The sequence below is a fragment of the Arachis hypogaea genome, chromosome 16 (assembly GCF_003086295.3).
Source record: "Arachis hypogaea cultivar Tifrunner chromosome 16, arahy.Tifrunner.gnm2.J5K5, whole genome shotgun sequence".
In the NCBI taxonomy this organism is placed as follows: domain Eukaryota; kingdom Viridiplantae; phylum Streptophyta; class Magnoliopsida; order Fabales; family Fabaceae; genus Arachis; species Arachis hypogaea.
Window position 1 is genome coordinate 138,007,677 of NC_092051.1, and position 72,089 is coordinate 138,079,765.

The 72,089-nt window shown below is 36.8% G+C and overlaps 2 protein-coding genes and 2 long non-coding RNA genes across 4 annotated transcripts; 2 read left to right on the forward strand and 2 right to left on the reverse strand.

Annotated features, from left to right (window-relative positions):
- Window positions 1–33,490: 33,490 nt before the first annotated feature.
- Window positions 33,491–37,140, reverse strand: LOC140180388 (uncharacterized). The gene is made up of 2 exons (XR_011874589.1): window positions 36,075–37,140; window positions 33,491–34,919 (listed from the first exon to the last, which is right to left on the reverse strand). It is a non-coding gene; the product is annotated as an uncharacterized lncRNA (long non-coding RNA).
- LOC140180387 (cation/H(+) antiporter 15-like) lies at window positions 34,448–35,395 on the forward strand. Its single transcript, XM_072221288.1, has 2 exons — window positions 34,448–34,931; window positions 35,080–35,395. Exons 1-2 carry the CDS (start codon window positions 34,448–34,450, stop codon window positions 35,091–35,093), a joined length of 498 nt encoding a protein of 165 aa, XP_072077389.1. The 3' UTR covers window positions 35,094–35,395.
- A 1,671-nt stretch (window positions 37,141–38,811) lies between the features above and the next one.
- LOC140180389 (uncharacterized) lies at window positions 38,812–40,734 on the forward strand. Its single transcript, XR_011874590.1, has 2 exons — window positions 38,812–39,105; window positions 39,434–40,734. It is a non-coding gene; the product is annotated as an uncharacterized lncRNA (long non-coding RNA).
- A 561-nt stretch (window positions 40,735–41,295) lies between these two features.
- LOC112755223 (CASP-like protein 4A3) lies at window positions 41,296–44,095 on the reverse strand. Its single transcript, XM_025803174.3, has 3 exons — window positions 43,092–44,095; window positions 42,347–42,482; window positions 41,296–41,682 (listed from the first exon to the last, which is right to left on the reverse strand). The coding sequence occupies exons 1-3, from the start codon at window positions 43,886–43,888 to the stop codon at window positions 41,494–41,496; spliced, it is 1,122 nt and encodes a 373-aa protein (XP_025658959.1). The 5' UTR covers window positions 43,889–44,095; the 3' UTR covers window positions 41,296–41,493.
- Between the last annotated feature and the right edge of the window lie 27,994 nt (window positions 44,096–72,089).

Here is a 72,089-nt window from a genome sequence, read left to right on the forward strand (position 1 = left end):
TAATAAATGTTAAAATTAATTATTAGTATAAAAAATTAAATTCTTTCACATGAAAATAATAGGAGTTAAGGAATTTTATGTGGGACATTTTTGTCTCCAAAAAAAAATTATTACATTGAGATCTTTAAACTTTATAAAAGTAAGACATATAAGGTCTTCTGTCACACTTTTGAGGACTATTTGTCCAAGTGAAAACAACGAATCTGACTAAGATAGGAACTTATATGTTTTACTTTTATAAAGTTTAGAGACCTCAATGTAATAAAATTTTTTAGGACGAAAATGTCCGATGCAAAATTACTTAGGGACCTATTTGGGTATATATACAAATAAAAACTAAAAAGTTTATTATTTGATTTTTTTTAATATATAGAGATTTTGGTCTTTTTAGCCGACGAAAATTTTAATTTTTTTTCCTATGACTTTTTTGTAAAAGTAGTTTGATTCTATAAATATTTTCTGTCATAATCTATAATCTATAATGTTAAGATAAAATCGACATAATTTCAAAGAATTTATATTTTCGTAATGTTATTACAAATAAATATACTAGTAAAAAAAATATGCATTATTTTTTTAATATCATAAAAGAATTCAAAAAATATAAATGTAAAAGAATAATATAAACATTATTTTTCTAATAGATTTAGCTATGATGTTGGTTATAATGAACCTAGCTTAAAAGTGATCATTCGTTCATTATCCCCATGATAAAGAAATAAAGAAAGAAAAAGTATAGGTACCAATATACTATTTATCAATTTATTATCAATAATAAATAATTATTATATTTCAAACACATATATAAGAAGATACATCTAAAAAATATATATATAAAGATATTTTTATTAGACATAGCCATAAAAAAGATATTTTTATTAGACACATCTACAAAGACACTTCTATTAAACATCACTGTTGTAAATAAGAGTTGGCAAAAATTGACAGAAATGCTGTTGGTAACATAGCGGGATCCATAAAAAAAATATGCTATCATATCCTAAAGCTACGCATACTTTTCTTGTTGATTAGTCACTTCATTGGTTTCAACTGTGATTCATCTAGCAACGCATGTTTGTTGACATTATTGGATCTGTTGTCTTTTTTATCTGTATTATTGTTTTGATGAATGATTTTGTCAACCTCCTTCTTCGTCTTACCATGCCTGCGATTAGCTTGATTCAAGTGGCGCATCCTCTTTGCAATAGGCTCAATATCCTCATCAACTTCTTTTTGGGTGCTGACATTTTCTTTTGTTGCTAAGTACCTTTTCCTTTAGTTTTTTTTTTAATGGTGTCCTTTTTCGCCTTTTCTTAACGAAAGTGACTTTTTCAGAAAGCATCGTAAGACAACCCTATTCAAAAAACACCAGAATTAACCGACGCCATACGAATACATTGAAACAGTACAAAGGCAATGAACGACAATCTAAACAACATTCAGTTAACTATTACACACGTAAATACTAGATACTTATCTACATACTTCTGACAAAATTGACTGAGCCTTCTTTTTGAGTTGTTCTGCTGGCCATGCAGATATCCATGGCTTCGGTTCGTCACACTGTTCTAGCAGGCCACTCTTTAGCCGTTGGAAGTATAATATCTGATTTGTATAACCACAAACAACAACGAAATTATATCCATAGTTAAAAAAGTTTCATCTCAAGTTATCTAAAATAACCATCAGTCTTACCAACAAGGCATACATGCATCCTTCAAAGGTCTGTGTTAGAGAATCATTAGAATCAATTTAGATCAATTAGTATCGTTTATATTTATATAGCATATCTGTATATTAATTGTAGGATTCTCTATCTTTATTACTTTGATTCATCTAGCACCTATAAATACTCCTTGTATATTGTACTTTTGAACACACTGAATAATACACAGAAATATTTTCCTCAACTTGGTCTCTTGTTTCTAACATGGTATCAAGAGCCTAAAGTTTTTTTTCAATGAAATTTTGTTCATAACCTCCTTGTTTTTATCTTCTGATAGTGCCTCTTTACTCTCGTTTTTCGATCTGTTTCCGACGCTTTGGTTCGTTACCTCCGACATCACCGTGTTCTTCTCTTTGACAGCTTTCCAAAGCCGCCAAGATCGCCTCTAGAAGCCTCCGAACGCGCCCTCACGCGCTGCTGGAACCTTGCTACCCACCTCCATTGTTTCTCCTTCCAGAAGCTTCAGCAGCCGTTGGATCTTGGAGCCGATCGCACGATCCTCGCGCTCCCACGTGTCACGACGCAAGCCATCCTCGCGCTCAAATTTTCAGTAGCCGTTGGATCTTCGTGCCGATCGCACGATCCTCGCGCTCCCACGTGTCGCGATGCACTCCATCCTCGTGCTCCAGTGATCCGCGAACAACCCGACCCGGTCCGGTGGTCGACCCGCGTTCCACCTCATTGCCAGCCTGTCCTCCTGCTCCTCTCAGTCGCCGCCACGTGTCCTCGTTCCGCTGACGTGGCGCTGACGTCACTGCTGATGTGGCGCTGACGTGGCAGACAAGCGGGACCCTCCCTATATTTTTTTGGTGAGCTCTTTCCGATTCTGCACTCTGTTTTCTCGTTTTCTGCCCCGAATTTGTAGTTTCTTCTCCCTTTTGCCATTATTTTATTACGATGGAAAAACCGGATGTCTTTCAGCCTATCTCTGTTATCCTTAATGGCTCTAACTATACACATTGGGTTGAAGCTATGCCAGGATTTCTTAAAGGGTGAAAATTATGGCGATATGTGACTGGTGATATTGCCTGTCCTGTTAAGACAACTGTGACTGACAAATCCAAAGATGGTGCCTCCAAATCCAAGGAGGATCCTGAGAAGGACTTTGCAGAGAAATTGGAAGATTGGGATAGTAAAAATTATCAGATTATCACTTGGTTCTGCAACACTTCTACTCCTGTCATTCACTTACAGTTTGGGCGTTTTGAAACTGCTAAAGAAGTATGGGATCATTTGGCAAAACGTTACACTATTTCTGATCTCTCTTATCAGTACCAACTGCTTAAGGAACTTCATAGCCATAAGCAAGAATGTGGCCAAGCAGTTTTTGATTTTCTTGCTCAAATGGAGATTATTTGGGATCAGTTGACCTCTTGTGAACCTGTTCTTAAAAATTTCACTAATGCTAAGGCATATGAGGATTATCGGAATCGGACACGTCTCATCCAATTTCTGATGGCACTTACTGATGACTATGATCCAGTCAGGGCTTCTCTTCTTCATCAAAATCCCTTGCCTAGTCTTGAAGATGCTCTTCCTCATCTTAAGTCTGAAGAAACTCACTTGGGATTGCTTCGTTCTAAAAGTGAAACTGTCTTTGCTGCCACCAACAGAAAGGGAAAAATCTGTCGAAACTGTAACCGGCCTGGGCATTCCTTCTCCGACTGTCCTTCTATTGAATGTCGTAAGTGCAAACAAAAAGGCCACATTGGCTCCAATTGCCCGAAACTGTTCTGCCATTATTGTAAGTTCTCGGGTCACTTGATTGCTACCTGTCCTACTAGACCACCACGTTCATATCAGAACAAGTACCAACCTCGTCCCAACAACTCTCTGCCTGTGCCTGCCTCTATTGCTGCTGCTGCTACTGAGTCCACCCCTTCCACATATCTCAACATACCTTCTGTCTCTCCATCAGATATTGAATCTCTTCTTAAGCAACTTCTCTCTTTTTCTGGTAATACCCCCGCTACTTTTTTCAGCCCTCCAGGTAATTCTAAATGGTATTTTGATTCTGGTTGCTTTAATCATATGTCTTCTTTGCGTCATCTTTTCTCGTCGTTGTCTCCCATTACAAATGCACCTTCTGTCAACACTGCTAATGGTTCCCTCTTGCATGCAACACATCACGGGATTATTTCACAGTCCAATATTCATCTTTTTATACTTATTTTATTCCAAAATTGAATTTTAACCTTATCTTTGTCGGTTAGCTTGTTGAACTCAATTTTGATGTCATTTTTTCTACTTCTGGTTGTCGTGTGCAGGATCGTCAGACGGAAAAGATCATCAGGATTGGTTGTAAGGTCAAATGTTTATTTGAGCTCGAGAACCTTCATGTTCCCTCTACGTCAAATCTCTGTGCTGTTTCCTCTCCATCTACTCTTCACTTGTGGCACCGTCGTCTTGCCCATAGCTCCTTAGGAAAATTGCGTCCTCTTATATTTACGGGTGTTTTAGGTCAAGTTCAAAATGAGTCTTCGGATTGCATTTCTTGTCGCACTGCAAAACAACCTGCCTTATCCTTTAATAATAATTCCTCTATTGCTTGCTCTCCTTGTGATCTTATTCATTCTGATATTTAGGGCCCCGCTTCCACCGCTTCTATGGGAGGGGCTCGATATTTTGTCGTCTTTATTGATGATTATTCACGTTTTACTTGGGTTTATTTGATGACTAATCGTCATGAGTTGCCTCAGATTTATATTAATTTTGCCACTATGGTTCGCACTCATTTCTCAAAGGTCATTAAAATTTTCAGACGTGATAATGCTATGGAATATCGTGACTCCAAACTTTTAAACTTTCTCGCTGAATAGGGTACTTTGTCCGAATTTTCTTGTCCTGGTACCTCTCAACAAAATAGCAGAGCTGAGCGTAAACACCGTCATATTCTTGACTCTGTCCATGCGATGCTTATTTCCTCTTCCTGTCCTGAGCGTGCTTGGGGTGAAGCTGTTCTCACTGCTGTTCATGTTATCAATAGACTCCCTTCTTCTGTTCTTGGTAACACTACTCCCTTTGAGCATCTTTATCGTACTTCTCCCGATTATAGTTCTCTCCGTGTTTTTGGTTGTGTCTGTTTTGTTCTTCTTTAGCCTCATGAACACAATAAACTTGAACCTCGGGCTTGCATGTGTTGTTTTCTTGGTTATGCTTCTGAACATAAGGGTTATCGTTGTTGGGATCCTATTTCTCGCCGTATTTGTATATCTCGTCATGTTGTCTTCTGAGAGCATCACATGTTCTCTAGTTTTTTCTCTTTTGGGTCCATTCCTTCTACTCCGTCACCGTTTTTTACTAACCCAAAGGTTGATCTCTTTCCTAGTGATGATACTACAGGGTCTACCCCAAGTCCATCCCTCGAGGCCCCTGCTCTTCCACCTTCTCCATCTCCCAATGATTCCAGCCTGGACGGCGATCCCGCTCCTACCGTCATGCCTCATCCTCCCACTCATACTTCTAGGGTAAGGAATCCACCTCCTCATCTTCTTGATTATCATTGCTTTTCTACTATTCTTCATCAACTTGAACCTAAGTCATTTAGAGAAGCCTCCACAAATCCAAATTGGCAACAAGCAATGCAGGAAGAAATACATGCACTTGAAAAAGCACACACTTGGGATTTGGTTGATTCTCCTTCTGATCAGGAAGTTGTGGGCAGTAGATGGGTATACAAGATCAAGACTCGCTCTGATGGCTCTATTGACCGTTATAAGGCACGCTTGGTTGCTCAAGGTTGTACTCCTATCGCTCGCCTTACGTCTGTTAGAGCTCTTCTTGCCATTGCCGCGGTTAAAAAATGGTCTCTCAGTCAGATGGATGTGAAGAATGCATTTCTTAATGGGAATTTGAAAAAGAAAGTCTATATGAAACCACCTCCGGGATATCCTTGTCCTTCTAGTAAGGTTTGTCTCATTCGCAAGGTACTTTATGGACTTAAGCAAGCTCCTCGTGAATAGTTTGACAACTTTAGCACTATGATATGTAGTCTTGGTTTTACTTCTAGTCCTCATGAGAATGCCCTTTTCATTCGTAAAGCGAACGTGGAGTTGTTCTTCTATTTTTGTATGTTGATGACATGATCATACTGGAGATGATGTTGATGGTATCTCTGATCTCAAGGCCTCACTTCACCGTACCTTTGAGATGAAAGATCTTGGTACTCTCAGCTATTTTCTTGGTTTCGAAGTCATCTCCACAGATGATGGCATCTATCTCTCTCAAGCCAAGTATGCTTCAGATCTTCTTGCTCGCGCTGGGATTACAGATAGTTGCACTGAGTCTACTCCTCTTGAGCCTAATGTTCGATTTACCCCTATGGATGGCACTGTTTTGGATAATCCGACTCTCTATCGACAGTTAGTTGGAGGTATTGTCTACTGACTGTCACTCGACTAGAGATTGCCTATCCAGTTCTTGCCCTCGCTGACACCACTGCTGAGGTTATCTCGATTCGTTGGCTTCTCGAAGATCTGGGTGCTCCTCAGTCGTCCCCTAGACTGCATTTGTTTACAGAGACAGGACACTAAGACATGGACACTGAGACACAAAATCATGTTTGACAGAGGAGATATGAACAAAGACAGTATGTCCAGAGACACTGAATTAGTATATTTTGTGTCCATCCTGACAAGAAGGACACGGGGACACTAACAAGGGACATAACTTATTTTTCATTCTTTTTTTCATTATTTTTGTTAATTTTTCATAATTATATTTTTTATTATTATATTTTTTATCTCAATTTTTTTGAATAAAAAAATTAGAGTAAATTAGATTTTCATAATTTGTTCTAGTTTATCACCAAACAGAATACAAGAACACAAAATTTTGTGTCTCTGTCCATCAGTGTCTTGTCCTGTCTTGTTCTTAGTGTCTTGTCCTGTCCTGTTCTCAGAAACAAACGCAGCCCTACTGATGTTTTTTGTGAAAACCGCAATGCTATTCAAATTGCCCATAATGATGTGTTTCATGAACGCACCAAACACATTGAGATTGATTGTCACTTTGTTCGGCAACGTATCCTTATTGATGCTGTTCGTCTCATTGTTGTTGGAACACTGGATCAGACTGCTGATATCTTCACGAAAGCTCATCACCAGACTCGTTTTCGGACTTTGTTATCCAAACTCAAGTTGGTATCCTTAGCTCCCACTTGAGTTTGGGGGGGGGGGATGTTAGAGAATCATTAGAATTAATTTAGATCAATTAGTATCATTTATATTTGTATAGCATATCTGTATATTAATTGTAGGATTCTCTGTCTTTATTACTTTGATTCATCTAGCACCTATAAATATCCCTTGTATATTGTACTTTTGAACACACTGAATAATACACAGAAACATTTTTCTTAGCTTGGTCTCTTGTTCCTGATAGTCTGGTTGTGTCTAAGCTGGTATCGCTGGATAGACTTCTTCAACCAATTGAAGATTTTCATTTGCCAGTTGAACCGACTAGGATCCGAAACATCTAGAACAGGGGAATATGCCAAAGCAACAAGACTTGCTGTGTTGTTAGGCAGAGGAACATCTGCATCACAAGCAATATAAAATGTCTTTGGAATTTCATCCTATTAGCTTCACTGTCCATGGAGCACTCGTATATGTAGTCGCGAAGTTTCGTTGCTGTTGCACGGTTAAATTGATTCTTTATTGCCATGTGCGTTGGGTTTTCCTTGTCAAATTCTGAAAAGTCATCCCCTGATAGATTCAATATTTTGAAAAGTAAGATGCATAAATAATCTTAAATGATATATCATTACGGAATAATGAAAGCAAAAGTTTACTTACTAGTTGATGGAACCCAAAGACGTGTGCAATTAATGCAGCATTAACTATGATGGTATCAATGTCCAATACCATTTTATTTGAGGCTAGGTCATATGATCTTGCCAATGCTACCATGACTTTTTACTTTAACGTCCATCGATGGATAAACCGTAAAAACCCGAATCCCATGGCATTTATCTGCAACAGCTTTGCCTCAGCATTGGACTTTGAAAGATGCTAGCTATGTAACTTGGAGTGCACCTTGTCTCCACCAATTTCAAATAACATATATGATGCGTGAACATCTTAAGCATTTTTCATTAGCATTTTTTATAGAAAAATTATGACTTTTGTTTGATAGTTATATGATTTTTAATGTTATTCTATTAGTACTTTGATTTTCTTGGTTTCATGATTATTGTAGGAAATGTTAGAAAAAAAGAAGCAAAATCACAAGGAGGAACCAAGAATTGAGGACAAGTGCAAAGAGAATTTCTTGGATACTGTCAACCCTGACCTCTTCACACTCCAATGAGCATAACTTGAGTTATAGAAGTTCAAATGACACGGTTCTAGCTGCATTAGAAAGCCAACTTCCAAAACTTTCCAACGATATATAATAGTTTATTGGTGCACGAAATTGTGTATGCCAATATTAATGGACTATTTCTCACAGCTTCGCACAACTAACCAGCAAGTGCACTAGGTCGTCCAAGTAATACCTTACGTGAGTAAGGGTCGATCCCACGGAGATTGTTGGTTTGAAGCAATCTATGGTTATCTTGTAAATCTTAGTCAGGAAATCAATTATAATTATCAGTATGAATTGCGGAGAATAAAAGAGCATGGATTAAATACTTGTTCTGCAGTAATGGAGAATATGTTGGAGTTTTGGAGATGCTTTGTCTTCTGAATCTCTGCTTTCTCCCTGTCTTCTTCTTCACGCACGCAAGGTTCCTCCTATGGCAAGCTGTGTGTTGGTGGGTCACCGTTGTCAATGGCTACCATCCGTCCTCTCAGTGAAAAAGGTCCAGGTGCGCTGTCACCGCACAGCTAATCATCTGTCGGTTCCCACTCATGCTGGAATAGGATCCATTGATCCTTTTGCGTCTGTCACTACGCCCAGCCCTTGTGATTTTGAAGCTCATCACAGTCATTCAATCCCCGAATCCTACTCGGAATACCACAGACAAGGTTTAGACTTTCCAGATTCTCAGGAATGCTGCCAATGGATTCTAGCTTATACAACGAAGATTCTGATTAAGGAATCCAAGAGATATTCATTCAATCGAAGGTAGAACGGATGTAGTTGTCAGGCACGCATTCATAGGTTGAGGATGATGATGAGTGTCACGGATCATCACATCCATCATATTGAAGTGCGAATAAACATCTTAGATAGAAACAAGCGTGTTTGAATAGAAAACAGAAATAGTTGCATTAATTCATCGAAACACAGCAGAGCTCCTCACCCCCAACAATGGAGTTCAGAGACTCATGCTGTCAAAGAGTACAAAATTCAGATCTAAAATGTCATGAGGTGCGAAAATAGACCTCTAAAAGTTGTTTAAATACTAAACTAGTAACATAGGTTTACAGAAAATGAATAAATTATGATAGATGGTGCAGAAATCCACTTCTGGGGACCACTTGGTGTGTGTTGGGGCTGAGACTTAAGCTTCTCACATGCCTATGCTGTTTCTAGAGTTAAACGCCAGGTTGTAACCTGTTTCTGGCGTTCAACTCCCATTTGTAACCTGTTTCTGGCGTTTGACGCCAGACTGCAACATAGAACTGGCGTTGAATGCCAGTTTACATCGTCTATCCTTAAGCAAAGTATGGACTATTATATATGGCTGAAAAGCCCTGGATGTCTACTTTCCAACGCAATTGAGAGCGTGTCATTTGAAGTTCTTTAGCTCCAGAAAATTTACTTTGAGTGTAGGGAGGTCAGAATCCAACAGCATCAGCAGTCCTTTTTCAGCCTGAATCAGATTTTTGCTTAGCTTTCTCAATTTCAGCCAGAAAATACCTGAAATTACAGAAAATCACATAAACTCATAGTAAAGTCCAGAATTGTGATTTTTATTTAAAAACTAATAGAGATATAATAAAAACTAACTAAATTACACTGAAAACATACTAAAAACAATGCTAAAAAGCGTATAAATTATCCGCTCATCACAACACCAAACTTAAATTGTTGCTTGTCCCCAAGCAACTAAAAACAAAGTAGGATAAAAAGAAGAGAATATACAATAAATTCCAAAAATATCTATGAAGATTAGTCTTAATTAGATGAGCGGGGCTATTAGCTTTTTGCCTCTTGAATAGTTTTGGCATCTCACTTTATCCATTGAGGTTCAGAATGATTGGCATCTATAGGAACTCAGAATTCAGATAGTGTTATTGATTCTCCTAGTTTAGTATGTTGATTCTTAAACACAGCTACTTTATGAGTCTTGGCCGTGGCCCTAAGCACTCTGTTTTCCAGTGTTACCACCAGATACATACATGCCACAAACACATAACTGGGTGAACCTTTTCAGATTGTGACTCAGCTTTGCTAAAGTCCCCAATTAGAGGTGTACAGGGTTCTTAAGCACACTCTGTTTTTGCTTTGGACCTTGACTTTAATCGCTCAGTCTCAAGTTTTCACTTGACACCTTCACGCCACAAGCACATGGTTAGGGACAGTTTGATTTAGCCGCTTAGGCCAAGATTTTATTCCTTTAGGCCCTCCTATCCACTGATGCTCAAAGCCTTGGATCCTTTTTATTTACCCTTGCCTTTTAGTTTTAAGGATTACTGGCTTTTTGCTCTTGCCTTTTGGTTTAAAGAGCTTTTGGCTTTTTCTGCTTGCGTTTTCTTTTTCTAATTTTTTTTTCGCATATATTTTTTTTTCTGCAAGCTTTTGTATTCACTGCTTTTTCTTGCTTCAAGAATCATATTTATGATTTTTCAGATTATCAAATAACATGTCTCATGTTCATCATTCTTTCAAGAGCCAACATATTTAACATTTATAAACAGCAACTTCAAAAGACATATGCAATGTTCAAGCATTCATTCAGAAAACAAAAAGTGTTGCCACCACATCAAAATAATTAAACTATTTTAAAATTCAAAAATTCATGTACTTCTTTTTCTTTTTCAGAAAACATTTTCCATTTAAGAAAGGTGATAGATTCATAGGACATTCATATCTTTAAGACATAGACACTTAGATACTAGTGATCATATAGTAAAGACACAAATATAAATAAAACATAAAGCATAATAAACAAAAAACAGGAAAATAAGAGCAAGGAGATTAAGGAACAGGTCTACCTTAGTGAGGGTGGCGTCTTCCTCTTCTTGAAAAACCAATGGTGCTCTTGAGCTCCTCTGTGTCTCTTCCTTGTCTTTGATGCTCCTAATAGTTTTGTGGAGGGAAGTGCATCCCTTGAGGCATTAGTGGTTATGGAAAAACAAAAAAAAGCAATGCTTTTTCCACACCAAACTTAGAAGGTTTGCTCGTCCCCGAGCAAAAGAAGAGAGAAAGTAGTAAAAGAAGAAGAAAATGGAGGAGATGGGGGAATAAGATGTATTCGGCCAAGTGGAAGAAGAGAGGGTTGTGTTGTGTGAAAATGAAGAAGGAAAGGTAGGGATCCTGTGGGGTCCTGTGGGGTCCACATATCAAGTGCGGTCAAGGACTTAACATCCCTGCTCCAATTAGGCGTGTAAAACACCCTTGCTGTGCAATCCTGGCGTTTAACGCCAGACTGCTGCCTGTTTCTGGCATTAAACGCCCAAATGTAGCTTGTTTCTGGCGTTTAACGCCAGGTAGATGCTTGTTTCTGGCGTTAAACGCCAGCTTGGTGCCTGTTTCTGGCGTTAAACGCCAGACAGATGCTTGTTTCTGGCGTTTAAACGCCAGAATACTCCCCCTCCAGGGTGTGCTATTTTTGTTGCTGTTTTTCATTCTGTTTTTGATTTTTCAGTAGTTTTTGGGACTTCACATGATCATCAACCTTAAGAAGACATAAAATAGCAATAGAAAATAAATAGATATAATTAGATAACATTGGGTTGCCTCCCAACAAGCACTTCTTTATTGTCTTTAGCTGGACCTTGCTGAGCTTTTAATCTAGCCTCAGCCTTGAGCACTCTTGCTCAACATTGCCTTCAAGATAGTGCTTGATTTTCTGTCCATTTACAATGAACTTCTTATTAGAATCAATGTCTTGAAGCTCCACATAGCCATATGGTGATACACTTGTAATCACATATGGTCTCCTCCACCGGGATTTCAGTTTTTCGGGGAATAGCCTGAGCCTAGAGTTAAACAGCAGAACCTTCTGTCCTGGTTCAAAGACTCTAGATGACAGCTTTCTGTCATGCCACCTTTTTGCTTTCTCTTTGTAAAGCTTTGCATTTTCGAAAGCAGTGAGTCTGAATTCCTCTAGCTCATTCAGCTGGAGCAATCTTTTTTCTCCAGCTAATTTGGCATCAAAGTTTAGGAATCTAGTTGCCCAGTAGGCCTTATGCTCCAGTTCCACGGGCAGATGACAGGCCTTACCATACACAAGCTGGTATGGAGAGGTCCCTATAGAAGTCTTGAATGCTGTTCTGTAAGCCCACAGGGCATCATCCAAGCTTCTTGTCCAATCCTTTCTACGGGTACTTACAGTCCGTTCCAGGATTCTTTTTAGTTCTCTATTAGAGACTTCAGCTTGCCCATTTATCTGTGGATGGTATGGAGTTGCCACCTTGTGGCTAATTCCATACCGGACCATAGCAGAGTAAAACTGTTTGTTGCAGAAGTGAGTGCTCCCATCACTAATTAGTGCTCTAGGGACACCAAACCTGCTGAAGATATATTTCTAGAGGAACTTCAGCACGGTCTTAGTATTATTAGTGGGTATGGCAATAGCCTCTACCCATTTGGATACATAGTCGACTGCCACTAGAATATAAGTGTTTGAGTATGATGGTGGGAAAGGCCCCATGAAGTCAATACCCCATACATCAAATAACTCAATCTCCAAGATCCCTTGCTGAGGCATGGCGTAACTATGAGGCAGATTACCAGCTCTCTGGCAGCTGTCACAATTATGCACAAACTCTCAGGAGTCTTCATAGAGAGTGGGCCAGTAGAAGCCACATTGGAGGACTTTTGTAGCTGTTCGCTCACCTCCGAAATGTCATCCATATTGTGATCCATGACAATGCCATAGGATCTTTTGTGCTTCATCTCTGGGCACACACCTACGGATTATTCCGTCTGCACATCTCTTAAAGAGATATGGTTCATCCCACAAGTAGTACTTTGCATCAGTGATTAATTTTTTCTTTTGTTGCCTGCTGTATTCTTTGGGTATGAACCTTGCAGCTTTATAGTTTGCAATGTCTGCAAACCATGGTGTTTCCTGAATGGCAAACAAATGCTCATCCAGAAAGGTTTCAGAGATCTCAATAGAGGAAAAGGACGCCCCTTCTACTGGTTCTATCCGGGACAGATGATCAGCCACTTGGTTCTCTGTCCCTTTTTTGTCTCTTATTTCTATATCAAACTCTTGCAGAAGCAACACCCATCTTATGAGCCTGGGCTTTGAATCCTGCTTTGTGAGTAGATATTTAAGAGCAGCATGGTCAGTGTACACAATCACTTTTGATCCTACTAAGTATGATCTAAACTTGTCAATGGCATAAACCACTGCAAGCAATTCTTTTTCTGTGGTTGTGTAATTTTTCTGGGCATCATTTAAAACACGGCTAGCATAATAAATGACATGCAGAAGCTTGTTATGCCTCTGTCCCAGTACTGCACCAATGGCATGGTCACTGGCATTACACATTAGTTCAAATGGTAATGTCCAGTCTGGTGCAAAAAGAACTGGTGCTGTAACAGCCCAGACCACCCGCTAGCACGATATTGTCCGCTTTGGCACACAAGGCCTCACGGTTTTGCCTTTGACGATAGGGATGCTAGCCGAAGCCCCCCACATTCACTCGTCAAAACGCGTCATACTAGGGAGAGGTATCCACACCCTTATAAGGCATGCTTCGTTCCCCTCCCCAACCGATGTGGGCCTTACAATCCACCCCCCTAAGGGAGTCCAGCGCCCTCGCTGGCACATCGATCCAGGTTCTGGCTCTGATACCATCTGTAACAGCCCAGACCACCCGCTAGCACGATATTGTCCGCTTTGGCATACAAGGCCTCACGGTTTTGCCTTTGACGATAGGGATGCTAGCCGAAGCCCCCATACTCACTCGTCAAAACGCGTCATACTAGGGAGAGGTATCCACACCCTTATAAAGCATGCTTCGTTCCCCTCCCCAACCGATGTGGGCCTTACAGGTGTTGTGACCAGCTTAGCTTTCAGAGTTTCAAACGCCTGCAGACACTCTGTGTCAAACACAAATGGCGTGTCAGCAGCTAGCAGATTGCTCAAAGGTTTTGCAATTTTTGAAAAATCCTTTATAAACTTCCTATAGAATCCTGCATGCCCCAGAAAGCTTCTGATTGCCTTAACATTGGCAGGTGGTGGTAATTTTTCAATTACTTCCACTTTAGCTTGATCCACCTCTATTCCCTTGTTCGAAATCTTGTGCCCAAGGACAATCCCTTCAGTCACCATAAAGTGACATTTTTCCCAATTTAAAACCAGGTTAGTCTCTTGGCATCTTTTCAGAACCAGTGTCAGGTGATCAAGACAGGAGCTGAATGAGTCTCCATATACTGAGAAGTCATCCATGAAGACTTCTAGAAATTTTTCCACCATATCAGAGAAAATAGAGAGCATGCATCTCTAAAAGGTTGCAGGCGCATTACACAGCCCAAATGGCATCCTTCTGTAAGCAAACACTCCAGATGGACATGTGAATGCTGTTTTCTCTTGATCCTGGAGATCTACTGCAATTTGGTTGTAGCCTGAATAGCCATCCAAAAAGCAGTAATAATCATGACCTGCTAGTCTTTTTAGCATCTGGTCTATGAATGGTAAAGGAAAATGATCCTTTCTGGTGGCTGTATTGAGCCTTCTGTAGTCAATACACATGCGCCACCCTGTAACTGTTCTTGTAGGAACCAGTTCATTTTTTTCATTATGAACCACTGTCATGCCTCCCTTTTTGGGGACAACTTGGACAGGGCTCACCCAGGGGCTATCAGAAATAGGATAAATAATCCCAGCCTCCAGTAACTTGGTGACCTCTTTCTGCACCACTTCCTTCATGGCTGGATTTAACCGCCTCTGTGGTTGAACCACTGGCTTAGCATCATCCTCCAATAGGATCTTGTGCATACATCTAGCTGGACTTATGCCCTTAAGGTCACTTATGGACCACCCAAGGGCTGTCTTGTGTGTCCTTAGCACTTGAAGTAGTGCTTCCTCTTCCAGTGGATTTAAAGCAGAGCTTATGATCACCGGAAAAGTGTCACCTTCTCCCAGAAATGCATATTTCAGGGATGGTGGTAATGGCTTGAGCTCGGGTGTAGGAGGTTTCTCCTCTTCCTGAGGAAGTTTCAGAGGTTCTTTCAATTTCTCTGAATCCTCCAAATCAGGCTGAACATCTTTAAAGATGTCTTCCAGCTCTGATTCGAGACTCGCAGCCATATTGATTTCCTCTACTAAAGAGTCAATGAGATCAACTTTCATGCAGTCTTTTGGTGTGTCTGGATGCTGCATAGCCTTGACAGCATTCAACTTAAACTCATCCTCATTGACTCTCAGGGTTACTTCCCCCTTTTGAACATCAATGAGAGTTCGTCCAATTGCTAGGAAAGGTCTTCCTAGAATGAGAGTAGCACTCTTGTGCTCTTTCATTTCCAGCACCACAAAGTCAGTGGGAAAGGCAAATGGCCCAACCCTGACGATCTTGTCTTCAATCACGCCTGATGGGTATTTAATGGAGCCATCAGCAAGTTGGAGACATATTTGGGTTGGTTTGACTTCTTCAGTTAAACCAAGCTTTCTGATAGTGGATGCAGGTATTAGATTGATGCTTGCCCCAAGATCACATAAAGCTGTCTTGGTGCAATTACCCTCTAATGTGCACGGTATCAGAAAGCTCCTGGGATCCTTAAGCTTTTCTGGGAAGCTTTTTAGATTGCACATTCTTCAGTGAGGAGAACTCTTTCAGTTTCTCTCCAATCCTTCTTATGACTCAAGATCTCTTTCATGAACTTGGCATAAGAGGGTATTTGCTCAAGTGCCTCTGCAAAATGAATCTTTATTTCAAGAGTCCTGAGATAGTCTGCAAAGCAAGCAAATTGCTTATCCTGCTCCTCTTGGCGGAGTTTTTGAGGATAAGGCATCTTGGCTTTGTATTCCTCAACCTTAGTTCCTGCAGGTTTACTTCCTACAGAGGTGGTTGGAGAAGCCTTTTTAGAGGAGTTGTTATCAGCACTTGTGTGTGTCTGATCCCTCACTGGCATTTGAATGCCAGAGTTAGAAGCTGGAGTGGTGTTGGACGCCAACTCCTTACTTGTTCCTGGCGTTTGAACGCCAGAACTGAGCTTTCATTGGGTGTTTGACGCCAAATCCCTGCCTGTTTCTGGTGTTTGGACGCCAGAGTTATTCCTCTCTGAGCTCTTATTGTCCTCAGAGGGATTTTGAATAGTAGTTTGTTCATTTCTTGGCTTCCTGCTGCCTTGAAGTGAGGTATTTAATGTTTTCCCACTTCTTAATTGAACTGCTTGGCACTCTTCTGTTATTTGTTTTGATAACTGTTGTTCTGTTTTCTTCAACTGTACCTCCATATTTATATTAGCCATTCTTGTGTCTTATAGTATCTCCTTGAATTTGGCCAGCTGTTTTGTTAGAAAGTCTAATTGCTGATTGAATTCAGTAACTTGTTCTGCAGGACTGAGTTCAGCAGTTACTGTTTTAGTCTCTTCTTTCATGGAAGATTTACTATTTAGGTACAGATGTTGATTCTGGTAACTGTATCAATAAGCTCTTGAGCTTCTTCAATTGTCTTTCTCATGTGTATAGATCCACCAGCTGAGTGGTCTAGAGAAATCTGAGCTTTCTCTGTAAGCCCATAATAGAAGATGTCTAGCTGCACCCATTCTGAAAACATTTCAGAGGGGCATTTTCTTAGCATCTCTCTGTATCTCTCCCAGGCATCATAAAGAGATTCATTATCTCCTTATTTAAAGCCTTGGATGTCCAGCCTTAGCTGTGTCATCCGTTTTGGAGGGAAGTATTGATTCAGAAATTTTTCTGACAGCTGTTTCCATGTCCTTATGCTAGCCTTAGGTTAGTTATTTAACCACCTCTTAGCTTGGTCTTTTACAGCAAATGAAAACAGTAATAATCTGTAGATATCCTGATCTACTTCCTTATCATGTACTGTGTCAGCAATCTGTAAAAACTGTGCCAGAAACTCTGTAGGTTCTTCCTGTGGAAGACCGAAATACTGGCAACTTTGCTGCACCATGATAATGAGCTGAGGATTCAACTCAAAGCTACTGACTTCAATGGAGGGTATACAGATACTACTCCCATATGAAGCAGTAGTGGGGTTAGCATATGATGCGGATTGCAAATAAAAATATTTTTTTTTGAGAACCGAAATTAAAATAAAATAAAAAATAAAAGATATGAAAAAGATTTGATTTTAAAATTTGAGATTAGAAAAGATAAGATAGACTAGGTAAGAGAAGATAAGGAATTTAAATTAAAAAGTTTTGAAAATTAAATTTTAAATTTGAAAATTTGAAATTTGAATTTTGAAATTTGAACTTTGAAATTTGAATTTTAAAATTTGAATTTTGAAAGTTGAAATTTGAAATTTGAAATAAGATAAGATAAGATTTTGAAAAAGATATGATTTTTTTGAAAAAGATTTGAATTTTGAAATTTTAAAACTAAGATAAGATAAAATAAAAAATTTTAAAATAAAATCTGAATTTTTAAAAGGAAAATTCGAAAAATAAATTAAAATAAAGAAAAAAAATATATTTTTGAATTTAAAGAGGAAAGAGAAAAACAATAAGATAGCACAAGACTTAAAATTTTTAGATCTAATGCTCCTTGTTTTCGAAAATTTTGGAGGAAAAATACCAAGGAACACCAAACTTAAAAATTTTAAGATCAAGAGACAAGGAAAACTCAAGAACACTTTGAAGACTCACAAGAACAACAAGAACAAAAGAAAGAACACCAAACTTAAAATTTTTAGAAAACCTCAATAAAATTTTCGAAAATTATAGAAAGATTGACAAGAAAACACCAAACTTAAAGTTTGGTATAAGATTTAATCAAAGAAAAATTATTTTTGAAAAAAAGATTTTAAAAAAGAAGATACCCAATTACCAAGAACATAAACTAACGCTCTAGCCAATTGAGCTATAAATGTAACACTTGTTTTAAAGAAGTATTTTTAATAACTAAGAATAAATTTTTTCGAAAACTAATGTTTTGAAAAAGCACAAGAAAAACAAGAAAAGAAACAGAACAAGAAAAACTAAAGATCAAACAAGAAAAATAAACAAGAACAACTTGAAGATCCAGGAAAAACAAAGAACACAAATTCGAAAATTTAAAGAAAAATATAAAATATGCAATTGACACTAAACTTAAAATATAAAACTAAACTTGAACAGAAAAAAAACTCAATTATTAGTAAAAAAATAAATTTTCGAAAAACTTTTGAAAAAGAAAATAAGGATTCTAAAATTTTAACAAGAACAATAATAAAAGACTCAAAGACAAATCACAGATTAATAAAGAAAAATAAAAATCTTTTGAAAGATTTTTGAAAAGAAAGCAAAAGACTCTGACCCAAAAGACAAAATCTTCCTAATCTAAGCAACAGGATGAACCGTCAGTTGTTCAAACTCGAACAATCCCCGGCAACGGCGCCAAAAACTTGGTGCACGAAATTGTGTATGCCAATATTAATGGACTATTTCTCACAGCTTCGCACAACTAACCAGCAAGTGCACTGGGTCGTCCAAGTAATACCTTACGTGAGTAAGGGTCGATCCCACGGAGATTGTTGGTTTGAAGCAATATGTGGTTATCTTGTAAATCTTAGTCAGGAAATCAATTATAATTATCAGTATGAATTGCGGAGAATAAAAGAGCATGGATTAAATACTTGTTCTGCAGTAATGGAGAATATGTTGAAGTTTTGGAGATGCTTTGTCTTCTGAATTTCTGCTTTCTCCCTGTCTTCTTCTTCATGCACGCAAGGTTCCTCCTATGGCAAGCTGTGTGTTGGTGGGTCACCGTTGTCAATGGCTACCATCCGTCCTCTCAGTGAAAAAGGTCCAGGTGCGCTGTCACCGCACGGTTAATCATCTGTCGGTTCCCACTCATGCTGGAATAGGATCCATTGATCCTTTTGCGTCTGTCACTACGCCCAGCCCTTGTGAGTTTGAAGCTCGTCACAGTCATTCAATCCCTGAATCCTACTCGGAATACCACAGACAAAGTTTAGACTTTCCGGATTCTCAGGAATGCTGCCAATGGATTCTAGCTTATACCACGAAGATTCTGATTAAGGAATCCAAGAGATATTCATTCAATCGAAGGTAGAACGGATGTGGTTGTCAGGCACGCGTTCATAGGTTGAGGATGATGATGAGTGTCACGGATCATCACATCCATCATATTGAAGTGCGAATAAACATCTTAGATAGAAACAAGCGTGTTTGAATAGAAAACAGAAATAGTTGCTTGAATTCATCGAAATACAGCAGAGCTCCTCACCCCCAACAATGGAGTTCAGAGACTCATGCCATCAAAGAGTACAAAATTCAGATCTAAAATGTCATGAGGTGCGAAAATAGACCTCTAAAAGTTGTTTAAATACTAAACTAGTAACCTAGGTTTACAGAAAATGAATAAACTATGATAAATGGTGCAGAAATCTACTTCTGGGGCCCACTTGGTGTGTGCTGGGGCTGAGACTTAAGCTTTTCACATGCCTAGGCTGTTTCTGGAGTTAAACGCCAAGTTGTAACCTGTTTCTGGCGTTCAACTCCCATTTGTAACCTGTTTCTGGCGTTTGACGCCAGACTGCAACATAGAACTGGCATTGAACGCCAGTTTACATCGTCTATCCTTGAGCAAAGTATAGACTATTATATATTTCTGGAAAGCCCTGGATGTCTACTTTCCAACGCAATTGAGATCGTGCCATTTGGAGTTCTTTAGCTCTAGAAAATCCACTTTGAGTGCAGGGAGGTCAGAATCCAACAGTATCAGCAGTCCTTTTTCAGCCTGAATCAGATTTTTGCTCAGCTCCCTCAATTTCAGCCAGAAAATACCTGAAATTACAGAAAATCACACAAACTCATAGTAAAGTCTAGAATTGTGATTTTTATTTAAAAACTAATATAAATATAATAAAAACTAACTAAATTACACTGAAAACATACTAAAAACAATGCTAAAAAGCGTATAAATTATCCGCTCATCATTTATGCTTTCTCTTTAACATCACGACACTAAATGTCACGACTCAGCGTTGAGCGCCAAGGACCTCATAATTTGTGCAATGATTCTGTGAAGGTGGCGCTAAACGCCGAGTAGTGATGTTTAGCGCCAGGCCCGTGTCAACAAGTTCCATGGAAAGGTCTTTTTGGTTTTTAATTTAATTTTTGAATTAAGAAAAGATATTATTAGGTTTTAGAATTTTAATTTTGTATCAATTAGGATTATATATAAAAGCGAAAAAGATTCAACCCTTCGAACTATCTTTCTTCTCTTCTTTTTCTTCCTCATTCCGCACTTTCAGACTTTTACTCTAGATTTTTCTCTTAGCCATGAGCAACTAAACCTCCACTGTTAAGGTTAGGAGCTCTGTTTATTTTAATAGATTAATACTATTTTCATTCTACTCTTAATCAATGCACTTATTTAAACTCAATGATTGATTTCGTTCTTCATCATATGAATTAGAGTATATTGGAAAATAACTCTTTTTCTATTTGAATTCTTGTTGAATCTTGAAAAAGTTAAATCACTTGAATAACAGTTTGAAATGAATTCCTCATAATTCTCTAATTATCTGGATTTAACGGGATACGTGACATCTCATCTCCTTATTTTTGGGTACTTAGGGTTCGTGTTGTTCATAAACTAGAATTGGACTTAATCTTTTAATTTAAATTAAGTGACCAAGGAATTGGCAGTTGATTGAGTTAGATGAGATTAAATTACTAAGGAATTAGAGTTTAATCACTTAAGGTTTGCCATGAATTGAATATTTGCTTGATTAAAGTAGTTGATAAGAATCATTAATCTGAAAATTTAAACATCTCCAAAGCCTTAACTATTTTCTCATATTTATTTTACCAACCATTCACTGTTTGCTTTCTTGCACTCTTTGAATTACTGTTTTATGCTACTTGAACTTGAAATCACTCAATTTACCTTGTCTAACTAGTCCAATCACTCAACTATTGTTATTTAATCCATTAATTCTCGTGAGATTGACACTCACTCACCTGAGTTATTACTTGGTATGATCCAATAAACTTACCGGTTAATTTGTGGTATTCGAAATCCGCACCAATATACAATCCTTAATGTAACACCACAAAATTCATGATAAAATGAAGATAGATACAAATGATAAGAATAATACCTTTTTAGGTCCGTTTTTTTTTTCCGGTGACCCATATTGTCGATTGATAAAACCTCAAAATATAAGCAAACATCACGAAAAAAACATACGCAACATGTGTCACGTAAATAACTCAACATAATGATTAAAAACACATGATACCATGTCCTTTTAAATTTTACGATAACCCAACACAAAACACATGACTAATAAAATAAAAACCATAATTTCAACGTAAAAAAATAACTAAATATGAGAATTTAACAATCTTGAATCGTAAACCATATATCTAAAACCCAAAATTATAACCCTGAAACCAAAACCCAATTCCTTTTCCCCAAAATACTATAAAATAATCTCTAAATTTTGAACCATATACTCTCGCTCCAAAAGCTTAAACCCTAAATCCTAAACAAGAACATTAAACTTTAAATCCTTCACTCTAACTTATAAATTCTAAATACTAAATCATGAATCATAAAACCTAAAAATAAAATACTAATTCTAAAACCATTGAATCGTATCCAAAAATCCTAACCATGAAAACCCAAAATCCAAACCATAAATACATTAACAAATATTATTCAACTCTTAATTAAATAAAGGTATCTAAAATTACATGAGACTAGTGTATCACCCCGTGCTCAGCACGAAAAAATTTATAAAAGTAAAAAAAATTATATGCTTCGATATTTAAAACAAAAGTACAAAATAATTATTATTTTAAGAAATTTATAAAATTATTATCAAAATCAAAGTTTAACTTAAAAAAAGTGAGTAATAATTATTTTATATTTTTTAAGGTAAAATAATTATACACTGATACAGAATTTAAAATAAAATTAAAATATTTATATTAGAATACTATTTTTTCAAAGACTTCTCTATAAACAACATTGATGGTTGAATTTGCAGACATTCCTACGTGATTCATAAGTAAAACTTTTAAACCTCTCTTACTCTTAACTCTTGAAAGTGCCACATATAGTTGGCCATGTGTAAAAACTGGTTTGGGCAAGTACAATCCAACATGAGATAAAGTTTGTCCCTGAGACTTATTAATTGTCATGGCAAACGATACTATTATGGGAAACTATCTTTGTTGGAATCTAACTGGGACGGTTTCATTTGTTGGTACCATATTCAATCTTGTAATCAAAGCAATATGACCAACATTGTTACCCGTTAAGACTTCACATTCTATGACATGATTTCCAAGCTTCCTAACTTGAAGCCTTGTACCATTACAAAGACCACTGATTGGTCAATATTCCTAGTAACATCACCGGAACACCAACCTTGAGTATTAATTTATGTGGAGGCAAACCAGAGCAATTTATACTATTCAGTAATTCAGGACCATAGAGATCTATTTGACTCTCCATATTCCCTTCATCCATACAAATGGAATCCAAACTAAGATATAATTTTTTCCCTCCAAGAATGATAGTCATCAGATGGTTGTTGACCTCTTCAACGATGTCTAGTGTGGGAGCCAGTATAGTTCTTGCTTTGAAAAAATCCTTTGAGGACATGTTTTCCAAAATATTTGGATAAGAAAAATGAACCAACTCATCAAATGCCTGGTCCGAAGAAGGAATAACAATATCTCCTGGAAGACATATTTCAGATTCACCATCCATATTGTCGCCTATTAGACCATCACCAACTTTCAATAACCACTCACCAAATTGCTCTGTCTCATCTTAATCTGAAGCAGTCGTCCCTACAGAGAGACTCATGTTTTTTGTTAGTTTGAGCACCTGACAAAACTTCCAAAGGTAAGACGAATTCACGATTGAATGAACAATATCTTGTCTCGATCCTCGTGGAATAACAGGAAGAATTTATCTAAAGTCTTCACCTAGTACAACCACTTTTCCTCCAAAGGGCAAATCTTTGCTATATGTTGGAGAACACCTCATGATATCACCCAAGCATTTATCAAGCGCTTCATAGCAGAACCTACTAACCATTGGAGCCTCATCCCAAATTATAAGTTTGGCTTTCAATAGCAACATTGCTTGAGGGAAATCAGGTTTGATGTTACATACAGAATCCTCAGTTATATTCAACGGTATTTTGAACCTTGAGTGTGCCATTCTTCCATTGGGAAGAAGTAAAGATGCAATACCACTCGAAGCAACGTTTAACACTATATCACCCCTTGAGTGAATCTTAGCAGACATAAGGTTCCAGAGAAATGTTTTTCCAGTACCTCCATGACCATACACAAAGAAAAAACCCCCATTCATCACAATACATAGCTGTAACAATTTTATCGAATGCATATCTCTGCTCAGGTGTTGCGATGGCTAACATGTCTGAGTCATTTTTCTTTAAATCATTCCTGTTAAATTTTAGCTCTTCCCTAATAACCCTTTTGGTTAACAAAGAACTATCAACTTCAGTTGCTAAAGTCATAGGAGGATAGTCTTTCAAGGTTTTACCATAGGAATGTAAGATCTTGTCTATATCCATTAAGCACAACTGTTTAATCTCATCATCTGACATTGTTAACTCTGCATATTATATGATACTGTAAAAATTCAATCAAACTAAAAATGATCAATAAGGAAGAACTTTTATCATTGTAATTAATAAAAACTCACCCCTCATGTTCATCACGACTCTCTGTCGATACAAAATATCATCTGAGAGTTCATGCCAACATCTATCTCAGACATGTTCTGGTCTTGAGATATTGTTGGATGTTAATAGAATGACAAATAACCTCCTAACATATGATCCTGAGGCCCATGAGCTTGCTTTCTTAATTGCATCAATGAACTCTTTGTCATCTTGCAAGAGTCCAAGGGCGAAGCATGCATCTCTATACATAGCATGAATTGTTCCTCCTACTGTTCTTATATCTCGAAAACTCATACATCCTCTTTGAGTATTCAAGAAAAGTCGTTGGTAATATTCTTCAGTATTTGCTGCAAAAAATTTGGTTAAAATCCCACTTTTAAGTTGTTAAATGGATTAAGCTACGCTGTTTTAATTATTATGTAGCTACACATCCGCATAAGAATAATTTTCCTAAAAAATATAAAAAAATAAAAAATTGTATAATCTACAAATTATAATTGTTGAAAGTTATTTGAACATTTATTTTCTAGTGTAGATAAATTGAATAAAATGGACGTGCAGTACAGGCTGTTAAGATTTTAAATTTAAATCATTAAATAAGTAAGATCAAAATTGAATATAAACTCGTCATTACCTGCAGGTACCTGAGTCAACCTTCCAATTGCGAAGCCTTTCTTTCGAGGAAACCACTTTGAAGAATCGTCCTTCCAAACAAACTTGGTTGGAAACTCAGCATAAGTCAGACTTTGAGCATAGGGATATGACATGTTCGCCGCCATCCATCCCATAAACATGGACTTATGAGATATTGCTCTTTCGACGATATCATTCATATTAGAAGTTTCACCATAAACCACAGGTTTCTCATCCTCCAAATGGAATGGAAGTCTAATCACAAATGGTTCTTTCTCTTGGATTTCGTATCCAAATAGATGCCAAACTGCCTCACATGCCGAAATATACCTACAATCGTAGTAATTCCTAATTTCGTCAACAACTTGTGTGGCTTCTGACGAATCACCAGCATTGTATAGAGTAGCTGTTATGCGGTCATTACCCTTGTGTACATACTTAAACAGACACTTAATAGAACTTGTTTGGCATGTGTATTCCACATTTATGTGGCACCCGAACTTGAGCAACAATTCTGGATTATACGGAACAATGAACTTATTGTCTAGTACACATTCCCTTTTCTTCACTGTTCGACCGTTATCAGTACGCCTATATTTGGGAAATCCGACCTCATCAATGAGTGTTCATTGTCTAAACTCTTTAGGATAGAACTTTGAACATGATCCATTCTTCATGCAAGGTGAATTCTTGTTGTACGAACCACATGGACCATGTACCATGTAATTTTGAACAACTCCATGTAGATTTGGCCTTTCATTTTCATCAGGAATCTCAGCTGTTATATGTTTGTCTATGTCATCTAGTGTTTGTGGTTTGAACTCGTTACTCATGAATAAAAGGATATGTGCATGCGGAAGCCCTCTCTTTTGAAACTCTACAATACAAACGTCTAAAAATTGAAAAAGACAAATGAGCAAAGCATTACAACATAAGATTTTAATAAAGCGTTGCATAAACACAGACTTACATCCCAAAATTTTGCCAAAGATTTTTTTCTCTTTTAGGTCATCAAGCAAACCATCAAGCTTGATCTTGAAAACTCAACACAATATATTAGGACAGTCTTCTGCCTTCAATCCAATGGAAGTCACTTCTCTTTTTATCTCATCACATTCAGGGTTACAGGTCATGGGGATAAAATAGCTAGGATATCCTGCATATTTGTAAATTACAAATGCATCTTTATAATTATTCATCATATACCTAGGTCCACCGGTAAAAGTACTGGGAAGAATGATTCTTTTGCCAAGCCTTGCAGCATCTACATCCCCGTTTATAAGACTTTCATGCAGACATTTGTATTTATCAACTCTCAACTGTGATTGTTTACACCTAAAAAATTTTAACCTCTCTGATTCCACCATTGTGTAGGCATCTACCAGAAACTGTTGGAATAATCTCTTTGATCTCAGAATAAACGGAGATTCACCCGTCCTTTTCTGTAGTCGAAAAGCAAAGAATTATCGCAAAGTGATTGCTTTGTTTTTCTTTGTAGGCCTAGCGGAGATAGAATTTGATGTTGCAATACCCAAACGAAATCCATCCTCCCCATACGGAAACAACAATGGAAATTGCAAGGCTAAATAATATGGATGAAAAACATCAATCCGCTGCTATGGGGTCTTGTGCGCCTAGTCTGCGATAATATGGGTATCGGTCTCGGTTCTGTCTTGGAGCTTCGTTCTTCGTCCTTTATCTTAGAAGAAGGAGCGTAGGTTGGTTGAGCACGAATAAGTGGTTGTCTCTTTCTTAAGAATATAGGAGTTCGTCTCTTTCGTTTTCGCTTTGGTGAAGTACTGTCCGAAACTTCTCCTAATATGGGCATGTACCACTTCCAGTCAGGGAAGCCATCTAGAAGAGAACACATTTGCCTTACAATGGAAGGTACGTAGCTAGACTGATAGAGAAATTTATTAATAGAATAAGACTCTGTAAACAAAGGATTATCCAACAAAAACAAGCGAAAAAGACGGTCTTTGCCCGTGGTCGAATTCCCCTTTCCCACGCCACCCCTCGACCTAAACAAGCCCCCAGTTCCGGAACCATCCACTGTAGATGATATCTCTAAGGATAAAACTCTCAGATTGGCTGAGCTTTCAAAGATTGAAGAGGACAAGAAAGGGATCGAACTCATGTAACTAAGAAAATAAATCCTTAGCTTTAGTGCAGTGACCCAATGAAAACGAGGAGAAGAAGGCCAAGGGTAAGAATAACCATACATGCTAAGATCTCTCCTGGGCTTTCCTCACAATAATTCTGCTGTTGGGATAGGTGAATCAATGGGCTCATTTCCTTTTTACGGGATGAAGAGATGATATAGCGTGTGTGCCACAAGTGCGTAGTCTCATTGAAGTTCAGTTCGATAAGCAGGTCTTTTTCGTAGGCTAGAAGGTAAGTAAGCAGGGTTAGAGAATCCAATAGCATAAGATAGACTCCTCAGATTATCATTATCTAAGGTTGTAGCCGTAAATCATGCTCTCTACTCTTGGAAATATGTCTTTGCCTAAGATGGTAATAGCGTATGAAATTATATAGGTCCCTTTCTAGTAGGAGTAACTTATCTCTTCCTTTTCTTCTTCAGAACCGCTGACACTCCGTTCAGGCGGAACAATCAGCGAGAGACCGTCTTTCACCTACACACTGGGCAGTCCATTGCTAAGGACTCGGTGCTCAACTGTGCCCATATGCTAGTTGAAACCAATCTTACCTTACCTTATTTACGATAAACCCCGAAGACACTGCTCAGTCTATGTAATCCTGTCACCTTGATGTGAAGGGCTGAAGTGAAGTGCACAACCTTTTTAGAATATCTCTATCTTTGCTAAGTTGTTCGACATCACCAACAATCAATGCAGCCACTTCAGATGCAGATGGCAAGTTGTATGTCCTGCCATCTGTAGTCCTTTTACTAATCAACTTAAGCTTTATGTTTGTGCAATTTTCCTGTTGGTACCTATCTCTTTTATAGAGAAAACTCTTTGCCAAACTATTATATTTGTCTAGATTGTTTCTTAATATTGCCACAATTTCTCTATCCCACTCATTTATAGCTTCATTGGAGCTGCGAAAAAAAAAATAATGAAATTTATGTTATTTTCTCTTACAGATAAGAAATAACTAAAAAATTTGACTGATTGCATGAAAATTACCGAAGTGTGCCTATTCGATTATCAATCTCGTTTTCTGTGTCATAGATATATAGTTGGGCAAATGTTAGTCACAAACTATTAGGAGGAAGTAAGCTACCAATGCTATGGTAGTTTTGACCCCCAAGCTTAAAAATTGGAGGAGCAGACCCATTGTTCACCCCACGGTCAATTTTTTCGGCCATTGATGTAAAACAAACCATTGAATTAAATGTCCTTATATTTTTTAGGAAATGAATACTTCTTTGATCTCCTCCAGTATGAAGCTAAATGAGCTCATCAGGAGGCATAGAAAGTAAAGGAAGCTCGATCTTTCCTTCCATACAACATAATGAAAACTTTGGTTGGGGCGACTGTTTGGATTTAGCAAGCCTTTCTCCAGACTACATCCATGCTTTACAGTGTTGATATTGATAAATAGGATTTTCTATATCCCAGACATCTGCCGAATGAACTCTCTTTAGATACTCAGTTGTCATACCGATGCAATTTAGTTCATGATGTACACAAAGATGCAAATAAACATGCAGATAAAATTTTTACATATCGTGTAAGGTTTCTGAGGATGGTATAAAATTATCTTCCATATCCACATCCAACATTGAATCATCATAACCATTCAAAACTACAATAAATAAAAATTATAAAAAATACAAACATATATGTTGATGTATTACTAATAATTCATATCTCTTGCAAACTACAAACTTAAATTCTTGATATAATGAGAAATTACCTTCATCATCAACAAAAGGGTCAACATTTTGGCCACTTTGTGTGTCACCGCTTGGTGGGTGCGTCTTAACAGTCGATAAATTTACATCTTCATAAAGTTGTGCTAAATTAATAGCCACCGAAGCAACAATAGAGGAAGATTGTCTTTTTTGCACCCCAATTATAGTAGAACTTCTTTACAAAAAGTTCAATTTTATTCAATTAAACGTTACACTATAGGAAAGAAAAGAATATAATAATGATGATCATCTTTTCTAAATTACCTTTCTGTTAGGCACGATTTGTGGGAACCGCAGTGTGATGGAAGCTGATTTTGCGGAACGACTTCCGTTAGATTATTGGCGGGTCCTTGTACACTGGAGTATGCTAGAATTGTAATAAATCTATGTTATATAAATGATTTCCGATGAAGTATACCTTTTGTTAAATATTGGTGTATGAATCATTTGGCAATCATTAATTATACGTACTATTTATTAACACGGATAGTGGAGTTCTTGTCAATGAGGGATCCGTCCGTAGAGTTAAAGATTTAGATCTTATCTCTTATGTAGAAGGTCTTACATAATTAGGAGAAGTATTTTTCTGTCCAATTCCATGCGAGGCACAGTGTACACCATACATAGATAGTTGCTTCTCTATGAATGAGTAATGAAAAATATATAGAAAATTTTCGTTATTAAACTGATATAAATTAAATTTAGATAAATATAAGTCAATTATAGTGAGAAAATATCACATTTATCTTCACTAGATTGTAAACTGAGAATATTATATGAGGTACCAGTTTCTCGACACACTGTTCTTTGACTTGTAGTAATCTTATGCACATTTTTATATACGTCAAAATTTGTATTATTGTTGTTCTTCGACACTGTTAAGTCAATGAAACCCTTTCATTTGGTTAATTATGTTTAACTCTTGCTATATGTTATGCTTTGAAAGAGATGGTTAGCCTTATTTAAAATCAATTATCTTTAACCTATTAGGCTAACTGAATCACGAAGGATAGAATTCAACAACAAAATTTATCAAGAAATAATACAAATGATTAGTTTATACCATTATTTTCTTAGACAAAGAGTATGTAATGTGTCAATGTTAAAGAAGTATCGTGAGTCATACATTGGCACATAGAACCCGTAGTCTTCAACGCAATTAGGACAGAAATATCTTTTCTCAAGTTTCCTTAAGCCACGACGACACTTCTTACATCCTTTGTACCACCAACCAAACTCGGTCTCAACTTCCTTAATCGTCGTGGCAGTAACAAATACAGCATCCTAAAATCAATGGATGCAAGGGTACAACACAACAATTGAGATTATGATCCAACAAACATTAGACATAATAATTGAAAAAAAAGGAAGACTAATAAAGAAAGAATTTTACCTGATTATGCTCCTTTATCTCGGTAATTGTTTTGTAGACTGACAGACGCAAAAAATCTTTCTCAATTGAAACAGGTTGATCACAGACCAGCGGCATTATGCCTTGTTCGTCAACAGAATCCAATTTGTTCACCCTTGCATTTTTAAATCAGAATTTATAAAATTTGTTAATAGTTAAATAATCAAAAGCCTTGTATAAATATTCTACTGGCAACACTACTAATCTATACACTGTACCTTGCAAAGAAATTTCTGGCAGCTGGAAATTCAACATTGATAAACAGTTTCGAATTGTAGTTTATATTGGAAACACCCATGACCCCTACAAAAAGACATAACAAATTAAAAAAAATACCAAAAGCATATGATGACACAAAACATACATTCAAATACCAGTAAAATAAACAAACCACTATAAAATTTCATCTTACTCATTTGGAGAATAACCACATAGGTAAGACACGGGTGTTCCTCCAAATATTTGAGCAAGTTAAAAGCAAAATTCTGCCACAACGTTACCCTTAATTTCTATCCACCCCTATAAGAAATAGCAATACTTGTAAAGTAAAGAGAGGCACAAAATTGCAAAATAAGATTTTAAAACAAAAGCCACTATCAAAAAGATATTAAGCATTACTCAAGATCATCAAGTTCTATCGTGATATAACTTGACGGCTTCCCGTCCCGTGTGAACTCGACCAAGTTACACTTAGAGGCAAGCTGACCTATCACATCTAAAAAATAAAGGCACCAATCTTTCCATTAACAAAACTCTATCTGCTCAAACTTTTGTCCAAAAATGACATATCTTTTCCAAAGTTTCATCCATGTTGAAATCAGATTTTTGTAATTTTCTTAAAAATAAAAATATAAAAGACTGTTAATAAATAGTTAGAGCCTAGAAATCGAAGTTCGTGAAGAAACAAAAAATAAATAGGTTATTACTTGTTACCAACAATTTCATTAAAGGTACTAATTCTTTAGTTGCTATATATATGAAATCTGTATTTAGATGTGTTAAAATAAAACGCATAATAATAGAAAACAAAGCCAATAACAAATTGAAGAATAATTTTACTAAATAATATAATTTTTTTAGTACTATACCTATAACAAAAAATGATGCATCAGCCAATTCAAATGACGTACATTAAATATAGACATATTATGTAATACAAAAATTATGATAAATTATTTTGCGTTAAATATAGACCTCAAAGAATTAAACAACACATGCGTTATAGATTACTCTAACAAAGTACTTACCAACTAAATAACTATCTTTTTTAGACTCTGCATGAATTTTTTTTAACGGAACAAAATTGAATCCGTTCAATGGAACTGAAGAGTCTTGTACCGGACGCACAATCGTGCCCCTCTTGAAGTTGATTCTAAATTCGTGTCTAGTAGGCTTAAACTTGATGGTAGTCAAAGTAACTACAAAATTATTGACTACGTACACGTTGCCCTCAACGAGTAGGTCCTCGAAGATAGGAACAAATATGCCTTTAATAGAGCATTGAATTGTATCCCCCTGAATGCATTAGTTTTATAGAGTCATAGATAAATGAGGTTTATTGCTCATTCATTACAAAAATAAATCTCAAATGCAAAGAGAAGATTTTATCTCTTCATCAAGGACAACCATCTCAATAGGTGCCTTCACCCCAGAATTTGTAAAGTGAGAAACGGTCCAAAGTCTAATGACACGTACTTTGAGTTTTCACACCTTATACTTTGGACCAGCATTGATACACTTGATGAGATCATACCTAAAAATCAAAGTCCTCATATTTAGTGAAAGATAAAAAAAAATATTGTAAAATTCACCACATGGCACATGAACTCACCTAGCTGCCATTGCTACCTGCCACAACAAAATTACTCAAATATTATGAATTTCACTACAGATAAACAGTAAGTATGGTGATCATCCATGCTATATTTATAGAGAGTCACAGCACTGTTCAGCCCCAGTATTGGTAAGGATTGCAAAAATTTTGACGTTTCTATCAAAATCCAACTAAGAAAAAAGACGAAAGTTTTTGGACTATTCAGGATTAAAGAATCTGAATCATATCAATAAAATAAAATAATTATCAAAATTAGGATAGAAATTAACGGCCAACATTTATTGTGTTTTATTTACATGGCAAAATAGGGTTTAATTTTGAAAAATCAAAATAAGAAGTAATATATGCTGAAGAGGAAATCACCGTATTTACATGCAATAATTAAGTACTGTAAATCACAAGAAGTTTCGAAAAGGCATGAAATTATTTTATTTTTGTATGTTGGCAAATCATTCTGTATCATAAATACTGGCATTTCAAGACGTACAGAATAAAAAGGGTATGAGAATAAGATTTGATATATAGCACCAATTTTTTGTTTCTTAATCTGATATAATTCCCAAAAGGTTTGTTAACAGTTGCATACCTTCAATATGACCAAAGGATGTGTTGATCGCAGCAAGCCATTTATCTCTTTCACCCTGCATCCGTTCTATAAGCATTCTCCTTTTATGATCCTCAGCCAATTGCTTCATGCGCTTGACCTTCAGCCTCTGCTATTGCTTTAACTATAATAGTTTCTTCTTTTATCTCAGCACGCTCTCTCTCAGTCTGACACTGCGGCGGCTGCGGGCTCGCGATTTGGGGAGCTAGGATTCTTCTTTCAATTTCAAAATTTCACGTCAATTTCAGAGAGGAGAGGAGAGGAGTGTGGGAGTGGGAATGGGTTATGGGCTTAAGCCGTTGGGGAATCAGTTTTTTTTTTTAAGTCAAAACGGCACCGTTTGGAGGAGTTATTAACAAACTGGAAACCCTTTAAAAAAATCGACCAGTTCTAATGGTTCACCGATTAATCACATATACGACCGGTTTTATAATCAGTTTTTTTGTCAGACGGTTTACTCATAACATCTATTAAGCCATTTTTAAATTTTATAAAATTATTTATAATAATTACAAAAAGTGCTCATAATAAAAAATTTTAAAACTTTATAAAAATATTTTATTTAAAATTGTTAGTAAAATCTTAGTTGTACTCTATTTCAAAATAAATAATATAATGATATTAGTATTTTATACAACAACCCATACAAAAAAATTCAAATTTCATACAATATTTTTTCATTCATTTTTAATAGCTCATAAATACACAAAAAATATATTGTATAGAATTTAAATTATTTTTGTATTAATTTTTATATAAAATACCCATAACATTATAATTATTCAGAAGTTACATATAATTCGAACCTTATGAATTCAATTTACTATGTATTTGTCTAAATCGAATTTATTCAATTCGATTTATATAGAAATACAAATTCGATTTATTTAATTTATTTTTGTATGTGGTATGATTTGATTGAAAGAGCAAAAATTTATAATTTTATCTAGCATCAATAAAATTTCACTATCACTGGTTTTAAAAAAAATTAAAATCTAAAACGATGGTTAAAAATAAATAAAGAGGATAAATTTAATTCTTCTATAATTATATGCGTTTTTTTTTCTGATTTGCGTTTTTATCACAATCCACAAGTTCTATGTTTTATGAATTAACGTTAATTCATACATAGTATATAAATAAATTTAATTAGAATAATAACAATTTATTTATTTTATTTTAGACTTTATAAATGAAAAGACTAATTCACTAATATAACGAATTATAATTAATGTAATATAATTAATTAAGTAATATAAATTATAATAAATTATATTAATTATATTAATATTTAAATATCTAATCAAATCAATTAGTTGATATAATTAAGTCAGTGCAATAAATTATATTGAATGAGTTAAAACAATTAAATCGAAAAACATTCTTCGAAATATGCCATGTCAGCTTCATCATTAAGTGCAGACATCCGATTTTTATATAATAGAATAGATTAAACAAAGGTTTGTGTATGTAAAAGTTTTAGGTTTGTATATGCATTACAATTAAAAAGATCCTTAAACTAACATCCATAACACATAAAAACAAGGTTCTGAAAATCGGACCGGACCGGCCGGTCGGACCGGTTTAACTGCGAACCGATAATATTAATAGTCCGGTCAGGCATATAAAACCGATAATCAGTAAACCGACAAAAAACCGTTGAACCAGACGAGAACCGGCCGGTCAGACCGAACCGGAACCCGGCCGGTTTACACAAAAAGGGAAGCTCTTCGTTTCTTTCTCCCATTCTCCCGTTCTCCCTTTCTTTCAGTCAGAAATCACACAACCCCAACCACAAAACCCTAGCACTGTAAGCCTACACCACCGCCACAAGGAGTGGCATACTGCCGCCGTCCGTCGCACTCAAAGTTTGCCATCCGTCATCTAGCTTCTCTCGTACTCCAAGTCTTCAACCCCTGTTCGCTGTCACCGATCGCGGTTGCTTCCTCGAGTTCGGCGTCCGTCGTCTTTGTCTGCTCAGCCGCGCTTCCATCGCCGCGCTTCAAAACCCTAGCCCTAGGTTCTTCCTCAATAGTTCTACCGCAGTGTCGCCGCCGTCCGTATTGTCAGCGCCTCCGCTTCTTCCTCTTCCCCCTGTCCAGAACCCAAGCCCTCTCTTCCTCTGCTTCTCTGTTCGAGGCTTGGAGCAGTTCGCCGTTGGGTCTCCGCTCTCCGTCGTCTCGCCGCTCGCCGTCCTTCTCTCCGTCGAAGGTTAGTGGCCCTACTTTCATCATTTCGGTTCTTCTTCCTTTTATGCTCTGTTTACTGATAGCTGAATGTGAAATTGTGAATGGATTTTTTGAAATCAAATAATTGATTTAGTTCTGCTACTCTGTTTTAGTTTTTTTAATTTCTGAAATTTTTGTTGAAATTTTCTTGTAATGTTTTGTAATTGCTGGTTGCTGTTTTGTCTATGACATGTGTGCTTGGGCTTTGTTAGCTGTAGGCATTGCCTTGTCAGAGAGGAAAGCTCGTTATTCTTATGCTTCTCTCTGGGTTCTATTGTCAAGTCTTGCATTTGTTGTTGTTTGCATTCTTGTTTTTAGGCCTCTGGTGTCATGGATGATACATAAAACCCCAGAGGAACAACCCTTCAGTGAAACACAGATATGCATTGTACTTACTGGTGTTATGATCTCTGCTTTTATCACTGATGCACTTGAGGCACATGCTGTGTTTGGTGCATTTGTTTATGGTTTGGTTATTCCAAATGGACCACTTGCTGCTGCTATCATTGAGAAGCTTGAGGACTTTGTTTCTGGCCTTCTGCTACCTCTCTTCTTTGCTATCAGTGGCCTCAAGACTAATCTCACCTTGATCAAGGGAACCACTAGATGGGGATTTGTGGTCTTGATGGTTCCTCTTGTTGTTTCTCTCCTATTCCAAATACCTGTCATGGAAGGTGTAATTCTTGGTCTGCTTATGAATACTAAAGGCTTCATTGAAATTATAGTGCTCAATTATATGATGCATGTTTTAACTTTTTATAAATTAATTCACGTATACCCATCATGCATATTATTGATTCAATTCATTATGTATGTAAGTAGGTATTGGGCGATGAAGTATTTTCAATCATGGTTCTTGTAACAATTCTGATGACAACAATCATCTCACACACAGTGGCATTGATCCACAAGCCAAGAAAAAGGCACATATCATACAAGAACAGAACAATGCAAAATATAGGAACAGATATTTTATGTATTGGTTATAATTTATTTATTATTTTATTTTAAAACGGTTTTTCCGGTTGAATCACTGGTTAGACCGGTTGGACCTGTAAACCAGTGAACCAGTCATTAGAACGGTTTGATGACCGGTCCGGTTTTCAAAACCTTGCATAAAAGACAAGAATATAGAACACTAAGGCCAAAAACCATTAAAATACATAGTAAAAAATGATTCCGAAATTATCTTATAAAAGACTCCAGAAAATATATTTAAAAAATAGCCGAAATAGTATGAAAAAAAAACACTAAACCTTTGATAATAACATCAATTAACATAATAATAATAAAATATAATTTGTAACAACCGTGAAAAAATCTTTAAAATAACATCCTTCATCCATTAAAAAAGACTTTAGAACACACAGGCAATTGAATTACATTTTAAAAAACACATTCAAAATTTCTTTAAAAAAGATTACAAAAAATATATGAACAAAACAGCTGAAATATTATTTAAAAAAATAATTAAATAGCACAAAAAAAAAATACTATTCCTTAGTTCGAAAAAAAATTTAAATATATTATAAAATTGATACTTCTATTATAGCAATTGAAAAGAGAAACTAAATAGGTGCAACTCCCCAATATCAAATACTAAACTGAGACTTAACTCTTTTTTCCTTGTCTCTTTCCTTTCTACCTCTTCCTTGATCTAACTGGATGCAAGAGTTGAACCATTTGGATGTGTATTAACAATATTACCTTCCAATTTAGACTTAACCTTAGATGCATCCATTGAGAAATTAGTCATAATTTAAATCCCAAATTCATCATATAATTTGCAAAAATGCAAAAAAGTACCAAGACTTAACTGGAAGCCATGAACCAAAACTGAGACTTCGATGAACAGTGAACACCCATCATCAAATGTTTCTCAAAGTTCAAATCTTTGGATTTCAATTAACATCTTTCTGCTAAAGACTTCCATGGTCAGGTTCAGTTTTGTAGAAACATAGTTTTGATGATTGCCACCTATCATCCAAATGCAACTATTAATGAGTTAGCTTCCTCACCTATGGAGATGTCAGAAGATGAAATTGAAGCAAACCCATTGAGATTAACCACCGAAAGTTAATAACTTTGGATCTTCATCGTTATCTTCAGCAACAACTCATAATAAGGCTCTTTGGTACTGCAGCCATCAAAGCCGCCGATGAGGAAATGGAGCCTCGCCGCATTGTTGTTCCATCTACAGGGGCCATAGTTATGTTTTGCCTCGTATTCATACTCGTCTAAGAAAAAAAAAAGAAGATTCTGATCGAAGGTCGATCTAGCCATTATCGAATACATTATCGGCGGAAACTGGCGAAATCATGGGATAGGAAAACTGAAGCTGAACTATTCATCTTCCTCCTACTCCAATTCCTCTTCCTCTTGTTCTTCGTTTTCTTGTTCTTGTTCCAACTCTTCGTTTTTAGCTTTCTCATAGTTGTAGATTCTAAACTTTGCTGCAAAATTGTTTTGATTAATTATAATTTCAGATTTGAAAATTTTAGGGTTTGTGTATGTTGGGTGATGATGGATATTGTGTTGGTGTTGTTGGTGATGATAATGGCACCGATTTTTGGAGAATTTTAGAAGAGGAAGAGGTAGAAGAAAAAGAAAGGGGAAGGAAAAGGAGTAAAGGGTAATAATGGCATTTTAAACAAAATTAACCTATGATTAAGGTTTTGTTAGTTTTAGCCTGTAATGGTTAGTTTTATCTGACATTTTTAATGGTCTGAAATTGTGATTTACTCATTAAAATATGTTATTGCAGAGTGAGAATGCTAACTCCATTAGGAATAGTTCATGAATGGTCACCAACCTCCGTTTTTTATTCAATTATTACTTCATAATATCACTGTATTATCCGTGATTGATAGTGGGTCTACCCCATGTAAGCATACTTTTTTGGTAAGCTGAGGCTAATAAAAAAAGAAAAGAAAGCGAAACAAAAACAGCAATAAACAAAACAAGGATGAGTCGCCTAAATTATGTTATCCATGAGCAATATGGTGATTGTAGTCAATTTCCTGTATTACAATTACTATGTGCCCCAAATTTTGCTAACCAGTCAGCAACATTATTTGCATTTTGCTGTATTAACACAAAACACAATTCCTAACTTCTATGGTTCTTGAGTTCGAAAATCTTTTGTAGCAAAGCCGTCTCTTCATGTTTACCAGGGAAGCAACAATGACTAACAAGAAGAAATGTATCCATTAGTCCACCTAACAGATAATATGCTTGGCACCAATTTCTGAAGTCATCAACAGACTATTCCAAATCACCCAAATTTCTGCACAAAGAACACTAACTCCTGGCATGAATCCAATTGCCATATTCACCTCGTAGAACATAACCAAATCCCGCCAGCTCTTCTTCCTTAAATACATTTCTGTCACAGTTCAATTTCAAAAATCCATGCTCAAGTCAAGACCATAAGCTAGGAGGCAGTTGAATCAGTTTATGGGTTTTGAAAATTTTTCCTAATTTGAAAGTTTTCGCCATAGCACACACTTTGAAACTAACTGAGAAAGCAGACGAGCACTTATTCCAAATCCACCACAAATCCGCTACAAATATGTAAAAGTTATCACCTGCAAAACCCTTTAGAATTTAAGTGGGATTTGAGAATCGGATTTTTTATTTTTATAATTAAATAAATATAATAATTTCCGAAATAAATAATTTAAAAAATATTTATTGAAATAAATATTCTTCTCTCATCTCATTATAAACGAAATAATTTTGCACGTATCTCGTTTACATAAAAAAGTTGGTGGGAGAGATTAAAATGGATATGTTTGATCAATTAGTATTCAAAAAGAGTACATAAAAATTTTAGATTAAATTATGATCTATTAATTTAAATTTGAAAAATAAAAAATTCGTATCGTGTTCAAGTTCGGTAATTGTACCCGCTTTTAAAAATTGAAAGATGAGAAGCGTAAAGTTGGCACTATAAATAAAATACAAAAAGATGAGATAACCGTGAAGTTGGCACAATAAATAAAACACAAAAAGATGAGATCACCTTTTTTCAATTATTAGGAGAGGTTAATGGGTGGGAGATAACGGTTTCAATTCTCTTCCCACTCTTCCATTAATCTCACTTAACAATTCGCAAACCGTTATTTTTATTTTTCAAATTTAAATTGATGGATCATAATTTAATTTAAAATTTTTTATGTATTCTTTTTTAGTACTAATTGATCAATATATCTATTTTAATCTCTTCTGCCAACTTTTTTATGTACTAATTGTATACTAAAATTTTGGATTATTAATATTTTTTATTATTTTTAAATTTTTTTTTAAAAAATTAGATGTATCTATAAACGAGATATATATGTCGCGTCCACATGTATCTCGTACACTGTAAACGAGATAAAAGAAAAATATTTATTTCGATAAATATTTGTTAAATTATTTATTTCAATAATTATTATATTTATTTAATTTATAAAAATAAAAAACCCTTCGAGAATCCCAAAAAAGTCGAAACAAATTTTGACTTTGAACAATCCCTCAAGCAATGAAGGATAGTCTCAGAGTGAGCTCAACATCTAAGACAGAAATCCGACTTAGCCCGTTGAAGTTAGTATCGAAGAGCAGCGGTAGGAAGAGCATTTTGAGCTCCCAACCAGAAAATGAGTTTTTCCGAAATATGCAGCTTCCAAAGCCACCTCCAATCCTTTCTAGCATCCCAATTTATCAATTTATTCAAAAGCCCAATATAACTATTTTTTTGCAGTATACGCTCCCTTGATCTATCTCCAACCAGGATCTATCTCCAACCAGACTCAAATTCAACATCCAAAGACACCCCATGCAGGCATTGAGTTATATATTTTAGAGGTAATGACCAAATCAGTACCCGAAAGATTAAAACGCTGACATTGCGGTACCTGACTATTGTAATCGACAAAATGGTACTTGGTTAATTTTAAAAACTGACAAGCGTGTCCATAAGTTTGCCAGACCAAAACTCCGGTGAGGACAATACTTACCTGGACACCGGATTATGCTGACAAATCATATTTTAATTGAGTTGTAATTTTTAATTAATTAATTTGTTAGCCTAGGTGGAAATTAATTTCATTTTGCCCCAAATCAGAACTCTTTGCCCTATTCCCAAATTAACAAGCTCTCTGAACTTCTGCCACTTGAATCCCTGCTTCTCTAGGTGGAGTCCTAGCGGCGAACAGGGAGGCGAAAGAGAAGCTCGCCGTCGTGTTAGTCCGGTGAAGAGGAGGCTGTTGGTGGCTGGCGGTTAGGGAACTAATGACAGAGGGAGAGAGAGCTTCGCGGAGGTGGTGGGTCTCGCACAGAGCCAAGGAGAACCGGCGGCGATGTGGTTGGAGGTTAGGTTCTGGGCTCGGCGGAGGTGAGGTGCGGCGATGGTGAAATCGCGGAGGTGAGGCGTCGAAACAGTGAAGGTGTGGAGGCGCGTTGGGTGGTCCGCGAAGGTTCGGTGGTTCTGGGCGGCGCTAGGGTACGGACAGGGGAAAGATGTAGAGGCGAAAGAAGAAGAAAGAGAGAGATGTGGTGGCTCTGTGTCGGTTGTGGGTACAGACGCCGGCTGCGGTGGTGATGATTGGAGGCTGAGGCGAGGCTAGGGTTCGGACAGGAGGGGAAGAAGACGGAGGCTGGACGCGAGCTAGAGGTGATATCGCGAAGAGGAGGGTCACGGTGGCTCGGCCAGTAAGAGCGAGGGAGGAGAAGGTGGCCGCCGCTGGTTGGTTGGTTTGGGCCTGCGCCTGGGCCTGGTTATGATCTGTTTTTTCTGCATATGATGTTTCCGTGGTTTCGTGTTTGTGGAGGCTGAAATTGAAGGACCTGACTCGTTCCAAAAGCGAGGATGTTCGAACGAGTTGAGGCTGAGTGAACTCGCCGGTTCGGCAGTACTCGGCGTTGTGTCGTAGGTGTATTGATGAGTGAGTCTAAAGGATCTGACTCGTTGCAGGAGGGAGGGTGAGCGAGTGAAAGGGTGTTGGAGTTCATGTTCTTGAATTCGGTTGTTGTGGGAGGAGGTGAAGCGGGAGGTGATGGCAATGGTGCCAATGACGAGGTTGACAAAGATGAAGAGGGAAGAAGGTGTTAACCAGCTGGCTATGAGAAGCGTCATTGAAGCTGTTGGTACTGCCATAGAGAGCTTGTTAATTTGGGATCAGGACAAAGAGTTCTGATTTGGGGACAAAATGAAATCAATTTCCACCTAGGCTAACAAATTAATTAATTAGAAATTACAACTCAATTAAAACATGATTTGTCAGCATAATCCGGTGTCCAGGTAAGCATTGTCCTCACCGGAGTTTTGGTCCGGCAAGCTTATGGACGCGCTTGTCAGTTTTTAAAATTAACCAAGTACCATTTTGTCGATTACAATAGTCAGGTACCGCAATGTCAGCGTTTTAATCTTTCGGGTACTGATTTGGTCATTACCTCTATATTTTATTATCATGCTACTTATTCTTTTATTTAAAATTGTTATTGAATTCTTTTTCTTTTTTGTTGTGTAATTCTAACTTTTTTAAAAACAACGTGAAACGTGTGAGAGCAAAAAATCTTTCATAACATTTCTTACTCCTGGTTGTCTTTATTATTTGTTGCTTATACTTTACTAAGATTCGTGTAGTGTACATCTGAAAGCTTAGGACCCGCCAAAAATAAAAGTGTTGGATGTTATTATATTTTAAATTATAAAAATACCATTTAGCGTTTTTGCTAGTCTTATTAAAGAAAAGTGTTAATTGGTGATAAACAAAAATTTTAGGTATTTTTTAATACCAATCTTATTAAAAAAAAACAGGTTTATCCACCCTAAAGGGATTTCGAATGATTAATGTTTTATTCTACTAATATAGTAATACTTGTCTCCTATCATATATTAATAGATGATCTGAGCGTTCAATAAATGACATGCAAATGAACTAAGCATCTCAATAGTCAATCCTAGTACAAGATTGACATAACTAAAAATTTCCTATTTTTACATAGCAAATCTTCTTTCAGAACATTGGGCACATGCCATTTCCAAAACTGATATAACAACAATCAACCCACATATTTATATACAATATTGCATAATGTTTGTAAAGCTATCTGAAACTACAAGGATGGAACCTGATGCAAGATTGTTGGGGAAAGGCCACCATAGCAACTAAGAGTTGCATAAACTACCGGAATGTACACATGATAGGATAGGATAACAGGAGACTGTGAAGCAAAGAAAAACTGCATAAACTATCTAAACCTACAAAGGATAGAACCTGATACAAGTGAGGTGAAGGCGAAGGCCACAAAGGCCACGAAGGACAAAACCACAGATGCATTTGCCATGTCCGGGAATTTATCCTTACCCCAATTGGACTCCCAGTCATAAGCTCTAGTGGCAGCCGATGATGATGCCGACATTAGAAGATATGTCAAGATCTGTAATTGAAAACAAGCAATTCCTCAGTTTCTTTATAAGGTAAACTAGATAGCACGCCTTTCCAGATCATGATATGTGAGGCAAAAAAACAGTTAGTGTTTGCACTTTGCAACCAAGTGTTGCAAGTTCAATTATACTAAGTATGGACCATCGGTAGGCAAAAATCTGCTATGGAAATATAGCAGTTAGCGCTGCGGCATATAACATAAGGCATAGCAACCTATATATATAATATTAGGGTGTAAAAGTAATATATTCTACTAAGAAATACTGACATAAAACATGTAGAAGCAGCCTGAAGCTATAATAAATAGAATATATAGAATGATATCTAATAATCGGTTATACACAATAAAAAATAAAATAAAATTTCAACGAAAGTTAAAATCAACACAGTGGAAAAGAGTGTAAGAAGGCATCAAAGATTTTTTCCAAGAGCAGACCCCAAAAATTCTCAACTGGATTTCCCAGCTAGACTCAAGTTTTCCCTGTGGTCCCCTAGTTTATTACTTTTCATCATAAATCACCAGCACCAATCAATACTACAACAATTTTCTGAGTCACCATAATAACCAAAACCCAGAGATGGGGCTACTGTTTGTACAATACTAACTAATGAACTACATAGCCATGAATTAAAACCTCTGAACGTGGGATAAGTACCTGATCCATTACAAAACTGAATAAAGCCCTCAGCTGGTGCTCCACAATGTGCTTTCTTGTGAAAATGTACTTCACTAGATCACATATCTGCAATGCGGAATACATAAACCCAATAGCATTCACTGACAAGCTGTACCTGCAAAAATCATACACTAACTTTTATGTGTATTCAAGCATGACTTGATAAACTAGCATTCACGGAAGAACTTTTGAATTAACCAACCAATTCAAGCATTACTTCATTGGGAAATAATCATATTTGAGCATCTGAAATCCCATAGGGGGCATCGCTTTCCTATAACCGATTTTTCCATACTTGGGAGTCAAATCAAGACCACGGTTAAGGGGAAGGAGTATGTGCCCCCAATCGGGTGACCAACCATGGGTTGGTTCCAATCAATCATGCCATATGTATGCCAAAAATCAGCCACCAAATCAGTTACCCATGTAAAATACATATTAATACAAAATAGGGTTGTTTAATAACACATGCATTTATACACAAGTATATGGTGGTAATTTGGTGGCTGATTTTTGGCGTGCACTTAACATTTTTTGTTCCAGACATTACTGACATCAAGAATCAAAATCCACTCTAAAGCACACTAACAACTTCAATAGCATAACAAAGAACCAATTCATAAAATGGAGAACCAAACCAATAAAAATTCACATAACAGAATATCACAAAAATAAAACTAAAAGCACAGAAAATAATTTTTATTTTAACTACTTTAATATGTACCTGAATTCCTTGTATCTATAGAAAGAGTCCTGTGCCCAGCCCTTTCGCTTATCGGCAGCCAATACTGAGAGAGACATCAAACAGGATGCAAAAGTGGCGATTCGAAGACTCAGCAGAACTTTGCTCCACATCGCTATTTTCTTAGACCTCAACATACTCATCACATCTGGTCTCAACCGCCGATTAGTTCCGCCGCCGCCGCCGCCGCCGCCGTTGCCATTGCCATCACCTGCGGAGGCTTGTTTGACATCATTGACGCCGATGAAACCCTCTTCCGCTCCGGGATCTACCCTGGTGACCACGTTAGGCTCCACCTGGAACCGATGAGCCACCACAACCGGCACCGGCGCCGGCACAGGAGGGAACCTTTGGTCTTCGATTGGAGTGGCTTCGTCGCGGAGGGAGAAGTGGCCATCGGAGATCGAGGATTCCGGCGAGGAAACGGCTGGAGACTTCCTCGGCGGCGACGGCGAAGAGGACACGTGGCCGGTGGAGGAGTGGCCAGAGGAAATCGAAGAGTCGGAGATGGAGTGAAGCGGAGGCGAAGGGGATTTGCGGGTTCGTAGTGAAGAGGAAGGAGGAGAAGGAGAGTGGAAAGTGATGGTTGAAGATGAAGGTTCGGTGAGTGGGTTTTGGTGTTGATTTTCATTGTTATTGTTTTGGTTTTGGTTTGAAACTGAGTCTGATGCTACTACTTCTACTTCTTTTTCCATTGTATTTGATTCTTTTTCTTCTTCTACTTTTTCTGCGACCTCCTTTTTGGCGTCGGGATAGGCTAAGCTTTCTTTTTCGCTCATCGTGTTTGCTAATTTTACCACTCAACTCTTGCCACTCAACAATGGCCACTATAAGAATTTCACTTTTGAGTTCGGAAACGGGCGATGGTAGGTGCTCTGTCTAATTCACAATCACACAGTTTATTATCACGGCCATTACTGTTACTGTTGCTTCCATTTCGATATGTCTACCGTCTACGCGTGTATGGCGACATTCAATTATTTTGTACGGAAAATAATTTATTGGATCATTTATTAATTTAAGAGAATTTAATTTTATTTACTTATATAATTTTATAGGTATATCTAATTACTGCTTTCGTAAACATAATTACTTAATTATATGAATAGTAAAAAAAAAAATTCAAAATAATTAAATTTTTGTGTAAAATGTTTCATATTATTAATAATTAAAATTAAATTAAATTTTAAAAAAAAATATAACCTAATCAAGTTCACGAGTAGGTTAGTATTATTTTACACTTTTTTTTTTAAATTAAAGCTATTCACCTTTTTCTGTCATTTTATGATTAAGGATGAATATGTAATGTGTTACCATTCCTCAATCCTCATTCCTGTCAATTATATTTTAACACATTTTTTTCGATTATTCTCTGTATATAAGCGCTTTTTTTTTCGTACAAATCATTTATATATTTTTTTTAACATAAGAGCTCAACACGAGAAAGTGGAGCAAGAAGCGAATCGATGCAATGACATAAAAAGTAGAAATAATGCTTTCTTAATGTCATCTCCGGCATAACCATCAACAACAAAAAGGATCTAGACTACTCCATTTTCTAACACTGTTTAATGATTTCTAAAATACCTCCTCTGCACTCCCTTCCTTGTTACTAAAAATCCGCCCGTTTCTCTCTAGCCAAATGTTCTAAATAACTGAACAGAAGCATATAAGCCATTTGTGACACTCTACCTTCATGTTAGTAGCACATGTCCAATTCTCGAATTGTTCTTTTAGGGTGCCCGGAATTGTCCACAATCTCCTTAATTCAGATAGCCATTGACACCACACCTGCCAAGTAAACTCACAACCCAGAAACAAGTGATGAATAAGTTCTACTTCTTTATTACACAGAACACACATGTTATCACCTTGTCTGATAATTCCCAATCTAAGTAGTCTTTCTTTAGTATTCACTCTTCCTACCAGAGTAAACCAGGTAAATAACTCCACTCGTGGCGGCACCAAACCTTTCCATAAGGTTCTTATGAAGTTGTAGCTGGTTATGTCCTCCGGAAGAGATTCTGACTGTACTACCTGCACAAAAGAGTTAGTTGAGAATATACCTTCCTTGTCAAATTTCCAAAAAATTCTGTCTGGCTTATCATGTGCCAGCTTTACAGGTCTTAATGTCTCATGCAATTGATCCACTAGGTCCAACTCCTACTGGTATAAGTCTCGCCTCCACTGGAAATTCCAAATCCACTCTAACCCATCCCAGAACCCACAATCCCCTATGACTGATCCTTTTTAGTTTAAAATGGAGAAAAGCCTCGGAAAACTCATCTGTAGCGGACTACTTTGTAGCCAGACATCTTCCCAAAATCGAGTCCTCCTTCCGTCACCCACCTCCATAGACAACCCCGCAATCATCTTATCTTTCACAACATTATCCCTGAACTGTAGCTGACAGATATCCTTCCATGGACTCCCTCTAGTAGGTAATGTTTGAGCTGATAACATCACACTGGGATTCAAATCGTAACAGGAGCACACAACCTTCTTCCATAGTGGACATTCTTCTTTTGAAAAGCGCCACCACCACTTAAATAGTAGTGCAGAGTTTCTAACCACGGCATCACCAATCCCCAGTCCACCCAATTTTTTAGGGGCTTGAACCACCTCCCACTTAACAAGCGCCAGACCATTCCTGCCTTCCTCCTTGCTCCACAGGAATCTCCTCTACAGTGATATCAACTTTTCTGCCACTGCCTTCGGCATCTTATACAGACTCAAGTAGTACACCAGCAAGCTATTTAACACAGATTTAATTAGGACCAGCTTACCCGCCTTATTAAGGACCTTTGCTTTCCACAGGCTAAGCTTCTCCTCCACCTTGTCAATTATCGGTTTCCAGGTCCTGACCAATCTTGGGTTCGCTTCTAGAGAAATACCAATCTTGGGTTCGCTCCTTATTTATATTAACACGCACACATTTTTTGTCGTATCGTTATTGTACGTTCTTCTTTTTTTTGCTGCACGTTTTTTTTCTTTTTCTTCTTTTTTATTATTTTTCTCTCTCATTATCGTCGTCACTAACATCACCTCTTCCTCCTCCTCTTTCTCCTTTTTTCATTAGAATTTCTTCTCCTCCTTCCTTTTCCTCTTTCTCCTTTATCATTAGTTTTCTCATTGTTGAAGATAATGAATAATTCAAGTTCAGATTGTTAATTGAACCAAAACGAAATTTATTATTGTTTTGAATCCAATCAAGTAGCTGATGTATGGTTCGATTCTAGTTAATTTTTTTGTTAGTAGTTTATGATTCTGTATGTGAATAATGTTTCATAGTTGATAGTTTAAATTGAATTTAATATAAAAGTTATGCATTAAAAAATATTTTTCTATATTTGCAGCAAATTTGGGTGTAACACGAAGATATTTGAGTGTATTCTTTAAGAATTTTCGCTGTGTATGTGCTAATAAATTGTGCATAATTCAAAACTCTTCTTCCTCCTCCTCCTCCTCCTCCTCCTCCTCCTCCTCCTCCTTTTCTTCTTGTTTTATCTTCTCAAGTTTCTTCTTATTTTACTCTTTTAACATGAATAAAAATAAAAAAATCAAACAAAGAAGAAGAATAAATACATAATGATACAAAATTATTTGGAAGATGATGAACTTACATTCATTCAACTAAAAGAAAGAAAGAAATAAAGAAAAAAAGAAGAAGAAAAAAATACAGTATTAGAAGAAACATTTTTCTGTATTTGCAGTAAATTTGGGTGTAACACGAAGATATTTGGGTGTAACACGAAGATATTTGGGTGTATTGTTTAAGAATTTTTGGTGTACGTGTGCTGATAAGTTTTGTATAATTCAAAACTTTTCCTCTTCATCCCTCTCATTTTCTACTGCTTCTTCTTTTTTTCATCATCACCATCTTCTTCTTTTTTTCTTATTCATCTTTTCCTTTTTGTTTTACCTTCTGATGAGCGGATATTTTATATGCTTTTTGGGGATAATTTCATATAGTTTTTAGTATGTTTTAGTTAGTTTTTAGTTTATTTTCATTAGTTTTTAGGAAAAATTCATATTTCTGGACTTTACTATGAGTTGTGTGTTTTTCTGTAATTTCAGGTATTTTTCTGGCTGAAATTGAGGGAGCTGAGCAAAAATCTGATTCAGGCTGAAAAAGGACTGCTGATGCTGTTGGATTCTGACCTCCCTGTACTCAAAGTGGATTTTCTGGAGCTACAGAACTCGAAATGGCATGCTTCCAATTGTGTTGGAAAGTAGACATCCAGGGCTTTCCAGAAATATATAATAGTCCATACTTTGCTCAAGGATAGATGACGTAAACTGGCGTTCAACACCAGTTCTCTGCCCAATTATGGCGTCCAGCGCCAGAAAAGGATTAAAAGTTGGAGTTCAACGCCAGAAATGGATCCAAACCTGGCGTTGAACGCCCAAAATGGCTTTATGCACGTGAATTGCTTAAGTCTCAGCCCCAGCACACACCAAGTGGGCCCCAGAAGTGGATCTCTGCACCATCTGTTATGGTTTACTCAATTTCTGTAAACCTAGGCTACTAGTTTAGTATTTAAACAACTTTTAGAGACTTATTTTGTATCTCATGACATTTTAGATCTGAACTTTGTACTCTTTGATGGCATGAGTCTCTAAACTCCATTGTTGGGGGTGAGGAGCTCTGCTGTGTCTCGATGAATTAATGCAAGTATTTCTGTTTTCCACTCAAACACGCTTGTTCCTATCTAAGATGTTCATTCGCGCTTAACTGTGACGAAGGTGATGATCCGTGACACTCATCACCTTCCTCAAACCATGAACGTGTGCCTGACAACCACCTCCGTTCTATATCCGATTGAATGAATATCTCTTAGATTCCCTAATTAGAATCTTCGTGGTATAAGCTAGAACTGATGGCGGCATTCATGAGAATCTGGAAAGTCTAAACCTTGTCTGTGGTATTCCAAGTAGGATTCTGGGATTGGATGGCTGTGACGAACTTCAAACTCACGAGTGCTGGGCGTAGTGACAGACGCAAAAGGATAGCAGATCCTATTCCGGTATGACTGAGAACCTGCAGATGATTAGCCGTGCGGTGACAGCGCACTTGGAATCTTTTCACTGGAAGGATGGATGGTAGCCATTGACAACGGTGATCCACCTACATACAGCTTGCCATAGGAGGACGTGCGTGCGTGAATCAGAAGACAGAGGAAAGCAGAGATTCAGAAGACAAAGCATCTCCAAAACTCCAACATATTCTCCATTACTGCATAACAAGTAACTTCTAATTCATGCTCTCCTGTTTATTCGCAATTCAACTGATAAACATAATTGACTTCCTGACTAAGAATTACAAGATAACCATAGATTGCTTCAAACCAACAATCTCCGTGGGATTCGACCCTTACTCACGTAAGGTATTACTTGGACGACCCAGTGCACTTGCTGGTTAGTGGTACGCGTTGTGAAAAGTGTGATTCACAATTCGTGCACCAAGTTTTTGGTGCCGTTGCCGGGGATTGTTCGTGTTTGGACAACTGACGGTTTATTTTGTTGCTTAGATTAGGAAAAATTTTTCTTGGTTTAGAGTCTCTTATCATTGTTTTTGGTTAAAATTTTAGAATCCTTATTTTCTCTTTCAAAAAAAAATTTCTTTTCGAAAAGTAATTTTTATTGAATTTTTCTTGTTTTTCTTGTGTCGTTTCAAAACATTAGTTTTCAAAAAATTACTTCTTCAAAACAAGTGTTCCATTCATAACTCATTTGGCTAGAGCGTTAGTCTGTGTTCTTGGTAATTGGGTTAGAATCTTTCATATTCTTTTCAAAATCTTCTTTTTCATAAATAATAATTTCTCTATTAAATTTTGTGCCAAACTTTAAGTTTGGTGTTTTCTTGTTGATTTCCCTTTGGTTTTCGAAAATTTTGGTTTGGTTTTCTAAAAAATTTTAAGTTTGGTGTTCTTTCTTCATGTTCTTGGGTTCTTGTGAGTCTTCAAAGTGTTCTTGAGTTTTCCTTGTGACTTGATCTTAAAATTTTTAAGTTTGGTGTTCCTTGGTGTTTTCCCTCCAAAATTTTTGAAAATAAGGAGCATTAGATCTAAAAATTTTAAATCTTGTGCTATCTTATTGTTTTTCTCTTTCCTCTTAAAAATAAAAAAATATCTTTTCTCTCTATTTTAAAAACAAATTTTCGAAATATATTTCTAAAATTTAGATTTTTATTTCAAAATTTAAAACTTTTTTTTCAAAATCATCATATCCTTTTCAAAACTTCCTAACCACTTTCTCTCTCCTCAGTTTTTCGAAAATCTTCACTCAATTTTTATTTATTTTATTTCAATTTACTTCATTTTTGAAATAAATATATAAATAAATAAATAAAAATATTTTTTCTATTTTACATCATCTCCCTTTCTCCATCATGGACCTAAGCGGAAATGAACAGTCCAGGAGGACTCTGGGGTCATATTCTAACCCCTCTACTGCTTCATATGGGAGTAGTATCTGCATACCCTCCATTGGAGTCAGTAGCTTTGAGTTGAATCCTCAGCTCATTATCATGGTGCAGCAAAGTTGCCAGTATTCCGGTCTTCCACAGGAAGAACCTACAAAGTTTCTGGCACAGTTTTTACAAATTGCTGACACAGTACATGATAAAGAAATAGATCAGGACGTCTACAGACTATTACTGTTTCCATTTGCTGTAAAAGATCAAGCTAAGAGATGGTTGAATAACCAACCTAAGGCCAGCATAAGGACATGGAAACAGCTGACAGAAAAATTCCTGAATCAATATTTCCCTCCAAAAAGGATGACACAGCTAAGGCTGGACATCCAAGGCTTTAAACAAGGAGATAATGAATCTCTTTATGATGCCTGGGAGAGATACAGAGAGATGCTACGAAAATGCCCCTCTGAAATGTTTTCAGAGTGGGTTCAGTTAGACATCTTCTACTATGGGCTTGCAGAAGGAGCTCAGATGTCTCTAGATTACTCAGCTGGTGGATCTATCCACATGAGAAAGACAATTGAAGAGGCTCAAGAGCTCATTGATACAGTTGCCAGGAATCAGCATCTGTACCTAAGCAACAACCCTTCCATGAATGAAGAGGTTAAAACAGTAACTGCTGAACTCAGTCCTGTAAAACAAGCTGCTGAATTCAATCAGCAATTGGACTTTCTAACAAAGCAACTAGCTGAATTTAAAGACAGGTTACAAGAGACAAGGATGGCTAATATACATATGGACGAACAGTTTAAGCAAACAAAGCAGCAGCTGTCAAGGCAAATAGCAGAAGAATGCCAAGCAGTTCAACTAAGAAGTGGGAAAACATTAAATACCCCACCTCAAGGCAGCAAAAAGCTAAGAAATGAGCAAACCACCCAAAATTCACCTGAGGACAGTAAGAGCCCAGGGAAAAGTAATTCTGGAACTAAAACACTAGAAAATTAGTGGAAGGCTGGCGCTGAACGCCCAGACCATGCTCATGACTGGCGTTCAACGCCAGAAATAAGGCAGGACTGGCGTTCAACGCCAGAAATGGGCAAGGATCTGGCGTTGAACGCCCAAAATGGGCAAGATCTGGCGCTGAACGCCCAAAATGGGCACAGTTCTGGCGTTCAGACGCCAGGAGAAGACAAGGAGCTGGCGTCCAGTTTCACTCCAGCTTCTAACTCTGGCACTCAATTGCCAGTGAGGGATCAGACACACACAAATGCTGATAACAACCCCTCTAAAAAGGCTTCTTCAACCACTTCTGTAGGCAATAAACATGCAGCAACTAAGGTTGAAGAATATAAAGCCAAGATACCTTATCCTCAAAAACTCCGGAAAGAGGAGCAGGATAAGCAATTTGCTCGCTTTGCAGATTATCTCAGGACTCTTGAAATAAAGATTCCATTTGCAGAAGCACTTGAGGAAATACCTTCTTATGCCAAGTTCATGAAAGAGATCTTGAGTCATAAAAAGGATTGGAGAGAAACAGAAAGAGTTCTCCTCACTGAAGAATGCAGTGCAGTCATTCTGAAGAGCTTTCCTGAAAAGCTTAAAGACCCTGGGAGTTTTCTGATACCATGCATATTAGAAGGTAATTGCACCAAGACAGCTTTATGCGATCTTGGGGCAAGCATCAACCTAACACCTGCATCCACTATCAGGAAGCTTGGCTTAACTGAAGAAGTTAAACCAACCCGGATATGTCTCCAACTTGCTGATGGTTCCACTAAATACCCATCAGGCGTGATTGAAGACATGATTGTCAGAGTTGGGCCATTCGCCTTTCCCACTGACTTTGTTGTGCTGGAAATGGAGGAGCACAAGAGTGCTACTCTCATTCTAGGAAGACCCTTCCTAGCAACTAGACGATCCCTCATTGACGTCCAACAGGGGGAGATAACCCTGAGAGTCAATGATGATGAATTCAAGTTGAACGCTGTCAAAGCCATGCAGCATCCAGACACATCAAAAGACTGCATGAAAGTTGATCTTATTGACTCTTTGGTAGAAGAGATCAACATGGCTGAGAGTCTTGAATCAGAGTTGGAAAATATCTTTAAAGATGTTCAGCCTGATTTAGAGGATTCAGAGGACATGAAAAAGCCTCTGAAATTTCTTCTGGAAGAGGAAAAACCTCCTAAACCCGAGCTCAAGCCATTACCACCATCCTTGAAATATGCGTTTCTGGGAGAAGGTGACACTTTTCCAGTGATCATAAGCTCTGCTTTAAATTCACAGGAAGAGGAGGCACTTATTCAAGTGCTAAGGACACACAAGACAGCTCTTGGGTGGTCCATAGGTGACCTTAAGGGCATAAGCCCAGCTAGATGCATGCACAAAATCTTATTGGAGGATAATGCCAAACCAGTGGTTCAACCACAGAGGCGGCTAAATCCAGCCATGAAAGAAGTGGTGCAGAAAGAGGTCACCAAATTACTAGAGGCTGGGATTATTTATCCTATTTCTGATAGCCCCTGGGTGAGCCCTGTCCAAGTCGTCCCAAAAAAGGGAGGCATGACAGTGATTCATAATGAAAAAAATGAACTGGTTCCTACAAGAACAGTTACAGGGTGGCGCATGTGTATTGACTACAGAAGGCTCAATACAGCCACCAGAAAGGATCATTTTCCTTTACCATTCATAAACCAGATGCTAGAAAGACTAGCAGGTCATGATTATTACTGCTTTTTGGATGGCTACTCAGGCTAGAACCAGATCGCAGTAGATCCCCAGGATCAAGAGAAAACAGCATTCACATGTCCATCTGGAGTGTTTGCTTATAGAAGGATGCCATTTGGGCTATGTAATGCGCCTGCAACCTTCCAGAGATGCATGCTCTCTATTTTCTCTGATATGGTGGAAAAATTTCTGGAAGTCTTCATGGATGACTTCTCAGTATATGGAGACTCATTCAGCTCCTGTCTTGATCACCTGAAACTTGTTCTGAAAAGATGCCAAGAGACCAACCTAGTTTTAAACTGGGAAAAATGTCACTTCATGGTGACTGAGGGGATTGTCCTTGGGCATAAAATCTCAAACAAGGGAATAGAGGTAGATCAAGCAAAAATAGAGGTAATTGAAAAATTACCACCACCTGCCAATGTTAAGGCAATCAGAAGCTTTCTGGGGCATGCAGGATTCTATAGGAGGTTTATAAAGGATTTTTCAAAAATCGCAAAACCTCTGAGCAATCTGCTAGCTGCTGACACGCCATTTGTGTTTGACATAGAGTGCATGCAGGCGTTTGAAACGCTGAAAGCTAAGCTGGTCACAGCACCAGTCATTTCTGCACCAGACTAGACGTTACCATTTGAGCTAATGTGTGATGCCAGTGATCACGCCATTGGTGCAGTATTGGGACAGAGGCATAACAAGCTTCTGCATGTCATTTATTATGCTAGTCGCATTTTAAATGATGCTCAGAAAAATTACACAACCACAGAAAAAGAATTACTTGCAGTGGTTTACGCCATTGACAAGTTCAGATCATACTTAGTAGGATCAAAAGTGATTGTGTATACTGATCATGCTGCTCTTAAATATCTACTCACAAAGCAGGATTCAAAACCCAGGCTCATCAGATGGGTGTTGCTTCTGCAAGAGTTTGATATAGAAATAAGAGACAGAAAAGGGACAGAGAACCAAGTGGCTGATCATTTGTCCCGGATAGAGCCAGTAGAAGGGACGCCCCTCCCCTCTCTTGAGATCTCTGAGACTTTTCCGGATGAGCATTTATTTGCCATTCAGGAAACACCATGGTTTGCCGATATTGCAAACTATAAAGCTGCAAGGTTCATACCCAAGGAGTACAACAGGATACAAAAGAAGAAATTAATTACTGATGCAAAGTACTACTTGTGGGATGAACCCTATCTCTTTAAGAGATGTGCAGACGGAATAATCCGTAGGTGTGTGCCTAGAGAAGAAGCACAGAGGATCCTATGGCATTGCCATGGATCACAATATGGAGGCCATTTCGGAGGTGAGTGAACAGCCACCAAGGTCCTCCAATGTGGCTTCTATTGGCCCACACTCTATAAAGATTCTCGAGAGTTTGTACGTAACTGTGACAGTTGCCAAAGAGCTGGCAATCTACCTCATGGTTACGCCATGCCTCAACAAGGAATCTTGGAGATTGAGTTGTTTGACGTATGGGGAATTGACTTCATGGGACCTTTCCCACCATCATACTCAAACACTTATATTCTGGTGGCAGTTGATTATGTATCAAAATGGATTGAGGCCATTACCACACCCACCAATGATACTAAGACAGTGTTGAAGTTCTTCCAAAAACATATCTTTAGCAGATTTGGTGTCCCTAGAGTACTAATCAGTGATGGGGCACTCACTTCTGCAATAAACAGCTTTACTCTGCCATGGTTCGGTATGGAATTCGCCACAAGGTGGCTACTCCATATCATCCACAAACTAATGGGCAAGCTGAGGTCTCTAACAGAGAATTAAAGAGAATCCTAGAACGGACAGTAAATACCCGTAGAAAGGATTGGGCACGGAGCTTGGATGATGCTCTGTGGGCTTACAGAACAGCATTCAAGACCCCTATAGGGACCTCTCCATACCAACTGGTGTATGGTAAGGCATGTCACCTGCCCGTGGAACTGGAACATAAGGCCTACTGGGTAACCAGATTCCTAAACTTTGATGCCAAATTAGCAGGAGAAAAAAGATTGCTCCAGCTAAATGAGCTAGAGGAGTTCATATTCACAGCTTTCGAAAATGCCAAGCTTTATAAAGAGAAATAAAAAAAGTGGCATGACAGAAAGCTGTCATCTAGAATCTTTGAATCAGGACAGAAGGTTCTGCTGTTCAACTCTAGACTCAGGCTATTCCCCGGGAAATTGAAATCCCGGTGGAGGGGACCATACGTGATTACAAGCGTATCACCATATGGTTATGTAGAGCTTCAAGATATTGACTCTGACAAGAAGTTCATTGTTAATGGACAGAGAATCAAGCACTATCTTGAAGGCAATGTTGAGCAAGAGTGCTCAAGGTTAAAGCTAGATTAAAAGCTCAGCAAGGTCCAGCTAAGGACATTAAAGAAGCGCTTGTTGGGAGGCAACCCAATTTTTATTTATTTTCATGGTTTTTCATGTTTTATTAGGTTCATGATCATGTGGAGTCACAAAATAAATATTAAAAATTGAAAACGGAATCAAAAACAGCAGAAGAAAAATCACACCCTGGAGGAAGCACCTGTCTGGCGTTCAACGCCAGAACAGAGCATGGTTCTGGCGCTGAACGCCCAAAATGGGCAACATCCTGGCGCTGAACGCCCAGAACAAGCATGGTTCTGGCGTTCAACGCCAGAAATGGCTAGTAAATGGGCGTTGAACGCCCAAAATGGGCACCAACCTGGCGCTGAACGCCCAGAGTTGTGTGCAAGGGCATTTTGCATGCCTAAATTGGTGCAGGGATGTAAATGCCTTGACACCTCAAGATCTGTGGACCTCACAGGATCATTTCAAGATCTATTCCTTCTATTCCTTCTTCTTTTGCTCGAGAGCGAGCAACATTCTAAGTTTGGGGTGGTAAAACAATTATGTGAAGGATCTATAGCTCAATGGTAGAACATGTGGCTGCAAATCAAGAGATCCTTGAGATACCTCAGGGGATGCACTTCCCTCCACATAATTATTGGAAGCAACTGAGGATAGAAATACCAAAAATCACTAGGAATCAAGCCACAAAGGCAAGGAAGAAACATAAAAGAGCTCAAGAACATCATTGGTTCCTCAAGAAGGAAATGCCATCATCACTAAGGTGGACTTGTTCCTTGTTCTTACTTTCTCTGTTTTTTGTTTTCTCTATGTTAAGTGCTTATCTATGTTTGTGTCTTCATTACATGATCATTAGTAGTAATTAGTGTCTATTTTGATTTTATCCCCAATTAGGTTATAGTCTATTTTTCTCATCATCAGCAAACATGAATAAAATAGTAGATCTTTTGAATAAGAGGCAATAAAATTTCGAGTTTTTAATAAGAAAAATTCTAATTAGTAACATGTGGTGGCAATGCTTTCTGTCTTCTGAATGAATGCTTGAACAGTGCATATGTCTTTTGAATTTGTTGTTTAAGACTGTTAAATATGTTGGCTCTTGAAAGAATGATGAACATGAGACATGTTATTGATAATCTGAAAAATCATAAAAATGATTCTTGAAGCAAGAAAAAGCAGCAAAGAACAAAACTTGCAGAAAAAAAAAAAAATATATATATATATATATATATATATATATATATATATATAATAAAATAGGCGAAATAAATAGAAAGAAAAAGAAAAAGCAAGCAAAAAAAGCCAAAAGCTCTTAAAACCAAGAGGCAAGAGCAAAAAGCCAATAACCCTTAAAAGCAAAAGGCAAGGGCAAATAAAAAGGATCCCAAGGCTTTGAGCATCAGTGGATAGGAGGGCCTAAAGGAATAAAATCCTGGTCTAAGCGGCTAAACCAAGCTATCCCTAACCATGTGCTTGTGGTGTGTAGATGTCAAGTGAGAACTTGAGACTGAGCAGTTAAAGTCAAGGTCCAAAGCAAAAAAGAAGAGTGTGCTTAAGAACCCTGGACACCTCTAATTGGGGGCTTTAGCAAAGCTGAGCCACAATCTGAAAAGGTTCACCCAATTATGTGTCTGTGGCATTTATGTATCCGGTGGTAATACTGGAAAACAAAGTGCTTAGGGCCACGGCCAAGACTCACGAAATAGCTGTGTTCAAGAATCATCATACTAAAATAGGAGAATCAATAACACTATCTGAATTCTAAGTTCTTATAGATGCCAATCACTCTGAGCTTCAATGGATAAAGTAAGATGCCAAAACTGTTCGGAAGCAAAAAGCTACTAGTCGCGCTCATCTAATTGGAATCTGAGCTTCACTCAAAAACTCTGAGATATTATTGCTTCTCAACCCATTAGTCTCCTATTTTATTTGTCTAGTTGCTTGAGGACAAGCAACAGTTTAAGTTTGGTGTTGTGATGAGCGGATATTTTATACGCTTTTTGGGGATAATTTCATATAGTTTTTAGTATGTTTTAGTTAGTTTTAGTTTATTTTCATTAGTTTTTAGGAAAAATTCATATTTCTGGACTTTACTATAAGTTGTGTGTTTTTCTATAATTTCAGGTATTTTTCTGGCTGAAATTGAAGGAGCTGAGCAAAAATCTGATTCAGGCTGAAAAAGGACTGCTGATGCTGTTGGATTCTGACCTCCCTGCACTCAAAGTGGATTTTCTGGAGCTACAAAACTCGAAATGGCGTGCTTTCAATTGTGTTGAAAAGTATACATCCAGGGCTTTCCAGCAATATATAATAGTCCATACTTTGCTCAAGGATAGACGACGTAAATGGGCGTTCAACGCCAGTTCTCTGCCCAATTCTGGCGTCCAGCGCCAGAAAAGGATTAAAAGTTGGAGTTCAACGCCAGAAATGGATCCAAACCTGGCGTTGAACGCCCAAAATGGCTTTATGCACATGAATTGCTTAAGTCTCAGCCCCAGCACACACCAAGTGGGCCCCAGAAGTGGATCTCTGCACCATCTGTTATGGTTTACTCAATTTCTGTAAACCTAGGCTACTAGTTTAGTATTTAAACAACTTTTAGAGACTTATTTTGTATCTCATGACATTTTAGATCTGAACTTTGTACTCTTTGACGGCATGAGTCTCTAAACTCCATTGTTGGGGGTGAGGAGCTCTGCTGTGTCTCGATGAATTAATGCAAGTATTTCTGTTTTCCACTCAAACACGCTTGTTCCTATCTAAGATATTCATTCGCGCTTAACTGTGACGAAGGTGATGATCCGTGACACTCATCACCTTCCTCAAACCATGAACGTGTGCCTGACAACCACCTCCGTTCTATATCCGATTGAATGAATATCTCTTAGATTCCCTAATCAGAATCTTCGTGGTATAAGCTAGAACTGATGGCGGCATTCATGAGAATCTGGAAAGTCTAAACCTTGTCTGTGGTATTCCGAGTATGATTCTGGGATTGGATGGCTGTGACGAACTTCAAACTCACGAGTGCTGGGCGTAGTGACAGACGCAAAAGGATAGCAGATCCTATTCCGGTATGACTGAGAACCTGCAGATGATTAGCCGTGCGGTGACAGCGCACTTGGAATCTTTTCACTGGAAGGATGGATGGTAGCCATTGACAACGGTGATCCACCTACACACAGCTTGCCATAGGAGGACGTGCGTGCGTGAATCAGAAGACAGAGGAAAGCAGAGATTCAGAAGACAAAGCATCTCCAAAACTCCAACATATTCTCCATTACTGCATAACAAGTAACTTTTAATTCATGCTCTCCTGTTTATTCGCAATTCAACTGATAAACATAATTGACTTCCTGACTAAGAATTACAAGATAACCATAGATTGCTTCAAACCAACAATCTCCGTGGGATTCGACCCTTACTCACGTAAGGTATTACTTGGACGACCCAGTGCACTTGCTGGTTAGTGGTACGCGTTGTGAAAAGTGTGATTCACAATTCGTGCACCACCTTCTCAAGTTTCTTTTTGTTTTACTCTCTCACCAACACCACTTCCTCTTCTTCTTCTCCTTCCTCCTTCTTTTTTCAGTGGAATTTCTTCTCCTCCCTCCTTTTCCTCCTTCTCCTCCATTATCAGTTATCTCGTTGTTGAAGATAATGAATAATTCAAGTTCAGATTGTCAATTGAACCAGAACAAAATTGATTATTTTGAATCTAATTAAGTGGCTGAGGTGTGGTTCGATTTTAGTTAACGTTTTCGTTAGTAGTTTATGATTCTGTAAGTGAATAATATTATTTTTGTTTGTGAAAATTGTTGTTCATCGTTGATGGTTTGAATTGAATGTAATGTAAAAGTTTTGCATTAAAGAAAATATTTTTCTGTATTTGGGTGTAACACCAAGATATTTGGGTATATTGTTTAAGAATTTTTAGTGTATGTGTGCTGATAAGTTTCGCATAATTCAAAACTCTTCTTCTCCCTCCTCTTCATCTTCTGCTGCTTCTTCTTCTTCTTTTTCATCATCATCATTATCATTTTCTTTTTTTTCTCATTCATCTTTTTTTTCTTGTTCATCTTTTTTTTCTTGTTTTATCTTCTCAAGTTTCTTCTTGTTTTACTCTTTTAACAAGAATAAAAACAAAAAAATCAAACAAAGAAGAAGAAAAAAAATACATAATGGTACAAAATTACTTGGAAGAGGATGAACTTACATTCGTTCAACTAAAAGAAAGAAAGAAATAAGAAAAAAAGAACAAAAAAAATGCAACATTAAAAGAAATATTTTTTCTGTATTTGCAGCAAATTTGAGTGTAACACGAAGATATTTGATTGTATTTTTTAAGAATTTTCGGTGCATGTGTGTTGATAAGTTCTGCATAATTCAAAACTCTTCCTCTTCCTCCTTCTCATTTTTTGCTACTTCTTCTTCTTCATTTTCTTATTTCATATTCTCATAATTCTTATTGGGAAAAAAATATCAAACAAAAAATAAAAAAAATACATAATGTTACAAAATCAATGGAAAGAGAAGGGAAAAAAATACAGCAACAACAACAGTAATAAAAGAACGATGATGAAGATGAAACACGTGAAGAAAAAAGAGGAGAAACACAAAGAAGAAGGAGAAGAAGAAGGAAGAGGAGGAAGAACGCGAAGCGCGCTATGAAAACCGTTGAGTAGCGCGCATGACACGCTCTTATGGGTGAGCGTCATTTTTGTTGGGTTTGGCCCAACTTGTATGACAACTAAAATAACTTGTATGTGTAGCACTTCTCAAATTGGTCTCATCTATACTTACCTAATTTCATAGAGGTCACGACGACAGCAGTTCAACCCTTCTTATCTAGATAAGTAACTAACTCCTAAAATATCTCTTATTTATTTAAAAAAGAGATCTCAATATTTTTTCTAAAAAAAAAAGAAACAGTCATCAATGATGAATCTAAAAAATTTTGATAATGGAAGTAAAATATATATAATATAATAATAATTTTGTGATGACTCTAAAAAATTTTAATAATGGAAGCAAAATATATATAATATAATAATAATTTTTATAATAAAAATATTATGTATAAATAAAAATTATTTATCAAATTATCTATTAATCATTATATATTTGTATATAAATATATATATATATATATATATATATATATATATATATATATATATTGTTTAACTTATTTTCAATATATATTTTATATTTTAATATATATTCTATATGAATGGTATTTTTTATATACATATAGCATGATTATTGTTATAATTATATTTTGTTATTGTAAAATATAATTAATCTTCAAAATATCTAATTTACAAATTAAAACACTAAAATAGTAATTTAAATAAGGTGATCCAAGAAATCTAACTGGGCTAGATTAGTGGCTCAAGCCAAAGAGTGGTCCAAAATGAAGTGAAACAGGGTGCTGCAGCTCATATAGTAGATGATGATGAGTCTATATCTACCCCTTATATCTACCGAATTTTAAAAAAACTATTATAAATAGAAGCCTTCGTAATGGACAAAGTAATGACAACAAAGTCCAGAAGAATAGGGTGGATATATTCTAAAACCATAGATAGAGAAAACAGAAAGTGCATATCAGCGAGACCTATAAGAAGATTGAGAGCGGATATCATAGCTAATAAACATGTGAAAGATAAGAGAACAAAGACGAATAGCTCTAGAAACAAGAAGAGATCCGTAAAAGAAAAATCAGCAAAAAGAGAAGATACACGAGTGCTCATCAGAAAAAAAAGAGGCTAGTTTGGTGCGAGACCTTAGTAGAGAAGATGAGGAGGTAAAGTCTGAAGATAAAGTTATCAAAACTTGGAGAATGGGTACTCAATTGAAGTTGACCTATAGGCTATAGCGATGATGAAGCAGCAATAGCGTATCTTAGAAAGGAACTAGCTGAAACTAAGAAGGCAGATGAGATTTCCATCAGAACAAGAGTAAGAAGGAGACGAACGACGAATGCAAGCAGTAAATGTGGCATCTTTTAAGGGCTTTTCTTTCATATAAAGAGGAGAGATCTTACATAGTAAAATATTTTGTAGGTGATATCAGATTGCTTGGTTGGTGTTTTTGTGGTGTTTTGCTTAGGTATGGCGGCTAATAAGAGTGTGGAAATTTTTAGTGATTTGTATTTAGGGTTATTTGTGTGTTTGATTGTTTGTTGTTTTTTGAATTTGAGGAGTTGTGAACTTCTATTTGTCATCTTATTAGCACAGAATGCTAACCTTTTCTCCCTGTTCGGGTTGAGAGTCATATCAACCATCGAAAAAAATATTAATAACATATAATTTAGAATTTTATTTTTTAGATTTCATTTTTTAAAAAAATTGAGTAATCATATAATTAGAAGCTAATTCTTACTAATATTTATAGTTAAAAATTTTTTTCAATTAATGCAGTTGTTATGGAAAAAACTAAAGCTAATGTCAAAAGAAGATAAATAATACTCTTTCGAGTTGATTTCTAAAAAAACATCAATCTCATTTAAATTGAGAATTGATCACTCTAATATACATCTAATATAAAATTTTTAAATTGACTATTAAGTATCAAAAATTGAGTAAATTTATTGTGGAGTCAAATTCAATAATTTAATGGGGCAAATGAATATTATTATCATATACTACTAAAAAATTTTTAAATTGTAGTGGGAGCGCTTGCCCCGACAACAACCCACATGAATCCGTCCCTGACGGTCATCCACCATCAAAGATGGAACTACTTTAAAAGGTGGTTATCTACTCTATTATAAATACACTAACTACCTCAGGTATTAAGAACCTAATTTACTAAAAACCTGTTTAAATCCTTGCTAATTTAAGTATCAGAGTCCCTTGCAGGTACCACCCCCAATCTCCTTATGAGGAACTCGAACGGAAGCACCCTAACACCAGTGAAAATCAGACATTGCATTAAAAGAAGTCTGGACCTCACGTTCAGCCTAAAAAATAACCCCATTTTAGGTAATCCATAGAACAATACCTAAGCATTATTCAAATTTTAATCTCTCTTCTCGAGTATATTTAGTCATTTCAAATACATTAAAGTACCAAATCTGGTATACTAGATTTTCTTTCTTTCCAAGGCCATAAGAAGTTCATCTAAAAATTGATCTTATAAAGATTATATTTTAAGTATGACATGTTGTATTTACTTCCTCAGTCCAAAATATTTTTGGCATATCACTTTTTAGAAGCATTGTTCTTCTTATTTTTTACAAGCTTATTTTCTTCTATTCAACAACTTTATTTGTTGAGGTGTTCCAAAAACTTAAAAGGTTAGAAAATTTTGCAAAATATTTCAAAATATAAATTTACAAACTCACCATTATAATTAAATCTTAGGATTAAAATTGTAAGTTCTTTTTCATTATGAAATTTGTAGCAAATTCAATAAATTAAAAAAAAAACATTATCTTTTGAAAATTAAAAAAATAATTCACGTATATCTACATTAATCATCAACAATCACAAAGCCATGTCTTCTACCACTTAGACTTGCAATATTGGTTGGACCAAACTAATTAAGATGTAATAATTCAAGAGATTTTGGTGTAGACATTGTATGTTGTTACGGATCGGACCTACGGATTTCGCATCCGGCATAACCTCTGAACCCGGTTATCCGGGTCCGACCCACATCATCCTTCTAGAACGTCTGAAACCGACCTATTAAAACTCCTAACCAACTTTTGAATTCAAACGTCTTCTTTATCTTAGCCAAACAAGATAAGATAAGGTAACTATCATCGTCTATAAATAGAGGATCCATGTCCCTCCAGGTATTCATTCATTCCTCATACCTTTTACCTCTCAGTTCCATTCTGACTTGAGCGTCGGAGTGTCTTTGCAAGTACTACCCCCCATTACTCCGGCCAAGTAATCTGGCATTTGCCTCGACCGCAAGTTCCCAATCCATCACTCAACCCGTACCGGAGACATCCAGTACATATGTATACTTTTGCAGTACATTCTTACTTTAAACCTTTCCAAACTAAAATGACTCACATCACAATTAATATAAGAAATTATTAGATATTATTATTTTAAACTTTCTCATGATATGCGTGACTAAAATTAATTACCACGGATCTAAAAACTTTAGATATTCTTAAAATTTTTTCAAGTATTAAAATGACTTTGATCTATCAAATGATCTAAAAAACTTAGATATTCTTGCTTCAATCCTTCTTAATTTAAACTTGATCACTAAGGGATCAGATTACAAAGAGTAACAAGTATTATAATTTCTAAGATCCTTGTTCCATGATATATCAAGTGCACAAACTAACTCAGATTATGTTTGTAAATATAATGTATGGTAAAATAAATAAATCCTAGATACAAACCATTTATATTAATGCTTCTAAGATGTGAATGTGAAGTAGGAGTAAATATGGACAAAGTAATATCCGCAGATCCAGAATATAAATCCATATCCGATCTGTAAATCGTGGATATTATCCGATTCACAGGATCATAAAAAATTATATATATATATATAAAATCAAAATCCTAATCCCTATTCTCTTCCCCCCCCCCGGCCCTTTGGATGCGGCCCCCAACTCACCTCACTCTCTCTAAACTCTTCTCTCCTCACCGGCCCTTTATTTTATCATTTGACCTTGTCACCACGCCGGAGGCTGTTGACTCATCTCACCTCCTCAATGGTTTTCTGCGCTGCAAGATGTCTTAAATTGCCCAATCCTCTCTTCCTTAGCCACATTGTGAAGATTGTGTAATGAAAAAATAATAAGAGAATTTGAATGTAAATGGGTATCAATTAATTTTGGTCCAGATTATTTATTGCTCAAAAATTTCCTTAACTTATATTTATAGTATTTCTTGAAAAAGTAGTGTTGAAAACCCCTTTTTTTTTTAAATTAGAGTGATTCTTTAAAATGCATAAAAAGTACAAGTATTTTTTTTCTTAATACAATACTTTTAGCTAATTTGATAATATTTTTTATACAGTAGTGAAGTGAGAAAAAAATTTAAAAATTGAAAAAAATTTGTCTATATCTAAAAATCTGTGTTCCATTTTTTAATGTTTGTGTACTCCTGTGTCTATTAAAAATTTGTATCTCAGTAAACAAACAGTAAATATGTATTACTGTATCCATGTTTTAGTATCTATGTCTCTCAAACCAAACACTATCTTACTTTCAAGGTCCAAAATTCAGGCTTTTGTAGCTTTTAAGATAGCTTTCGAATTCATATTCAAGTTTTAAGGTGTTTCCGCATTAAATATGTCAATTTCAAGTTTCAATCATTTCATTTACAATAAGGTTGTGTTTGTTTGCAGGTACGGGACACTAAAACAGAGATACTGAGACACAAAATCGTGTTTGGCAAATGAGGCATGGTCAGAGACATTAAATTTGTAAAACCCAAAGTGGTTCCTAAGATTGGCGAATTGTATTCAAAAGGTCTCTGAAATCGCAATGATACTATTTTAGTCTCTGAAATTTGGAAAAATATACCACGTTAGTCCATTCTTATTTTCTATCAATTGATTGTTGAAGGTTTCGAGTGAGTTGAGAAGGGGGTGAATCAAGAAACCGCTTTTAGATTTGAATAAGTAAGTTATGCAAAAATCTGGTTTTATGAGAGTATTTATGGTTTTGTCTCGTAAGTATAGAACAGAATTGAAACAGTGAAGAAAAGAGAGAAGGAGAAGAATGATGCCTCGATATATCCTGGTTCGGCCACGATGACCTACGTCTAGTCTCCATCACAACAATGGTAGAATTTTCACTATAATCAAGATAGATTAGAATCACCAATTTTAAGAGACTCACACTCTTGTAAACCACCTAAGCTATTTCAAGCTTAGTAAAACACCTAGGTGCTAAAACACCTAGTACACTTTCGAATACAAACACTCAAACAATGATTGAATTTTGGCTTTTGTATGAACTTCTCTAGCTCTTTATCTTTTTTATCTTTCAAATTGATCTTAATTCTAGACACGAGAGAACAAGAACACACTCAATATGACAAAGGAATGGGCTTGTTATCAAATCAGATTTTACTTCCAATGGTTGCCTTCTTCTTTATCTTCGTTCTTCTTATATAGAGGTTGATATACTCTTCTTCAAGGTTGATATAATTTTCTTTTTCACAAAACTAGTCATTGCACTAATTATGCTTATGGCTATTGGTATTAAGGAGAAGACCTTTCCTTCTTTATTCCTCAAGTTCAAATGCAGCAGCTCTTTATGAATATGATATGATTTTGAAGTGCATTACTTCTTGTCTTGATTGTGCATATTCTTTCCTAACTTGGCCTGATATCATCTTTGGTTGATTCCTATAATACTCATCATAATGGTTAGTTATAATAGAAAATAGTTGTTTATGTTTGTCATCATAAGGTATCAAATTAATTCTTGACTTAATAATCTCTCCTTTGATGACAAACATGATTAAACTTTTAGACTAAAGACACTTTCCTGAATTTCAGCAAGCTCTCCCACTTTATAAGCATCCTCCAATAAAGAGATGGTCCATATGATAGTAAGGTATAAACTACATATACTAAATAATAGTTTAATCTTTACTTTCTCCCATTTTTGTTATTAATAAGGAAAATAAATAGAGGTTCAAACATTAGCAGTAGCAGCGGAACGACCTGTGGAAGACTAGAGGCATTAATAACTGATGCAAGAATAAGAACTTCATAAAAAAAAGATATTGAAATAGATTTGAAAAGAAATGTTAGGAAAAAATTTTCAAAATAAATAAGATAATTAATGCTGAAAATACTTTGACTAAAATCTGTTTTAATATAGTAAGAAAAGGTTTTCGAAATAAATGCAGAGGTTACATAATCATTCAAATGAACTTATTCATCATTTGTCCAGAAAATCTTGTCTCGACCTGAGAGAAAAAAATCTTGTCTCGACCTGAGAGAAAAAAATTCGAAAAATCTCATCAATTCAATTAAAAAAAAAAAAAGATCAGCAGTATTACAGAAACTGGTTACACCTTAGTTGCAATGCCTTGTCCAGCAACTCCTTTTTGGATGCATGTAAGAAAAACCTACAATACTTTCAAAAATTTTTAAGTATCCAAACTAGTTTAAATCTTTTGATGTTAATTCTTCTTCGTTATTCCATTCACTATCCTCTTTTGGAATAACATTTTCTTTCTCATCGAGTTTCGTAGGAATATTTAGTCCATTGAGAATGATTTTTCAGTTGTAATCAATGAATTGCACGAAGATTCTCATCCTTTCTTTCCAATAGGTATAGTTAGTACCATTAAAGAATAGCAGTCTATTGTTGGATTATTGTCTTTCTATTGGAGTGAACGCAACAATATTGTTTGTGATGGATTGTTAACTCCAAGCTATGAAGCTTGCCCTTTGAGCCTAAGCTATGATGCCAATTGAAAGTTCCAAGTGAGTTAAGAAGGGAGTTGAATCAAAGAATCACTTTTAAACTTGAATAAACAAGTTATGAAGAAATCTGGTTTTATAAGTTATGAAGAAATCTGGTTTTATAAGATTATTTTTGGTTTTGTCTCGTAAATACAAAAGATAATTGAAACAGTGAAAAAAATAGAGAAGGAGAAAAGTGACACTTCGATATATCCTAGTTCGGCCACAATGACCTACATCCATTCTCTACCATAATAATGGTATAATTTTCACTATAATCAAGATAAATTACAATCACCAATTCTAAGAGACTCACACTCTTGTAAACTACCTAAACTATATCAAGCTTATTAAAACACCTAGATGCTAACCCAACCTAGTTGAAGGGAACCAAGTGTACTCTAACCAGCACACTTTCGAATACAAACACTCAAACAATGATTGAATTTTGGCTTTTGTATGAACTCTTCTCTTTGCCTTTTTTATCTTTCAAATTGATCTTAATTCTAGACACAAGAGAATAATAAAACACTCAATATGACAAAGGAATAGGCTTGTGTATCAAATCAGATTTTATTTCCAATGATTACCTTCTTTCTTGTCTTTGTTCTTCTTATATAGAGATTGAAATACTCTTTTTCAAAGTTGATATAATTTTTTTTCACAAAACTAGCCATCGTACCAATTGTGTTTGTCATGATAAGGTACCAAATCAATTCTTGACTCAACAAGTGTGTTGGTCGAAAATAATTTATTTCGAAGAAGGGAGTTATTCGAGAGTCAGTAGGTTGATCGATGAAGTAAACTAAAGACCTTAAGATCCGAAAATTGTTTTTAGACGTTATATTGTCAAGCGAAAGGAATGGGAACAGTTACGCATGTTTTCATAAACGTGGGAGTTACACTTCGATTCAATTGGTTGGAGATGGCTATAAATAGGAGAAGGCTCAAAGACACAGGGGTTGGAACTTTGCTTCAGAAATTACTCACGCACACTCACATCCTAGCGAATTTCTGAGTCTGCTTCGAGTCAAATTTCTGTAGGGTTTCTTCCACTTATTTTACTTTTCATTTACATTTTTCTGCAAACTTTTTTCTTGCAAATTTATCTTTCAAGCAACATTTAACATTTTTGTCCAATTTACATTCCCAGTACTTTTATTTTTCGAATTCAAAGTCCTTTGATCTAATCGAAGGTATTTTATTGCTTTATTTAAATTCAATGCAAATCATTTTAAATTCAGTCGATTTATTTTCAAAGTCTTCACTTATTTTCAGATTTCCTTAAGTTTATATTCGATCGAAAGGTTTTTGATGCACTTTGAAAAACTGGTACTCGCAAAGAGGAGTAGGTTTCGCTCCCAAACCATTAGATATCGAATCACCATCGATTTGCTAAGAATCGACAAAACAAATTGGCACGCCCAGTGGGACAGTTTTAAAATTAAGTGTGTCAAATGATTTTGGTGTGGTCATAGTGTATGCAATTAAGAAGTGGAAGGATTATACACATGGCAGGTGAAATTTTAAATGCTAATGGTGGATCATCGACAAATGATAGTGTGCCAGTAGTTGCACAAACTTCGGACGTTACTTCACGTTCGAAAAGTGTGGTAGTAAGTGAAAGTGTGGCTGTTACTAATGTGCAAGATGTGAATAATGGACGTAACACTCGTCCACGTGGTAATCCAATACCAACACAACCTCAAGTAACCGCTGGTTGGCCTCCTTATGGTCTTTCTCCAGGTTATACGCCACCAGTAGGTGGCTTTGGCCCTCCGATTCGATTTGGAGGTGCAAGTGGAGTGAATAATGTTCAAATGCCACAACAACTTCCTGAGTTTTCTCGAGATGCTAATGTGGGTTCAATATCGAATGCTTCCAATTTGGTGGCAGCATTTCGTCAACATGTAGAAGAAAGTCATCATGATTTGGTCAATCTAAAAATCCAAAAAGTTACCAAAATTTTAAATCCCTTGATGGCTGATCATGAGATGAAGTTCGATCGTCTTGCGAGGCAAGTCAAACGGATTGCGCGAATTGTGGATTATGATGAAGGAGAAAGGCAAAATGCAAGAGGAACCAATGAGGATTTTGAAAATTTGTTTCAAAATGAAAATGATCTTAGGGGAAGAGAAAATGCTTAGTTAATTCCTCGTGGCCAAAATGCTGATGACGTATTGGCTTGATTACATGCTAATCAAGTCGGTGAACATTACCAGGTCACAAGAATTGTGGAATATGTCCTCAATAGGGTTGGATTTAATATAGGATTTGTGAATCGACCCCATTTTGTGTCAGCCTTCCCTCATAATGTTCAAATCGCTAAAGTGCCAAGAGGGGTGAAAAATCCCAAGATAGTTACAAAGTTTGCTGGAGAGGTTGGGGAGTCTACTACTGAACACGTTGCTCGATATTTGGTTGAGATTGGAAATTTGGCTAATGATGAAAATTTGAAAATGAAGTTTTTTCCTTCATCATTAACAAAAAATGCTTTCACTTGGTTTTCGAATCTTAGACCAAATTCAATAACAACATGGGCTCAGTTAGAGAATGCTTTTCATGCCCAATTTTACCGGGGGGAACTGAATATAGCAGTTACTGATTTAGTGCCTTTGAAACGTGAAGATGGTGAGACCATCGATGATTACATGATTTGTTTCAAAAATGCTAGGAGTAGGTGCTATGTATCTCTTCCTGAAAGCGAAGTGGTAAAGATAGCAATTATAGGATTAGGATTTTATATGCATCGAAAGTTGCTTAATGTTCATCATATACCTGACTTGGCTCATTTGGCTAAAAGAGTTCGTCAGGTTGAAATTCTAAAGAAAGAAAAAGAGAAATATAAGAATGATGAAAGGAAGTTGAAAAGTAAATCCTTCTCTTGAAAGGAGGAGGTTTCTTATGTGGCAATAGATTCCTTTGATGAGGAGTTCGATTTAGAAGTAGAAGTTGATTTGGCTGAACTTAAGAAAGGTCCACCTTATGTTTGTTCCTTACTTAGGAAAATCTCGAATAGTGAAAAGTCGAGTGATTTAAAACAGAAAAGTGGGAAAAGATATAGTTTTGATATTTCAAAATCGAATCAGATATTCGATGTGTTGCTTAAAGATAAACAGTTAATTTTACCCGAGGGTGGAACTTTGCTTTCGGTAAAAGATTTAAAAGGAAAACCTTATTGTAAGTTTCATCAAGAAACTAGTCATTCGACTAATAACTGTATCCGTTTCAGGGATTTGATACAAGAAGCCATCATGAAAGGGCGATTGAAATTCGATGATGGAAAGAAAGAAATAAAGGTCGATTCTGATCCCTTTGATAGTGAAGCCAGTTCTTCTGAGCCATATTTTGGCGTGAATATGGTTGGGATGCCTTACAATTCGATGTGGCCCTAGGAAACTTTGAATCATATGTTTGATTTGTTTACCCTGAGGCAAGAGATGGGATGTTAGATTTTTTAGTTCAGCAAAAACTGAATGATCGGGACGTATCTCTGTGTCCTCGATGCAATGTAGTTTTTGATGCTGAAGCTGCTGCCATTTTCGAGAAGGAAAGGATGAAAAAGGAATTGGCACTTAAAGAAGAGCAAGGCCGCCAAAAACATCCTATTCAACGAATAGAGGGACAAAGTTCTGGTGGCCCTCAAAGGAATGTTGTTGTGCCTATGAGTCGTTTTCAATCTCTAAGTGTACAGTGGATTCGCAATTGTCAAGAGTTTCAGAACAGGGATGCTTATTACAAGCGTAATCCATAATGGGGTCATAGAGGTCCTCCTCGAGGTCGATATCCTTGCTTCCATGGTCGAGCCTGGGGGGTACCAAAGGGGTAGAGGGAGAAGGGTACGCCGAATGTCCAAGAATTCTCAAGATGACAAGACTAAGGGGGCAACCCCTTCTGTGCATTCTCGAGTAGTGTTTCCAATCGATGGTGAGACTTGTCCAAAAGGTATTCCTTCTCCAGTGAAGTTGGATAATGGTAAAGCTGTGTTTGTCGCATCCAGGGATGATAAAGACAAGGTTGCTGATCCGGATGAGGAGTACTTCGAAAAAGGTGAAGACGAGATGGTCAATACTATTTCAATCATCCCAACTGAGTATTTGGGGGGAATATGAAGGTAATCCAGTGGAAGATTATGATATTGATGATGAAGAAGCCTTTTCATTCATTCGATATGAGGATGAACATGGGTACTTTCAAAGGCCTTCTGAAAAGCAGAAGTCTCATTTGCACTCGTTGCACATTACAGCAGTCATGAGTGGGATCAAGATAAATAAAGTTTTGATTGATGGAGGAGTGGCAATAAGCCTCTTGCCAGAAAGGATATTGATGAAGGTAGGAAAATATCTTGATGACTTAATCCCCACCAACATCTCTGTGATAGATTACAGTGGAGTTTCAACTCCTGCAAAGGGTCTAGTAATGCTTGGGGTGAAAGATGGATCATCTGATAGAAACATTGTCTTTGTTGTGGTGTCTTCGAAGGCCAGTTATATTGCCTTGTTGGGACGTGATTGGATTCATAGAGTTGGGACAGTGTAATCTACTGTGCATCAAAGCGTTCTTTTGTGGACAAAAGAGGGAAAACCTGAAATAGTTAGGGCTGATTCAAGTTTGTATGTTAAATAGTTACTTGTTGATTTCAGAGTATATAGTCCTAAACTGAAGCCTTTGCAGGTCGACAGGGTGCTTAATTCTTTCAACTGTAAGAGTTTTTATTTGACTTCGGAAGGATTAAATGTGAAGCTTCGCCATTCGCAACCTTAGTTTTTAATTCTTTCAACTACATAATTTATACGCTTTTTGACATTGTTTTTAATATGTTTTTAGTAGGATCTAGTTACTTTTAGGGATGTTTTCATTAGTTTTTATGTTAAATTCACATTTCTGGACTTTACTATGAGTTTGTGTATTTTTCTGTGATTTCAGGTATTTTCTGGCTGAAATTGAGGGACTTGAGAAGAAATCAGATTCAGAGGTTGAAGAAGGACTGCTGATGCTGTTGGATTCTGACCTCCCTGCACTCAAAGTGAATTTTCTGGAGCTACAGACCTCGAAATGGCGCGCTTCCAATTGCGTTGGAAAGTAGACATCCAGGGCTTTCCAGCAATATATAATATTCTATTCTTTGGCCAAGAATAAGCGACGTAAACTGGCGTTCAACGCCAGCTTTCTGCCCAAATCTGGCGTCCAGCGCCAGAAAAGGAGCCAAAACCAGAGTTGAACGCCCAAACTGGATCAAAACCTGGCGTTCAACTCCACAAATGGCCTCTGCACGTGCAACACTTAAAGCTCAGCCCAAGCACACACCAAGTGGGCCCCGGAAGTGGATTTATGCATCAATTACTTACTCATGTAAACCCTAGTAGCTAGTTTATTATAAATAGGACCTTTTACTATTGTATTAGACATCCTGGATTGCATTTTGATCCTGTGATCACGTTTTGGGGGCTGGCCATCTCGACCATGCCTGGACCTTTCACTTATGTATTTTTAACGGTAGAGTTTCTACACTCCATAGATTAAGGTGTGGAGCTCTGCTGTTCCTCAAAGATTAATGCAAAGTACTACTGTTTTCTATTCAATTCATCTTATTTCACTTCTAAGATATTCATTCGTATTTCAATCTGAATGTGATGAACGTGACAATCATCATCATTCCCTATGAACGCGTGCCTGACAACCACTTCCGTTCTACATTAGATTGAATGAGTATCTCTTAGATCTCCTAACCAGAATCTTCGTGGCATAAGCTAGAATGATGGCGGCATTCAAGAGAATCCGGAAGGTCTAAACCTTGTCTGTGGTATTCCGAGTAGGATTCAATGATTGGATGACTGTGACAAGCTCCAAACTCGCGATTGCAGGGCGTTAGTGACAGACGCAAAAGGATAGTAAATCTTATTCCAGCATGATCGAGAACCGACAGATGAATAGCCGTGCCGTGATAGGGTGCGTTGACCATTTTCACTGAGAGGATAAGATGAAGCCATTGACAAGGGTGATGCCTCCAGACGATTAGCCGTGCCGTGACAGGGCATTGGATTATTTTCCCGAGAGATGACCGAAAGTAGCCGTTGACAA

Excerpts from the sequence above, each read along its gene's own strand:
- LOC140180387 (XM_072221288.1), top strand. The coding sequence starts at position 34,448 with ATGTGTGCTTGGGCTTTGTTAGCTGTAGGCATTGCCTTGTCAGAGAGG.
- LOC112755223 (XM_025803174.3), bottom strand. The coding sequence starts at position 43,888 with ATGAGCGAAAAAGAAAGCTTAGCCTATCCCGACGCCAAAAAGGAGGTC. Across the intron at positions 42,483-43,091 it reads TATAGATACAAGGAATTCAG|GTACAGCTTGTCAGTGAATG; the intron begins GTACATATTAAA and ends TGATTTTTGCAG. Across the intron at positions 41,683-42,346 it reads TCAGTTTTGTAATGGATCAG|ATCTTGACATATCTTCTAAT; the intron begins GTACTTATCCCA and ends TTTCAATTACAG.